This window comes from Meriones unguiculatus, chromosome 10 (assembly GCF_030254825.1).
Source record: "Meriones unguiculatus strain TT.TT164.6M chromosome 10, Bangor_MerUng_6.1, whole genome shotgun sequence".
NCBI classification, from domain to species: domain Eukaryota; kingdom Metazoa; phylum Chordata; class Mammalia; order Rodentia; family Muridae; genus Meriones; species Meriones unguiculatus.
The window spans coordinates 11,639,622-11,711,710 of record NC_083358.1 but is presented as its reverse complement, the minus strand read 5'-3'; the positions used below and the strand labels follow the sequence as shown (position 1 = coordinate 11,711,710).

The following is a 72,089-nucleotide window of genomic DNA, read 5'->3' as shown; positions in this document are numbered from 1 at the left end:
AAAAAAAATGCTGTGATTTAAGAGGTTAGCTTGGCATGATGTCCGAATATGGGTTCAAAATGAAAATAATACTACAAACCAGTGTCAACTAGACAGTGTCATTGGAAAGCACCATATCATTTTGTCACTAGAAAAGAATGGAGGTATGTAAATGTTAAGACTGTGGGAGGGATAGAATAAGGATCATCAAAGGATCTAGAATTTATAAATGGAAAATAACCTACACTCATAAATAGCTAAGTTAATATCATTTGCAGCCGGGCATGGTGGTGATTGCCTGTAATCCCAGCACTCAGGGAGGCAGAGGCGGATTTCTGTGACTTCAAGGCCAGGCTCATAGACAAAGCGAGTCCAGGGCATCCAAGGCTACAAAGAAATCCTGTTTTAAAAACCCAAAGAGAGAGAGAGAGAGAGAGAGAGAGAGAGAGAGAGAGAGAGAGAGAGAGAGAGAGATAAGGGGGGAGGAAGAGAGGGAGGGAGAGAAGAAAGGAGGGAGGGAAGGGAAGATATCATTTGCAATTCAAGTCCTGACAATACAATTATGATTGAAGTCCCAACAGGGGTTCTTCCGTCACCACCTCCTGTTTCCTGGGGGTGCACTTGGATTCCAGCTCCTTGTGCTGAGGTGTCTGGCCTTTATCTCGTTCCGGGGACCTGAACTCAGATCACCAAGCTTGTGCCATAAGCATATGTACCCTCAGGGGAAGCTTTCCATATCAGTCTCTCTAGTTCTCTAAAGTGTGCATTCTAGTAAACATCAGACACTTCCCCCCCCCGAAGAAATTAATAAACATGCTGCTGATCACCTGTGAGTACAAAAGAAATACAAATCCTTAAAAGCAAATAAGAGAATGAATTCAAATATTCATTAGGAGAGAAACGAAGACTGTCATCTTCAGATCTTGACATGTAAAATGGAAGAACCAGGTCTGTGTATGTGTTGGTTTTTAAAAGCGGATTGTGGTGGGATGATGGCAATGTGTCAACCGTGCGTTTCAACCCTCCACCATCTGGTCGCGCTTTCTTGCGTGGTAAATACATAAAAAGGGGAGCAAAGAACCCATACTTATGTGTAGCGGAAGTTTTGGCTTCTTTGTAAACTCAGCTATGTTATGTAAGTATGTTTCTGCTTTAATCCCAAGTATAGGATCTTGGTTTGGCCTTTAGTTTGTCCACAGCTGATAACTGTCTCTTGTGGGTCGTGGCCCTTGCCAGCTGGTAACAGCCTGCCTGGTGTGGTACAAAGAGGGGCATGGCCTAGGACTCTGAGGGATATAAATTAGGAACCCCGGGAAAGAAGGTATGGCGTGTGGTGGTGGCATGTAGCACCGTGGAGAGACCAGAGCCAGGCAGTGTGGCAGACAAAGAGAAACATTTCAACTCGGTGGCTTGGAGGACATTGCCTGCTGCATTTGCTGCTCACAGAGACTGGTGTAGCCTCCAGGAACCCATCGACCCTAAACAGCCAGGAAAAGTAAAAGGCTCTGCACCCCCTCTCTCCACTAACCTTCTCTCTTCTACCTAGGATTGGGGGGGCTGGAAGAGAGAAGCGTTAAGGAACCCCAAATAAAGCAGAGTTTAAAAACAAGTGCTACACTTACATGCTAGTTTTGTCTGAGGGAATGGAAGGGAAATGGTGCTGATGAATTCAATGGGACTTCCATGACAGCTATCACAATTTATGTAATAATAATTGTTAAAAATTAAAATCTGAAGCAAAAATGTCAACATGTTAAACTTTATTACAGCTAATGGGGAGCCTGCATTATACTGCTTTTATGATGGACTCATTTGTGCTAAATGTGCCCAGTGCTTCGTAAATATGGTTATTAGACTCTTGTTGTTGAGTTTAAAGCATGGTTCAAACACATCAATTAACAGAGGGTTTATGGCCTCACTGACTTTGATAAAGAATGGGAAAGCAAGCCCTGTCAAGAAGAGATGTGCACCAGATCACGGCTAATGAGCTACTGAAGCAACAGTGTACCTGACTGTCCACATAAAGTAATATTGCCATAAGTCTACAATGTTGCTGCAACTGCTATTGACAGCAATAAACATTTATACAGTGCCAACTATATACATACCATTGGCCTATACACTTCATATTCATTAGTGGAGAGAAACTTTTGAACAATATCACTTAATGGATGAAGACACAGGCAGACACTGCTGATGAAGAGAAAAGCTGAGGATTGAACTCAGATGGTCACGCTGTCTCCCCATCTCTGGAAAGTGCTTTGTACCCCTTTATAAATAGTGGAGTTATTGAGTGCTTTGGTCTTGGTTTTTGTGATTCAGGGGATGGAAACCGTAGATTCACACATTCTATTGAAGCCTTCTACCTCTGAGCTACACACAGTCATGGATTCACACGTTCTAGGGAAGCCTTCTACCACTGAGCTACATGCCCAGCACTCTTCTTACTTCTTATTTCTAAACAGTGTGGGCACAAAGTCACTCAGGTTGACCTTGAACTCACTCTGTAGCTCCAGCAGACCTTGAACTTGTGATCCTCCTGTCTTGGCTTTCCAAGGAACTGGGATTCCAGGCCTACAGTACCAGACCTGGATCTTGTGGCTACTTTTTAAATGACTTTTTCATGTCATATTTGGCAATCTCTTCTCTCTCTCTCTCTCTCTCTCTCTCTCTCTCTCTCTCTCTCTCTCTTTTGAAGAGGGACAGATCCTCTTTCTGACTTGAACCTTAAAATCCAAGGGATGGCCAAGCATAGCATTCCCAGTCCATCATTTGCAGCCAGAGGTGGGGGAAGGACAAAAGTCATGAAGAAATATGGAGGCTTCTATGGAAACCATAAAGTTAGAGCAAATAAGATGATTGTTGGAGAAAAATAGGGACTTAATTCCCTTAAAAAGTGGGATACATGACTAACAGACATTAGATACAATTTTACTACGGCCTTAAATGTGGTGTGGTGCTCTGAGACTCATCTCAGATGTGTCTAATGAGCATGTCATATTTTATAACTGAAAAATTCAGGGTCTTTCCAGAGCTGCCTCCTCCAAGTTCTTCTTCCTTGTTGCTTCTCTTTACTGGGAACTGAGCCTGCCAACTTTATCAGTGAATGAATGGACTCAGTGTCTCCTACACAGTCCTCAAATTCCTCCTGGAGCACTGCAAATGTTCTTTGTAAATAACCCACTGTAGGGAAAATAAGAAAGCCATCAAAGGTGATATCTCCATGTTGGTTTAAGTCTCTAAATGTTTCATTTCCTACTTTGGAGACACCAGGGAACAGAAAGAAATGATGGGTTAGATCCTGGAACCTGGGATCAGTCTTGGCTATGATCCTCATGGAAATAATTTAGAATACGTTTTTTCTTTAATCTTCCATACCTAAGAGTTATTTTAAAATGGTTTTATTTTATGTGTGTGAATTTTTGATTGTATGTATGTGTTGCACCACATGCATGCCTAGTTCCCACAGAAGCCAGAAAATGGTATCAGATCCCTACAAATCTGAAGTTACAGGCAGTTGTAAGCCAACATGTGGGGGCTGAGAACTGAAGTTGGGTCCTGTGAAAGAGCAGCAAGTGGTCCTATCCACGGAGTCATCTTTCCTATTCCCCTAAAAGTTATTTTAAATAAGGTAAAAATAACAATTTGGCAAGGCCATCTACTAGGAGGAAGCTTTTTGTTAGTCATTCAGAAAAGTAGGAATGGTTTTCCAGAAAGGTGCTTAACAGGTTCTTAGGTATGCATCTGTGGTGGTTTGAATAAGAATGGCCCCCATAAGCTCATATATTTGAATATTTAGTCACCAAGAAGTGGCACTATTTGAGAAGATTAGAAGGTGTGGCCTTGCTAGAGTAGGTGTAACCTTGTTGGAGTGGGTGTGGCCTTGTTGGAGTGAGTGTGGCTTTGTTGGAGTAGGTGTGGCCTTGTTGGAAGTAGTGAGACACTAGGTGTGGGCTTTGGGCTTTCAAAAACTTCACACCAGGCACAGCATGGCTTGCTGTCTCTGCCTGAAGATCAGGATAGAGTTCTCCACTAACTCTCTAGCACCATGCCTTCCATGCCTGCCACCAAGCTCCCTGCCATGAGATAATCCATTAAGCCTCTGAAGCTATAAGTAAGCTCCAATTAAATGTTTTCCTGTCTAAGAGTTGCTATGGTCTTGGTGTCTCTTTATAACAATAGAACACTGAACATCTATTTCTAAGCTGAGTTATTCTTGTCTTTATTCAAGGTGTAATAATTGCCCATCTCCTTGTTCTGACCAAATACCAGACAAGAAGCTACTACTGAAGAAAAGGCTTATTTTGGCTTCTAGCTCGAGCCATGGCTGGCCAGGCATGGAGGTGATACAGATTGACGATATGATAGCAGGAGAATACATCAGCATGATCACAGCTCTACAGACTGGAAAGCTGAGAAGGGAATGAGCCAGAAGCAAGGCGAAGTTCTGACACTTAACACCTGTTTCCAATGACCCACTTCCTCTAGGTAGGTACCATTTTCTGAAGGTTCTTCAGTCTCCCAGGACAAAATCACCCAGCTGGGAACCAAGCATCTGAACATATGAGGCTGTGAGGGCCAGAGTAGAGTGGGCATTTCATATGGAAGCCACAAAGGGAGGGGAAGACCTACCACCTGATCTAGGCCCACTATGTGGTCGGGCATCCCTGCAATGGCCACAGTCACCCTCTAAGAAAGAGGTTTACTATAGTATATTCATGTAGTATTCTTGCCAAGGGACATATACTTTACAAACCATGTTTCTGCTCAAGATATTATCTGACTTCTCTAAATTTGGGCCCACTTCTGTCTTATTCATTGGGATTCATCCCCAAAAAACATTAGTAATCAGCTGTCCTGGGCTTAGTGAGTGCTTTCTGCCTCAATGGGGAGGCAGACCAGATAGAGGGATGCCTTCTAAGGTTGTGTTTAGAAGGACGTGTGAGACATAAGAACCTGCATAAATTCTTCACACATGTGGAGTCACAGGAGGAGACAGAGAAGAATATCCTTTAGAGAAAAACACCCAAACTAAAAGTACCTGGATGTCTTGCTAGCAACAAAGCAAGAAGAAATTATCAGTAACCTTTAACCCATCTGCAGGGACAATTGCCTTTTAGGGACAAGAACAATGGCTGATTTCAGAGACCTAATAGAATCCATGATGGGACTTGATCGCCAAACAGAAATTACCCCGGTATATTTTAGAGACTCAGCACAGTGAAGAAGATTTGGGAAACAGTGGAGTCATGGAAGTGATACATGTCTAAACTCTAAAGTAAAAGATGGGTGGGAGAAATGAGTCAATAGGACACATCCTGGAGTTGAATGGAGGGGAGTGGAGCGTGCTTGAATGCATGGAGTAAAGAAAAGAAATGTATCAAGGATGGTCCCTGTCTCAGTTACTGCTGTACTACTGGGAAGAGACACCATGACCAAGGCAACTTACAGAAGAAAGCGGTTAACTGGGGGCTTTTTTCCAGTTTTGAAGAGTTAGTCTATTATCATCACAGCAGGGAGTATGGCAGCTTGTAGGCAGGCAAGCATGGTGCTGGGGAAGAGGCTGAGCACTACGTCCTGATCTGCAGACAGCAGACAAACAGAAAGAGAGAGACAGAGAGACAGAGGCAGACAGACAGAAAGAGAGACACACACAGAGAGACAGTGAGACAGACAGACAGACAAAGAGAGAAAAAGAGAAAGGCAGACAGACAAATACACAGAGAGAGAAAGAGAGACAGACAGACAGAGACAGAGACTTATTGGGCCTGGCTTGGGCTTTTGAAAACTCAAAGCCCACCTCAAATGACACACTTCCAACAAGGCACACTGCCTAATCCTTCCCAAACAGTTCATCAAATGGACACCATCCATGCCACTATGTGAGCCTGTGGGGACAATTTTCATCCAAACCACTACAATCCCCACTAGCAGGCTGGAGTCAGTGGTGTAGAGATGTGTCCAAAAGAAGCTTCTAGTTATAACTATTTTAGAAAGTGCCTGAATGTAAAACAAGCCAGAAATGTCTCTGAATGTGTACTATAGAAAATGTATTTTCATCTCTCAAACTCCAAATTTTCTCAAGAGCAGTGAATCACCCAGAGCACATGGGTATATGAGTTCCTGTCTGTAGAATAATTTCTTGTGCATTTTGGTCAAGATGAGACAGTTACACAAATGCTAAACATATTTATAATATTAAGACTGGGAATCACTGAATTGTTAGGGTGCCTTCGTGGGTCCCACAGCTCCAGATCTGGCAGAGCTACCCACACACCTCCCTCTCTATATATTTTCAGTTAGGAGCTAGGAGCTTAAGCCCCACCAACCACTTGAGAGGTGAAAACAAGATGAAAAAAAAAAAAATCCAAAGAACCAGGCCGTCTGCATCTGGGAGGGTGAGGAGAAGATCTATTCCTTCCCCCGACTCCCACCCCAAAGATTTGAGATCTTAAAGAAAAACTGGTGTCTACTTAATTTCAGAAGAACATACTTTAAAAGTCTGAAATTTAAAAAAAGAAATATGAATTTCTGGGCCAGTGAGATGGCTCAGGGGCTAAAGGTGTTTCCTGCCAAGTCTGGGGACCTGAATTCCATACCCAGAATCTACATGGTACAAAGAGAAAATTAATTCACCTGGAAGCTGTCCTCTGGTCTCCACATGTACACTGTGACATGCACACACACACACACACACACACACACACACGTTGAATGTTATTAAAAAAACACACATTTTAATGGGAACATATAAGCACATGGTGAGGTATATGGTAGGCGCTCAATATGTGCATCTCTGAGCTTGATCTGAATCTTAGAATGGGGTCCTCTCAGCCTAAAGGGTTGTGCTTCCCTTTAACCTTCGTCCACGCCTGAACTTCCAGCTACCAGTCTTGGCAGTTCACAGGTCACAGTTTTGGTGAAGATGACCTTTGTCTTATATTAGGATCTGGGTGTTATTCCTATCTAATGGGCCTCATTTGGAGAAGAGGAACTTAAGAGACTACCCTGCCTTAGCATGAAAACCCAAAGTTGCCCTTGAGCCAGGCAGACGGGTCCAGATCCAACACAGGCAAAGAGGATGAGAGGAAGAAATGGGCCACATCTGTGGGCTGTTCAGCTCCTTCCTAGTAACTCTGTTTCCCTAGTAGTGTCCCCGGTAAATGATCACTAGGTGAATAAGGGAATTAATAGATAATCCTCTTAAAATATAACAGCAAACCACTACAGAGATGACTCAGTGGCTAAGATCACGTACATGCGCCTGCAGAGAACCTATGTTCAGTTCCCAGCACCCATATCAGATGACTCACAACTGTCTAGACCTCCAGCTCCAGAGAGCCGAGCTTTCTCCTGGCCTCCTGGGCACTTCGTGTATGCACATGGAATCAGATACACATGTACATTTAAGTAAATAATAAAATAAAATAATATATATATATTAAAAATACAGCTAAGATTTGAAGAGAACTTACCTTGCTGCTGTCATGACTCTCGTTTGTCATTTCCCTCTTTTTGATAAAGGTTGTTTTGTTTGTAATCGCATGTCTATGTATGTATCTATATGGGGCTGTGTGCATGTGTGTACACACATCTGTAGTGTCCAGAAGATCAAATCAGATGCCGTGGAGCTAGAGCTTTTGTCGCTGGTGCTGATGAGCCACTCACTGGGCGTGGGTGCCAGGCACCGAATCCTGTTCCTCTGGGCAAGCTATGTTCTCTTAACCACTGATCCCTCTCTCCAGCCTCCTTACTGTCCTTCTTTCTTCAGGAGTAGTTATCACATGAGTGAGAGATGAAACCAGGACACAGACATATCACAGCATAGACGCATCTCACAGCTAGCTAGCTCACATTCATGCCAAATATTCACTGAGCAGGTTGAGGGCTCGCATGGCTGGTGTGTGGCGTGAGATGGTACAGTGGAGTTGACAAAGTGACTCAGTGGGTAGAGGCCCTTCCACCAAACCTAGCAACCTGAGTCCAATCCTGGGTCAAAACTGTGGATGGAGAGGACTCTGACCTACACACATGTGCTCATTCACACACACATGCATGTACGCATGCGTGCACACACAATAAATAAATGATACAAATATAATTTTTTAAAAGAATAAAACACCAGTAATAAATTGGGACTTTGTACCGATGTTCATTTAGGTGTCATCCACTCAAAGAGCATCAGACCCATCCGATACCTTTTTCTCAGAGGCGGGACCTGGGGCATCAACCCGCATGCAATCAGACATGCTCTTCTCTGGGTCTACAGCGGCTGACCCTGAGTGCAGTGCTTAGCCTCACATCCTGAGCATAACATTTTAGCTTTTTATGGTAGCCAACCATGCCTCGCTGGGTGTCTGTGCCCGTTGATGCCCCTCACGCTATGACTCTCTTCAGACAGAAAAGGGATCTTGGAACTACAGCCGCCACTGTTACTGCCATCTCATTGGCGGCTGTTGGAGCTACCACCGGGGCATTAGCCATGAGTCATACTGTGCAGACTGCTCAGACCCTGAATAATCTTTTAGCCAATGTAGCTCATGCCTTAGATGTACAAAAGGGAATTAATGCTCAACTAAAAGGAGGCTTGATGGTGTTCAATCAGAGGATTGACCTCGTGCAGGAGCAAATTGATACCCTATGGCAAATGGCTCAACCGGGCTGTCAATGAAAGTATGCTGGACTTTGTGTCACTAGCATACAACATGAGAATTTTTCCTGTGCTGCAAATCTGTCTAAACAATTGTCTAGCTATATTTTAGGTAATTGGACTGGAGAATTCGATACTACGATGGAGCAGCTGAGAGTGGCCATTATCACAGTAAATTCTACCAGAGTGGACGCAGGACTAGCCACAGGATTATCACCATGGATTGCTGCAGCCATGCATCATCTGAAGGAATGGGCGGGCATGGGAGCATAAGCAGGCCTTCTGGTGTTGGTCTCCTTGGTTTGACTGTGGTGAATATGCAAGATTAGAGTCTCACAACAGCGTAATGCAGCCATGATCATTCAGGCCTTTACAGCCATTGAAGCAGGACAGTCTCCCCAAGCATGGTTGGCTACCATAAAAAGCTAAAATGTTATGCTCAGGATGCAAGCACTGCACTCAGGGTCAGCCGCTGTAGATCCAGAGAAGAGCAAGTCTGATTGCATGCAGGTTGATGCCCCAGGTCCCACCTCTGAGAAAAAGGTATCGGACGGGTCTGATGCTCTTTGGGTGGATGACACCTAAATGAACATCAGTACAAAGTCCCAATTTATTTCTAATATCAGAGATCAGACCTCTACTCTTGCCTGATGCATCTAAAACAAAAAGGGGGAACTGTAGAGAGCTGTGTAATGCCGCGCCTAAAGATGGAGCTGGTTTCCGCCTTCCACCTTCCCGATGGTGAGTGCTCTCTGTCACAAACAACTCCACATTTGGCTAAGGCTGAGAATCTGGCTTGCTTCCATGTATGTGGACCTATCTGCATTGCCCACGTGCTGCATGCTGGGGTTGGCTACCCAGAGGCTATTTAAGCTGTGGGCTGGCTTTCCCCAGGGTCCGATGATTGTTCAAGGTTCCTGAATAAACTGCATTGAAAAAATAAAAAAAAAAAATTAAAAAAAAAGAATAAAACACCAGTAGATGATTGGGAATGAGCAGGAAGAAGAAACCTACAGATGGGCAGTCAAGAGAGACATCTCTAGAGAGGCAGCATTAAAGCCAAGACCTCAAGAAAGAAGCTTGTTATGAAAAACACCAGGAAGAAAAGTGATTTTTTTTTCCCCAGGAAGGGTAATAAAATGATAAACATTTCCATGGTAACTTTGAATGTCCCTAGCATTTCTCTATGCATTGTTCCACATCACCCCCCACTGGCAAAGCTTCAGAAATAGCCCCCATTAAGGTCCTTTTCTGCACCCTGTGTCTAGTTACTTGTTCTCATCCCCCTCCATTATTCTGCGAGGAGGTTGGTTAATCATTGCAGGTCATCAGCAAATGCTGGCATAAAGGTCAACAGACTCTGAGAGAAAGTGAATCTTCCAATTAGTTAAACATTAGTGGCGAGTGATGCCTACGGCCAGGGTGAAGAGGATCAAGGTTCATCAACCATCACTCACAGAGCAGCTCCTTGCTCCTCTGGAGAAGGCCACACTTGGCCTGTCTAATGAGCCTTGAAACCTTGAGCAAACACATTCTGAGTCCACAGCAGAGGCAAGCAGAGGGCAACCAGGAAAAGAGCATTAAACACTCTGACTGGACACAGGCCTTTCTCTGCTGTGGAGTAGCCCCACGTGCTGGATAGACTTCATTGTCAACCTGACTTAGTCTAGAACCACTTGGGAGAAGGACCTCTGAGGATGTCTGTGAGGATTATTATTTTTTATGTTATTTTACATGGACGGACCCATTCACTGTGAGTGGCACCATTCCCTCGGCTTGTGCTCACACTGAAAAAGAGTAGAGAAAGAGTGTGAGCATGCGTACCTTAACTCTCTGCTTTTGGCCATGGGTGTGAATGTGGCTGACAGCTTCAGGTTCCTGCCTCCTTAATGTCCCTGCAGTGATGTTCTTTCACTTGGAAGTGTGAGCTGAATGAATCCTTTCTCTGCAAATTGCCTTGTGACAGGGGTGTGGTCAAGAGTGAAAGGAGAATCTACTAAAACATACTTTGTTTGAAAATGCCACAGTGAGACCTAACAGTTTGGATGGTATTTTTTTATTTGATACATTTTTTAATTACTTCATCAGGGTATTTTATCACAGCACCAGGAAAGGAAACTAGGAAAGCCCATGAACCTGGCAAGCCATCAGCGAGATATGCAGTCAGGATGAGCCTCCCTCTCCATTCTTTATCCATGTAATTCCCAAGTTACTCCTCTTCCACTCCATATTGGCCATCGAGAGTCAGAGTGTCAGTGTGACTGTAGATGCTGTCATTACACACAGAACACTAATTGCTGACCTGTCACGTCAACCTCTGGATCCCTCTCAGCACAAATCTGGAACCATAAAACCAAATGAACTTTCTTCCATAAGTTGCTCCTCGTCATGATTTTTATCACAGTGACAAAAATAAAAAGAATAATAAAAAAAAACCTACACCATTCATCCTCCTTCTCTTTTTAATACCTCCTTCCCTGATTCCTACCCTCAAAGCATTGCCTCTCTCCCTCCATGCAGCCCTTTTATAGCCCAGCCCTCCTTCTTCCTGCTAACACTTTTGTTGACTATCAAATGGACCGCAGAGCTCAAGATTCTAAGAGCCAAAATAAGACCTTTGTGCCTCTCAAAGTCATACACATACACACATGCACGCACACACACACACACACACACACACACACACACACACTGACTTTCACACTCTTCTGCTCCTTCCTTCATCTCTAGTAAGTTTTTTCAGTTGTAGAAGGAGAAATCAAACTCACCTTGCATCTACAACAAACCGGCTGGCAATGTCCACTGCAGTCAGCTGATTCTTCTCATTCCACTTGGATTTTAACTACACTTCTTGCTCAGTGGTGCACTCTTGGGAAGAAAGGACCACACCTTCGAAACCTGAAACTTCTAGAAAGGTGTCTACACCAATATTCAACAGTGTTTGTTTAACTGTATGATTCTGTTTACAGAATTACGCATAATATGTAACTAATGATTTAATTTTCTCTCTTGGCTTTACTTTTTGAGAACATACTAATATTCCCAAAGACTTTCAAGAGAGTCTATTCAGCTTGATCTTCTCATGTTCACACTGTATTAAAAACATGCATACACACACACACACACACACACACACACACACACACACACCAGTTCTCCAAGCCCTAAAGTTAATCAAGGACTGGCTTTAGAGGACTACTTTATGTTAAAGTGCTCTAACTTGAGCTTGTATAAAGAATCACTAAAGGCTCCTGGAGACAGAGATGTTAGGGTCCCACTCTCAGAAGTCCTGGCTCCAGCAATCTGGAATTAGTTCCAACAAGGTCTCAGGCTTACTGACACTTCTGGTCCAGGGACCACAGCCTGAGGATCACTATCCCGAGGTTTTGAGAGCTTGTAAGACACATGGGCTTACATTCTAATACTGCCAGAATCAGGATTTCTGGTGCTTGAGTCTTCAATCCAGCTCTTAATCCTGAATCAACCAGCTACAAGCCCATATTTTCATTAAACGGATACTGTAAGAAGGAACTCTGTAAGATGCTTTCATACACCTCTCAATCACCCCTCCACACCCTGAAAACAGCCCATCATTCTCAATCCACAAATAAGAACAAGACAGGACTGAGAGACAAATTGTTCTGATTTATAAAATGACTCAATCGGGGCCTGTTAGATCGCTCCATGGGTGAAAGTACAGATGACCTGAGCCCACATGGTGGAAAGAAAGAGAAGGTTACCATAAGTATCCTCTGGTCTGGTCCACAACCATGTGATACATGCGTGCCCACAAACATTATATACAAATATGTATGAATGTATGTGTATATTCATGCATGTATATATAGTATATGTAATATATCATATGCCGATATCATACATATGTAATATATCATGGATATGTGATATATATACATATGCATATATAAGTATGTATCACAACTGACCAAATGCATAGAACCACTGATGATCATGGAGGTGTCCATCCCCAGATGACACATCCACAACAAAACCCCTATTCTTGAGGGTAAGGAACCATTTAGGAAAACAAGATTAAAAGATCGTAAGACCCAGAGAACCAGAATGTCTGCTTCAAAATAGTGTCTTCTATAAATAACGGGGAAGCTGCACCCATGAAGTCTCAACTATATGACCTGAATAATGACACCACCAATTGCTACGAAGACAACGAGAGGGGAAATCTCACAAGCCCCCACCTCTACATGAAGAATGCAAGCAGTTAATGACTACGGAGAGCCAGGGTATCAACCTTTTCCATGGTTAATCCCCTAACTGCTTATCCAAAACTGAGTGTTCAGTTCTAACAACACATACATACAAGCAACACTTGAATGGACTCAGCAGGCTGCATTTATGTATGCATTATTTTTTTATAAATACAGAAAATATGACTCAACGAAAAGAGGCCATGAATTTGAGAGAGAGCAAGGGGTATAAAGTCATGTTGGAAGAAGGGGAGGAAGTTGGAAGATTATGTAGCTGCAGGTCACATATGTGAAAAGTTCAAGTTAGATTATAGCTATCAAAAAAATAAAAATGACTATTGCTCATAAATTAAAGTATTTTATCATAAAAAAATCACATACCTTACCATTTTAACAGTTTTTTTCTTCTTTCTAATCTTTATTGCCTTTATTAATACTAAACAGTTAATCTAGGTCCATATATTATGTCCTCAGACAGCAGATAGGTTTGTTACAATGAGCTATGGTGTTCCACTCCTTCCAGACTGTGTGAGGCTGTGCAAAGTGTCCGTGTCTCAAGGAGAAGGTTCTACTGTGGGTAATACTCAAACTATGCACAAAACAGGAATCCAAATTCTAATCAGCAAATGTTTTTAAAAGCTTGTATTTGTATATTTGATATGCACCCTAATTAGACCAGAGCATATTTAATTAAGTGTGTCAGCCCCAGTGGAAGCCACGGAGTTCAGTTCTAATAAAGCTGATACAGGTATCCGCTTCTCAAACTCCTTTTGTTTAATGCCTCAACCATGTTAAGTCAATCTGTGACATATGGGCAGTTCTCCCACCGTGGATTTACCATTTGGGTGTTGCTCTCTGAGAATTAATGCAATCAAACTCGTGCCAGTGTTAATTATTTTTCTCTGAGAAACAAATCCCAGAATTTAGTGATGATAACCAGCTGTGATGCACTGTTGACAGGGCAACAATACAGTAGACTTACGCTGTCTGCCACTGCCCCGGGTGGATGGGGCGAGGCTGTGGTACTCTGGGGCTGACCCAAGCTCTTCCTGGATATAGACACTGGCGATGTTCTTGGCACTTGCCAGCCCTCCACCCCTTGCCCTCCATCCCTGCCCCCACCCCACCAACCACACACACTTTAGGAGCACCTAGCTTGTGGTTTGCAGTGTCACTTCTAGAAGTCTGGCTTGTTGCTAGACAACCAAATGCCCAGGAGGGTGTGTTCAATGGTATTTATTACACCCATATGTACCTTAACTACATTTTCAGGTCCTGCTTTTAGAATACAGTTCACAGAGACAGGGTCTTCACCTCTGTTCCTCTGCAATGCTCTTTCCAATGGTTCAAGTATGCTTTTCCCCACTGTGGCTTACAGTGATCAATGGCTCCTCCCATGATGTTGGCTTCAGTGTCATTCCTCTCTGACCATTTTACTAAAAACAGTTCTTGTCATATTGAGTTGTTTCTCAAGTCTTTATTTTACTCATAATACATGTTCATAATTGACTAGTTTGTGATAATAAACTCAACCAAATAAACATATTCTCTTAATGAAAGCTCCATGAGATAGGGTGACATAGCCTTAACTAGTGGAGCACCCTCAGTTTCTAGTCCCTGCTGAGGGAGAAAATAGGAGCTAAGTCAACAGTCACATTCTGAAACAGATACTAAAATCTCAGAGAGATGACCATGGAATTATTTTTTTCTTTCCTGAGTCTTTGCTGCTTCTAAGATAGAACAGCGTTTATGGTTTGAATAAGAAATGCCTCCCATTAGCTCATGTGTTTGTACACTTGGTCTCCAGCTGGTGGTGCTGTTTAGGGAGGGTATGTTATAGAACCCTTAGGAGATGGAGCCTTGCTGGAGGAAGTACTCCACTAGAGGGGCAAACTGTGAGGTTTTATAGCCAGTACCCCTACTTTCCTTCCCACCTTTCCCTCCTGTGTGTCTCTGAAATGTGATTTCGCTGCTTCCTGACTGCTACGCCTTCCTCACCATGATGGACAGGATCTCCTCTGCAACTGTAAGTTAAAGTAAACCCCTTTCTCCTTTAAGCTGTTTTTGACTTTGGTGTTTTATCATAGCAACAGAAAAGTAACTAGGATAACATCAAATAACTACAGTTAGTGCTTTGGAGCATTTTCTGCTAGTCAACCACAGAACAAAGGCAAAGTCAACAGTCAGACACAACATGTAGTTGCTCTTAGCTAAATGGTGAAAAGGATCCAAATGTAGAATGAGAAAACTGGGTCTTGAATTATGGTGGTGAAGCCTCAAGCAGTCCCTGCTCTCTCTATGTTTTCATTTTCTTATCTATGATGACCACAGTCATCACCAAGCTGATCTGAAAACATAATTGGTCAACCAGTGGTCTTTAAGCTTAGTATAGTGGCTCATACTTGTGATCCCAGCATGCAGTAGGCTGAGGCAGGAGGATCATCATGAGTTCCATGCCAGCTTTAGCTATATAGTTAAACACTGTCTCAAATGCCAACAATACAATAAGGTCATAAAATCTGAACTGGAGGAAAAGCATTCTCATGAGAAGAAAAGATGTTCTTCTTGGAGATAATTATCTGCACATAGCAATAAGCAAATACCCAGTTGAGTTGTCAAGCTGTAGCTCAGGACCACATGGTCCTATGGAATGTGGGTTGGTAGAACTGGTTCTCAATGGTAGGTCCTACTGAGGTTGTATCAGCATAACTTAATGGAAATGGAGCGCTGCTTAAAGAAAGTTCTTCTGTCCTGGTCATTTTTATGAAATAAAAAGAAAATGGAACTAAACTGTGTTCAAACTGAGCTTCATATCTGGCATAGTCAGTAGAATCTAGAAGGACAGGTGGCAAGGGGATTTGGAGGCCAACCACTTCTTTAAAGTTCTATAGAGCCTCTTTGTGTTGGAAATACTGAGTCTCATAAAGGATGCCTATAGGTTGGATATACTATACTGGGAACATGTCTTACTCCTAGCAAATGTATAACCTTAGAGTGGGGTTTGCTCAAGCTACACAGCCAGTGTAAGGGCGTGCTTGGAGAAAGGTAGATGAGAATAGCTAACAGTGGAAACCTGAGGTTGTTTGGGGACCAGACGAGATCCTGGAACAGTGAGAAGAGTAGAAACTATACCAAAACCTTCCTGGCTCAGATAAACAAAACCTAGTCATGACTGAGGTCTAAGGACACAGAGAAGCTTAGGAGTACTGGTCCACTTCCCAGTGGCACTTCTCTTCTCTAGTATTTAGTTTGTTTTAGAGACAAAGTCTGACTATGTAGCCCCTAATGGCCTGGGACTTGCTACATAGACTAGATTGGTTTCAAACTCATAGAGATCCACCTGCCTCTGCCTACTGAGTGCCAGAGTTAAAGTTAGGTGCCACCATACCCAGCTTCTTCAATGTGGTGAGGACTCAGTGGTTCTCAACCTGTGGGTTGCGACAACCACTGGAATCACATATCCGATAGCTGTTTATCAGATGTTTACATTATGATTCATAACAGTAGCAAAATTACAGTTATGAAGTAGCAATGAATAAATCTTATGGTGGTGGGGGGGTATTACCACAACATAAGGAACTGTATTAAAAGGTCGAAGCATTAGGAAAGTTAAGAACCACTAGAATCTAGAGAAACAAGCACACAAAGATTCAAGGACGTTCCCTGCAGCCTGTGGATAATCCCCCCCACTTTAAAAGTTCAAAACTAGATTATTTCCACGTACTCAAATCCGTGTCCCTACTTAAAGTGGGATAGCTTTGAAATTCTGACACAGAAAGATATTTTTGTATGCTGTTGAAAAAAAAACAAAGCAGTTTACAAAACAGCACCTAATGTTATGAGTCAATTGGGTAGAAGTTAAAATTGCAAGCATAGTATATTATGTTTTTATACACGCACAAACCTGGCTGAAATATATAGTTCAAAACATTCTTGGGCATTGGGCTGTGGAGCTAGTGTGTTATTTTTCATCTATTTGTCCCTACTTTTAACAAGAAGGTAGGTGATATTTATGATCAGAAATTAAGATTCTAAATCTGCAAAGACCTTCAAGGAATCCAGATATCCCACCACCGTGGCTGTACCCATTGCCTCACCCTTCAGGCAGGAAAGGGTTGGTAGCTGCCAGGCAACAGGCTATGGGGTGAGCACACTCCGCACTTGACACGGTTTTCACAGGTCTGCATTTCCTTCCTGTCTGTATGCTCAGGGAACCAGGGTGTTCTACAGCTGTTCATGGCTCTCTGGAATTCACCACTGACAGGAAATCTCCTCAGAAACACCATGCAAGGATGAAGTGCCCATGATAAATAACCCAGTGCCTGAGGTCCAGCACAATCATGCCCTCTACATCTCATGACACTGGTGATACTGACCTGAGTGATGGAAACTGGTACCAACTTCATCACTGAGCTTTTGCCTACTTATCCACTGACAGATGGGTGTGGGATGAGGAAAAAAATTTGACTATAAGCCAAGCCCTTTACACACACACACACACACACACACACACACACACACACTCTTATACACTCATATAGACATGTGCACACGCATCATATAGAGGAATAATTCCATGTTAACTGTGTTTGACACTCTCTTTAAGTCACAAAATTACATGTAATATAAGTGGGATTCAAAGAAGGGTGTCCGAGCCATGTCCTTGAACTTTTAAATTACAAAAGAGCATCATGAGGACCGAAGAATAAAGGGTCTGCATAGATGAGACCCCGGCACACTCTTCAGAGCTGGGAACATCATTACATTTTTTAAATAATGAAGCCATAAGCAGGGCTTATCCCATTGCAATTTCTGATAGTACGCACTGTAGGGCTTCTTCCTTCTAGCAGCTTCAGTTCTGCATTCTGGCAATATCCATTTCACACTCATAGTTAAGACAAAAAGATCCATCCTCTTCTCGGATGCCCTTGTTTTTCTATCATCTGTACACTGTTCTCCCGTGAAGCCGTGGCTATGTATCTTTTCTTGGCACCGTTCTCCTAGTTTATCTTCTCTACGCACCTCGTCTGTTTTGGGCCTTATAATGAAACCAAAGGTTACATGTTTGAGGACTCAACACCCACAACATTAAAACAATTGGATGGGAAATAATCTCATCACAGCACGCTGGGGGAGATTGCTGCATGCCCATTAGAGTTAATGGGAGTTCCAGCCAAATCGAGGTACAGCCTCTGCTCCCAAGGGCACAAGGATGAAGAAAAGTGCAGAAGTTTAAATGGAAAAAACTCCACAGAAAGCAGCAGGGAGGGGTCCTGGCAGCTAAGCATTAGAGTATGTGAAAATCATGGACCTTGGGAGCTGGTCCTAGTTTTGGACTTAGAGGAAAGTGAGACAGTATTTTCTGTCTCCACCTGTTCTATTTATAACCTTGAGAAAGGGAGTTATTAGTATATCATACCTCAGTTTATTCATCCAAGGAGAGAACTAAATGATAGCATATAATACTCGGATGAGGGTTATAACAACTAGGGATACTAGGTGTTATAATGTACAGCACACTGTAAAGATTTTTGTAATTTCTGTAAACTACCTAGATCTGGGTGGAAATTCTGTTCAAATTGGCACAGTAGGTTTCCTGCTAAAACAGGACAATGCAGAGACTGACCTGGCAGCCCAAAAGTTGAACTAACTGAAAATTTTAGGAGAGCTTGAATAGACATAAGTCAGTGAGCCAATGATACCAACATTCCTGTATGAATCCTCCTCTGGAGATACTCAGGACACCTAGGAAGAGTGATGTATGAAGGCAAACTAGTCACAAAGCTCTGGAGAAAGCCCAAGAAAAGCTTGACAACCTATAACCAATCTCAGTGTAATATCCAAATGGCCAGGTGCTGTGTATCCTGGAGGCTCTGTGCACAAGTCGCTTCCTCTCTCATCTCTGCCACTTCCCTTTTCCACTGCCATTCTTCAGAGCAGGACCAAAGAAGTCTTTAATCTGCTGCGTCACTTAAAATATTCCATGCAAGTTGAATTTGGATAGAGCAAAATCTTGGGAATAAAATCCATCTAAAATTAAAATACGGTGCCTTCGGGTTCAAGAGCATTTTTCTCTCTCCAAGTCATGCTGCATTGTGGAGTCATGTGACTCCACGGAAGTCTTCAGCCAAGAGCCTTTCACTTAACCTCCAGGATCACACCAGGGCAGGTGTTATCCTCCACCAGAAGCAGAAACGGTTGCTGCAAAATGCCCGGGGACAGCTGATAATGACAGGGCAGAGTCGGGGTCAAGTTCAGATCTCTCATTCCCAAACTATGTTGCCACATTCTCCCTGTGTCCCCACCGTCCTGGCTACACAGTCCAGCATTGCACAGACAAACCCTCCTTTTTAAATGTGTCAGAATCACTGTTGGCTTCAGTTGGCTTCACCTAAACTCTTTCTTCTCTGCTTCCATCCCCAAAACATTGAACCAGACATGAAGTAGGTTTCCCTTGCATTCTCTAGAGGAAGGGAAAATGTTTTCCTGTTCGTTTCCTAGTCTTACAGGTGAGAGTGTGGATGGGGCACAACTTCGAATTTCAGAAGCTTGTGTCACTGGTATGTTTCATTCTTTCCATACACCTTAATTTGCCCAGGAAAGAAACAGATATCTGATATGACAGGTGAATTCTTGTGGGTTGTTTTGTTATCCCAGAGATCTGACTGTTCTTTTTTTTTTTTTTTTTTTTTTTTTTTTTTTTTTTTTTTCCCTCTCTTGGATGGGCCAGAGTGTCTTTCAAAAGTTTCAACCCTGGCTTTCTGGGGAACTTATCCGTGTGGCATGTCTGTCACTTTTTGCAGTCCTCAAACGAGTCTTGGAAATTTTCACATAATGGCATTTGTTGACAGGTTGTTAGGGCTGACAGTGAATATGTTTGAAAAACTGTCAGGCTGGTAGAAAAAAAAAAACCAAAGAGAGAAGCGCCTTACATTTTTGAGGCAGCATGTTAAACTGCCATTGTACTCTCAAAGAGGGGTCCCTACTCTCAGCCAGACACAGGCTCTCAGCGACAGCCAAAGAAGGTGGGATCCCTAAAAACTAATGTTATCTTGTCACTTCAAAGGTCACGAGGCACATTATCACTAAACTCTATTTGTCTGCATAAAATTGAGTTGCCTTTACTGTCCAATAACAGGTGATGGAAGAGAGAAGAGCCACTGCCCGTGCAGTCGGGGAAGTGACAGATGTTTAACTGGGCAAGCAGAAAAGCCCAAGGAGCACTGCAATGGCCCCCTGGGACCACAGAGATGGATGATCATTACTCAGTGGGTCTGCAGGGTATGTGTGAACTGATGAGCAGGGACAAAAGCCATGGATGGACAGAGTGACACTGTCAGTTGTCCGTCAGTCAAGCAGGGAGAAAACTGCCCTCCCGTGTCTCAAAGGCTTCCACTGATAGGCATATCAGGGGTCGCAGAGATGACCTCAGGGCAAGTACATGACACTTTTCTGTGATCACTGGAGTGTGGCGATGGCTGCGTCTGACAGTTGAGCATAAACTGAGGGTCATTCCGGGAAACTCACAGCTCATCTAGGCACCCAGGACAGACCCCTAAACTGTGAACTCACAATGCAACTGAACAAGAGGCCCCCAGAGAATTCCAGACCTGACAACGTACATGCTGGTGCTGCTTTCACTCAGCCCTTCAGCCCTCGCTGATCTCAGCCAACCTGTGGGTTTCTCCTAAATTTTCTGCTGAGATAATGCTAGCATCCGTTTCCTCCATTCTTCAAACATGGTCTTCACTGCATTTGATCATTGTCATAGTTAGCTTCAGTTGGTCCACTAGACACACTTGAAAATCAACTGAGAAACCAGCTCTGTCACACTGACAGTTCTGTGCGTGTTTGTGTGCATGTTCTTGATTGCTAATTGGTGTGGGAGGGCACAGCCCACTGTATAAGCAGGCGGGCCTGGGTTGTATAAGAAAGGGATCTGCTGCCAGCCTGGAAGCAAGCCAAGTTAGCACCATTCCTCCACCATCTCTGCTTCAGTTTTTACCTCCAGGTCCTTGCTTCCACTTCTCTTGACTTTAGATTGTAACCTTGAAGCATTTCTTCCCCAGTTGCTTTTGGTCACTGCAGAAGGAGAGAAAGCAAACTGGGATAGCCATCAAATTGGAACATCTAAAACTCAGCTGTCCTTGCTTACCTATCAGTTACAATTCTCTAAGGCTCATCAGCTACCTCCCCCGGAAGATGGAATGATAGTATCGTTATCGCTGAGTTATCCAGAGGATGGACCATGGGATAACACACGTACAAGAATCATGCCAAGTACTTACTAGGTGCTCAAACTCTAAGGAATCAAGAAGACCAAGCTTATAGACGTTTCTACCAACTTTGTTTAATGTTTTCAGCTCTTCCCTTTAAAGTGCGTCAAACTCCATTCGAGCAAGGTCTCTCTAGCTCCGAATGTGCTTTCTCCCAGCATCTCCGGATAAACTCACACGCGGTTTGAAACCCTTCAACATTTAGTTCAGAACGTGAGCATTTCCACAGGGTTTCCCTCCAGCCACTGAGATCAACCCGTCATCTGGACTTTGCAAGCTCCGCAAGATGTAGCCTTTAATCAACCAAGGGCTTGGAGGCCCGGGTGCATCCTGCCTGAGGGGCAAGCCTGCTGTCTCCTCCCCGCTCACTCCGGGTAGAATTTGTTGAAGGGGAGAGTCAAGTCGGATTTCTACAGTCCTGTCTCTGAGATTACCCAGCGGGTGGACAGAAAGCTGACTGCAGAGGATTTTCAGAGCGGTGGGAGTGGCCTCTGCAGGAGGGGGCCCCTGCTGGAAAGGGGCTCACAAAGGCAAGGCACTCCCAGCGAGGCCCTGTGAGAGCAGCCACCGCTGTTAACTGTAAACAGTTTTGATTAAATCGCAGCAAATACACCGAGCCACGCACAAGCCATCAATCTGCCTTAAGAAATGTTTGCAAATTGCCCACAGTGTTCTCACCAGATTCAGAAGGATCAACCATTTATTCCTAGCCCTCTGGTGACTTGTCATATCACTCACTCCTAGTTACCAGTGAACCTCCTCCTCCTTTGCTACCAGCAATCACCGCTTTAGGATATCCGGTGTCTTACTGGGTCACTGTCCACCTTTGTCATCGAGCTGAGAGCTAGACTGGACGAACCTCAGACATTCTCCAATCTCCTCTGTAACCTCCACAGTGCTGGGGATCTAGGCTGCACAGCTATGACCTGGCTTCTGCCGTAGGTAGGAGGATTTGAACTCATATCTTCATGTAGGTGTTCTCACCCTGTGATCCTCCTCTCCAGCGCCCTCCCCCACTCCCCTAACTCTACTAACCACTCCTAATGTACACATTCATGGCACTGTTCTTGAAACTTTACACGGATGCCCACTCTGCTGTGTGTCTTAGGTGTTGTCCAGCATCATTTGCTCAATGCACTGCTCTTGACATCCATCCATAGACCTGTGCTCAGCGGTGGGCAGTCTTCATGGCTACCCTATAGGATTCCACCCGTGATGTCGTGATAGCAGCTGCCTCCCCCTGAGCTCACCCCCACCCCCTGTCCTTGGAGTCATCAGACAGGCATTGGTTTGAGTTTAAATCAAAGTAAATTCCTCCTGAGACATTTGACCTCCACCAAGTGCTGCATTTTGAGCACCTGGTGTGTCTTCATCTGCTTCAGTTTTTCAAAACTAACAGTTTTATTTTTCTGAGTAAATAACAATTAATGAAAAGGGGTGCTGTGAATTTAAAAAAAAAAAAACAGGGAGTGATGTATGGGAAGGTTTTGAGCAAGAAGAGGAAAGGGGAAATGTTGAATATTAGATTTAGATGACACTATCAAAAATAAAACCAAAACACAAAGATTAAAAACCCAAATGAAAAAAAAAGCCTGAAACTGATAGCATTTGTTTTTCTGAAAATGAAGTTATTTACCCCATCCTGTGTCAAACCTGGGATCCTACCAGAGGTTGGCATGGAAACTGTACTAGCCCCCCACAGTTACTATGCTCGTCTCAATTAACATTTTATAGACCTCTCTCCCCCCCAAGAGGATCTCAATGGTCGAAACTATGTCACACCCATGGGAAAGTTTCCGTGGTGTATCCAAACAGGACATGCTCTCCCAGAACCTGCTACACTGCCTGGCTCTTCGCTTTGGAGGAGTCTTTCCTTGCAAAGAGAATTAGAAGCCGTGAACTGGAGCAGAGCTAGCCAGGGGTTGTGAGCTGTTTGCATCCAGCCTTACACAATACAGCCCCAAGAGCTCGAGCCTGGGTCCCCCACTTAACAAGTAGGAAATTAATAGTGCGTGTTTGTAAAGGCTGGGTGTAGAAAGCGCTTAAAGACCTTCCACCTGCAACAAAATGTTACGTGTGTAACATCCGAGGGTCTCTGCAAATAAAGATCATGTAACACAAAGAGCACATGTAATAAACCTCCGTCTCTCCATCTTTTCTAGTGTGCAGACACGAACTATATTGCTGTATATTCTTAGTGTCATTGCAAGCAAGTTGCATACCAAAGTAAAAAAAAACTCCAACCTTTCTATTTTGATATTTTCCATCAATAGTGTTCAAATAAACCATACACCAAAAGGCTGTGGAAATGGCTCAGTCAATGGAGTTCTTGAATGCAACATGAGGGTCTGAGCTCAGGTCCTCAGAGCCCACATTAAATGACAAACATTAGGGCATGTATCTGTAACCCCAGCTCTGGGAAAGTGACACAGGAGGATCCCTAGGGTGTCCTGAGTGGCCAGACTAGCTGTATTGTCCAGAAGAGATCCTGTGTCAAAAAAAACAAGGCATAAAACTATTGAGCAAGATGCTTGACACTGACTTCTGGCCTCCATGCATATGTGTGCACACCTGTACATACCTGAGCACATGCAAACATATAAATATATACATACTGCCATACACATATTTGTCCACAGATATATATCTATATATATACATATAGATAAATATGTACATATGCATACATTCATAAATACACACACAAAACTAGAATTCTACCAGTTGTCCCTCAGAGTGTAGGGACCAAGAAAGGAGAGGCATCTACTCTGAGCACTGAGTTCTGCAGTTTCTTTAGTACAGCTTGTTCTCCCCATACTGTGTCTTATAAAACCAGCTTTCCCAAACTGTTCCTGGATCACTAGCACCCCTCACATCTGAGACATAACAGACAAGATAATCATGGAGGGACCTTCCAAGACTGGCTCGTAAAACAATAAATTTTTTTTGTCATTTGTTGTCATTAAGAAGTAACTTGTGAACTAATAAATGTCACTATCCATTTTGTTTAATTAAAATAATAAATATTACACAGTCACACAGATTGGCATTTATACCTCCATTTCTGAGATGTAAAATTTATAGTAGAGCTTTTTTTTTTTTTTTCTTGAGGGACTCCACAAATAAAGATCATTAAGCTGCCTGGAGAGGAACTGAAAAGCTCAGATTAATGAAGCTGGGTGATGAAGGCCATGAAGGATGAAATCCTCAGTCAGGAAGGGAAGGGAGTCCCCTAACCAAAAGCCAATGGTTTTCTTGGGCTGAGATCATATGATCTGTTCAATTCTAGAGACAGGCATGATAGACTAAGAGAGGACATCAACATCAGCTTTGTTACTTCAGAGAGGGTGGGACTGTGGCCTCCCTGTGCCCTTGGGAATCACTGTTGACCACTTCATGGCTCATGAAAAGGGGGTAGAGGTGGGAATAGTTCAAGGGACCTCACTCCAACTTAGGACAGAGTAAGGGGAGGAGAAGGAAATCAAAGGGGGCAGGGAGAGAAAAGAGAAGAAAAGAGGAAAGGAGGAGGGAGAAGAACAAGAGGATCCCTCCCCCCAAAAATCCAACAACAACCAAAACAAGCAAACAACTGCAAAGGTCAGAAAAATCAGCTCAACAGCATTAAGCCCCTCCCCCATATTCCTCCTTACCTCTGAAGCTCTTCTCCCATTCAAACATATACATACATTTGTCCTGTACATACACAGGACTCCAATGTCCTTAACCTGAGACCCATCCCAGTATCCGTTCCATCTCTAGTGATCCAATCGAGCTACCGGCCATTTCCCCTTCCCCACCCAAGCTAAGAACCGAATAATTTGGCTCAGTGATGTGGACTCCTACAGTGAGGCAGCCATCAAGAGCCAGCACTCCAGTCTCTCTGCTCACATCTCTCTAGAATCACTGGATCATGGGGAATATCACATCCTTGCCTTAGAATTATCTCTGTGGATCGACTTGCACCTCAAGACCACACACACTCTGCTCACAACATTCCATGTTCAGGTGGAAGCTAAGCCTGGGGCTGATGCTAAGTGGCACTCCTCAGGGGTCAAAGGAACACCCATGGGTGGGACACAGCGCTCAGTGGCAGCCTCTACTCTTAGCTGTCGCTAAACTAGAAGTCCTCCGTCTCCATGAGGCTGAAGGCCCAGGGAGGCCATGGTTCGTCACCGAAAAATAGTTCCAAGAAAGGGAAGGAAACACACTGACCTTTTGCTGAAGGAGGCTCAACTCTAGATGTGGCCAGAGCTGAACTCGAATTTTGGATCCACAGAACTCTAGAGAAAACATATATGGCTGGGCCTCAAGCATCTGTCCCCACATAGAGAAAATTTCACTTCTCCCTTCTTGTCAGTGACTCAGGTCATGGAAGACCTGCTTCTCTCTCTCTCTTTCTCTCTCTCTCTCTGTCTCTCTCTCTGGCTCTTACTCTCTGTTGGCGTTAGAAGCCCCATGAATCTCCTTAGGAGTGCATAACTGATTTGTTGGGTGATTCAAATAGGGCAAACCACACATATCCCATCATTAAATTCTCAACAGCTTTTTCAGGAAATAGAAATGATGGTCTTCAGCTTAAAGGGAGAAGGGACCCTTACAGGAGACAGAGACACAGTTGGCCTCAGGCTATAAGATTAGCCATTGGTACCACTGGGATTTGAGCCTGGAAGAGCCTGGACCACCAAATAAAGATGATGGCAAAGAAACCAATGTAAGTGACCAGAAAACTTCACCGACCAGGGCTTCTGTCTGACTTGGGCATTTCTGACTTGGCTGCCCCTTCACTTAGGAAAATTGTAGCACTGATACCTGAAATGACCCAGGACACAATTAAGTCCACGTTCACGTCACAAATCCCATTACTTTCCTGTTTGCTCATCTGCAGCCAAGTTCAAGCTGCCTCTTCTTTGTCCTAGGGGACCACATGAATAATAGATATGTCATTTTTAACTGTCAACAACATAGCTTGAGCAGGGTCCATAAGATTTTAAATAACACAGTGAACCTTTCTGCTGACATCATTTTTACCACATGCTTTGGGATGAAACTAAGCATAACCTGGAATAAAGTGAGCATGCACACACACACACACACACACACACACACACACACACACACATGCTACACTAAAAAAATTACACTTGCCTTCATGTCTTTGTTTGCATTTGTTATTTCTTTGGGGTCTGCATTCCCCTCCTCGGCTGATAACAGCCATCTGCTGTGGAAGCAACACAATTAAGCTGTTCTAACATCTTCCTCCGGTTAAATAGGCCCATCTTTCCCTATGACAGTTAGTTTATGGAATCGGGAGGGGATAGCTGTCATCCATGCCTACTTGAAAGCGACATCAGGATGATTAAGAAAAACAAACTGTTTCCTTCCAACAAGATCCTGGTTAGTCAGATTTCAAGCGCCTTGGGTTTGGACACGGGGACACAAGTCTCCCACTTCCCTGGCTTGAGAGAACATTTGTCCTGAGATAAAAATCTTGTCAGGGACACACAAAGTACATCTTTAGGATTGTTTGTCTGGCACTATACAGTGACCAGGCACAGATGAAAACAAACAGAGCTGCGGGTTTCCCTGGCCTCCATCGGCGCAGAGACTGGCAATTGCGCCAGTCATATTGTGAGTACTCGGTCAAAATTAAAATAGAACGAATGAGTAGTTCACCTCCAGGGAATGGAGTATCCTCAATTGTGTTCTTTTAATGTGCTTTAATCTTCAGGAATATCTAACACATGAAAGCATGGAGGGGAGCATACCTACCCACCTCCAACAGCATGTGGGGCCAGTGAAATGATTCAGTAGGTAAAGGCCCCTGCCATGGAATCTGATGGTCTGAGTTCAGAACCCAAACCCCACATGACAGAAAGGAAGAACCAACAACTACAAGTTGTCTTCCACAACTCAGTGGCAGGCCTGCACACACACACACACACACACACACACACACACACACACACACACGGTAAATACATGAATAAATAAGTGGATAAATAAACAAATATAAAATATAGCACAGCAGGTACCAGACTCAGCCCATATACCCTGCCAGCCCCAAGAGACTTAGGGAATCTTGCTTCATTTGCTCTGCCCCTACTTCCGTCCCACATTTGGGTCTTTGTTCACGGACTCTCAGACGTCCTGTCTCAGCATAAATCTCAGCTGCCATCTAAATATTGCGCAAAGATGTACTCTGTGCTTCCCTTGCCCTTCTTCAGACTGGGTCTGCTGTGGTGAATTAAACAGTGGTTTTTTAAAAGATATGGCTGGGACCTAAGCCCTGGAAATTGTGACTATGACTTAGTTTGAGAAAAGGGTCCTCACAGATGTAATCACTTAAGAATCTCAAAATGAGATCATCTTGGACTTAGGGTTAATCCTAAATTTGGTGTTGGGTGTTGTGCTGATGAGAGCAGACAGACTGAGGTGGGAGGAGTGCAGATGTGAAGGGAGAAGGCCGTGTGGAGCTGTAGAAGGAGGTAGAGGCTGAAGTGATGCAACCTCAGGCCAAGGAGCATCTGATGCTATCACAGATGGGGAAGGAAGTCAGTCCCCCGGAGTCTCAAGAGAAAAACGTGACCTCTATTGACATCTTAATTCAAAACTTCTGAGCTCCAGACCCACCAATGACTAAGTTCTTCCTGTACTCTGTCACCAAACTGGGGGGAGGGCATTTGTAATAGTAGTTATGGATGTAAATACACCTGTCCTGGAGTGCTAATCCAGCACCCTCCGACCATGTGGCTATGCACGCATGAATCAGGAAGATTGCCCGTAGGACAGGGGATTTTGGCGAGCGCTCTCTTTTCATCACAGAATCCCTCAAACTCTCCCTTCTTTTCTCTTTTCCATCTCTGTTACCAGCGTCTCCTTAGCATGGAGATGAACATGACCTCCTTCCACATGGCTGATTGGCCTCCTAAATGGCAAGCTAGACATGATATTCTGCTCACAAGCATTCAAACTACTCGGTCACTGAGAATATAGTGTAGACTGAAATTGACCTCGTGGGTTTTAATGTCTTCCACGTGGTGCCACTATGTGTCCTTTAGTCTTATCTCTCATTCTTTCCAAACATGCTCCAGCACTTCACTACCTAGAGTGTTCTGGAGTCCCTGGTCTCCAACAGTCCCCACCCTCACTATTGCCCCTCCTGTCATTGCCTTCCAGACATGACTGATGAGATCCTGCTTGTGGGGCACAAAGATAACAAAGGCACTAGGAATAAATAAGATGCTCTAATCTGAAGAGGGGAAATAATGGTTCTGCTTGGGTATGGAGGAGGGGTGCTGATGGTGGAGGATCCATGAACAAAGCTGGTCTCATATCCCTAGGGGAAAAATGATTAGAGAACACATAAGTGAATGAGAAAGCAAAGGGGAGAAAAGAAAGAACAGGAGAGGGGACTTAAAAACCTGAGAAAAGTATAGAAATTAAGGAAATAGCTGGGTATAATGGCTCATACATGTAATCCCACTCAAGCAAGAGGAGGGAAATTCAGAGTTCAAGGTCAGTCTTGACTACATAATGAGTTTAGAATCAGCCCAAGTTGCATCATGAAACTCTATCTGAGCAAGAGAAAAAGGAACAGCTAGCTATAGCTCATATAGCCAAGTTTCTGAGCCCATGATCTTGGATAAACTGGCTTTGATAAGCTTTGTTCTTATGTTTTGATGGGTAGATGACTACACTACAAAATTTTAAAAACAAAGAAACAAAAAATCAGGAGCTGGAGAGATGGCTCAGCAAAGCATGTACTGTTCTTATAGGGGATTCCAGTTCAGTTGCCAGAACCCAAATGGGGCAGCTTACAACCACCTGCAACTCCAGAGCCAGGTGATCTAGCGCCCTCTTCTGGTCTTCATAGGCACTGCACTCATGCGCACATATACATGAAGACATACACACGTCTAGTTAAAAAATAATAAAATAAATCTTTAAAATGCTGTAAACATAATGAATGGTGCCTATGACCTTACCCATGGAGCATACCAGTGTGAACTTACTCCTGGGTGTACTCTATGAATACAATGTGTGACTACCCCACTGGGACACTGAGCTCTACACATCCTCTTAGGGGAGGAATTGGAAGCCAACTTACACTTTCCTGGCTTTGCTCTTGCCTTCTTCCCGGCTGAGGTCCACAAACCAGACTCCACGCATCCAACTTCTGTTTCCTGAGACCTCCTGTTCTGTCATTCTCTGTCAAGTGTTCTCCCTCCTCAGAGCATCCATGAAATTCCACTCTGTCTCTTTTACGGCAAACTCTCCTAATTCTATCAATATTATTTGTACATTGCTTTTTTTTTCAGTCACTTCTCTCATTTACTTGTGTCTGTATCCAAATTAACATCTGGCACTGAGCAATCACTCCATAAACACTTCTAGAAATTGAATACATGAAACAGGCTATGTTATACATCTGAAACACCCAGTATTTTAAGGACATTTTCATGTCAATATGATAAATCACTTGTTGACCCATGGAGTACTTTGTGTGTGTGTGTGTGTGTGTGTGTGTGTGTGCATCACTAAGTGTCTTTCTCTATTCTTTTCCACTGTGTATTTTGAGATACAGTCTCTCACTGACCTAAAGCTCACTGATTTGGCTAGAGGGTGAGTTTCTGCGATCTTCCTATCTCTGCCTTCCCAGCACTAGGATTACAAGTACGTACGTGTCAGTATCTTAAGCCCTTTTGGTTTAGGTTTTGGTTTTTAACATGGGTTCCAGGAATCAGAATCTAGGCTCTTGTGCTTGTGTGGTAAGCTCTGTGCCAGCTGAGGCATCTTCCTAGCCCAAAGGCACATTATATCCTATAACACCAAAGTAGACAACCCTGCTCTTTCCAGATACAGTAAATAATGAGAACTAATAAGAACTAAGTATTGATTGTTTTGCAGACATCATTCTCCATGTCTTGTTAGGTCACTTAATCCTCACTGTCAACTCAGGGTTAAAAAAGGGAACTCCTACCTCCATTATAAAGCTAAGAAAACTGAGGCTCAGAAGTATTAAGCCCCTTATGAATGGTAGAAGGTTAAGAAGTATCCACAGAAAGACTCAAACCAGGTTATCAGCCTCTAAATCCCACTGTGGATGCCAAGGAGGGACTCAACGGAGAATCAAGCTTGCTCTGTATAAGGATCTGAGTTTGAATCTCCTGTACCCCTGTAAAAAGCCACATGTGGCAGGCATACCTGCACCCCCAGAACTGGTGAGTGGAGACAGGCAGATCCCAATAACCAGCCTAGCCAAACCAGCCAGCTTTCCAGTTTAGAGAGAGAGACCCTGTCTCAAGGCAATAGGGGTGTGCATGATCAAGCAAGACACTTGCCTATTGAGCGGCCATATACATGTACTCAAGCAGAGAGAACTAGGAAGGAAGGAAGGAAGGAAAGAAGGAAGGAAGGAAGGAAGGAAAGAAGGAAGGAAGGAAGGAAGGAAGAAAGGAAGAAAAAAAAGAACAGTGTTTCAGCATTTCTCCATGGAAAACAGAACTGCAATGTCTGAAAGTCCTCAAAAATTGCGGCTGTTCATATTGATGAGGTATCATTCTGTTGAGAAGCCAATTTAAATTAGCAACACAAGAAACAAGATTCACTGGCTTGTGTAATGGAAAAGTCAAGAATAGAGGGTCTTTCAGATCCAGCTGAGAGTCTCAGGTGATTTCACTGGGATGGGAATGCCTCTTCTCTCCATTTCTCAGCCATTTCACCCTCCTAGTCAGTTCTTTCTCTAACTAACTTATTTTATGTAGTGACTCTGGAAGTCATAGGCACGCATCTACAGTTTGGTAACTACAGATAGAGAGCTTCGCTCACTCCCAAGAATAGTGATGAAAGCCACCAAGTGTGGTCTCACTGGGTTATCCTGAGTTACCTGGCCATGCCTGGACTAATTTCTGCAATGAAGGAAATGAATGTGTTGATGAGCTAATTCTTCGGGAGAAGGAAGCCAGCATTGGCCCCCACCTATGAAACAAGTGTAGAGTTGGGGTACCTTCTAAAGTAAAACTGTGGTGCTGAGACCAGACTGAGAATGAATTCTAAACCCACAGAATATCCATTTCCCATTAATACTTCCAAAGTTCTCATGTTCTAAACAGATGGGTTTCCTGGCCCATTCGCCACCCCCGACAATGAGCCCCTCCAGCCAAAATCAGAGCCAGTCCTCCTTACCAACTCCTTTAACTCCACAAAAGCACCAGCCTCACACTTCCAGCTACTGCAGGGCTCAAATTAGTCACTCTGTGGGACCCTTCCGAGGCGTATCAGAGACCAGCTGTGCAAAGGCCTGTCACCTTCTTGTCAGAGAAAGTTTTCTGTCCAAAGAACTTTCGTCATCGTTCCTTTCTCAAGGAGCTGGGTGTCACTTGAAGAGACAGCTGAAGTCACTCACAATGGCTGGTCTCAAATCAGCACTCACTGGCCTTGTCAGTAAAAGCCTCACCCCGCAGCGAAAACTGTCACTGATCATGTTTAGATATGGACTCTGAGGTATTAGATTAGAAGAGAGAATGCATGAGACGGGAGTGTAAAAGAGGCCAAATTGCAAAGGCAGCCTTAATGGGAAGCTATGGAGGTTTCGGGCTGGAAAGAATAGCAGCTCCTTTTACCCAAACCCAATTTGTACTCCCCAAAACAACCAGAAGGACTATGCGTGTGCATGCGTGTGCACTCACACACATACACACACACACACACACACACACATACACCACACACACACACACACCACACACACACACACACACCACACACACACACCACACACACACACACACACACACACACACACACACACACTCACAGGTATACAAAGCCTACATCCTTCAGAGGCCACCTACATGCCTGCACCTAGGCAGGAGATCACTGGCCATTTGCTCCATCCAAAATACTAGAAAGGCTCCTTTTTACCCGCTTTATATAATACTGCTAAATAAAGTCAGAAAACGAGTATTCATTCAAAAAGAACAATTCTCTTAACACAAAAAGGTGAAATAACTCCTTTATAAATCAGATCAGGGGAGCTGTCTTTATATATGCACTTTACTGTTTTTTGTTGTTGTTGTTTTTATTTTTGGCTTGGCATTGGTGATGTTCTAGGATGAGTAATTCAACCTTCAGACAGATTATTGTGGAAGCTGCCTCATTTGTGTGTGGTGCTCAACAGTACCGTTACCCCCTAGTTGACAAAAATCATTTCCCTAGTCATCTCCAAAAGTCTCCAAGGGTCAGCGCCCCCCTTAATTGAAAACAGCCAATTAAAGGATTCTAATAAATATGGTCTCTAGTATTACTATAGTATAATTGACTAATTATTAATTAATATATATATCAGGAAGGGATGAACACTGCACTCAATTTTTTTTTTTACTAGCTTTACTTTGGATTTCTGTTACTGTCAATCCATGTCTACAATTAAAACACTAATTGAACTTACATTACTTAAAGGGGTTGTGCTCATTTCAACTGTTCTTCCTGAAACTTGGGTGTGATCACAGCATGGATGGAAGAAGGGCTGGGCCTTCAAAGTGTGAAAGGTTGGAGCTCATGCTAGTCCTCACTCTATCTGAAGTTTCATCACTGTGAAACAGAGACTGTGACAGTTTCCCTGTGGGGAAGCTTTGAGAACTTCGTAGACCATGGCTGTATAAGCACGGTAACGATAAACAATTGACAGTCAACAACCATTGGCTTACCCTAAGGACATTCTTTGTTCTAAAGGAGCATTGCCCTATGATTAAAAACAAAGCTTGGCTTTCTGTGAGGGTGATGAGCAAACGCACTAGTGCGTGATAGTAACAATACTCTGCTAGGATAGCTTCCGGGTTTCATAGAGCTTAAAGTTGCCTTGCTATTCTCCATCCACCATCTGTCTTTGCTTAAATCCTTAAGCACATCTGTGTGTTCCAGGAATGTGTAAAAAGGCTTTCTCTGAATATATCTGCCCTTCAGAGTCTTCCAATCTTCTTCAATCTAAACAAATAATGGTGATCACATGGACCCAGCTACACATTAGACCCTTCTACAATTTCTTTTCTGAGATTTCTGTTCCTGGTTCTCTTGACTTCCCTGAGTTTTACTAGTAGGCCTCCTATATGAAGGGCTAAATATTTTATGCACATACATCTGTAAACATTGGTCATGGATGAGGTCATGTGTCTGAGTTCCCATCTTGGCACTCTAGACCAGGGGAACATTTACCTTTTACTTCATGACTAAATTACAGACCAGGACAGATCATGCTCTCTACTTAAAACTTTATTTTCAATTCTATAAAATATAATTTAATATAACTCTGTTTTTCCCTGAGTTTTACAAATTATATATGAGATTCAGGAAAAGCTTGAGCTCACAGTATCTTTTAATCTTTCACATAACTCTCCGCAGGGTCTAAAGAGCAAGGATCATGAGGAAGGCAGAATTAGCAGCCTGTTCGTACACCCAACCCAGCTGACACAGGAGTCTGCTGAGGAGCTAGCCCTTGGTTCATACTCATGACCGCAATCCCACACATTCTGGTGGCTTCTAATGCCATCTATATTCTGCAGACCCCTAACTCTCTAGTTTTAGTTCAGCCTTCTTTTCTAAAACCTGTTCTACTCTGCCTACCCAATGTCTCCACCGAGAATCATGACTGGAAATCTCAGATACAAGGTGTCCAAGCTCAATCCATGGTCAGCCTTGAAGCTTGTTCCCTCAGTGACAGGATGAAGCTATGTCAAACATCGTGTCAGACATCTTTATTTCTTTCTCTAAGGCAGGGGTTCTCAACCTGTGGGTCCCAAACTCTTGCATTGAATGACCTTTTCACAGGGCTCACAAATCAGATATCCTGCATATCAGATATTTACATTACAATTCATAACAGCAGCAAAATCACAGTTATGAAATAACAACAAAATAATTTTAGGTTTGGGGTCACCACAACGGGAGGGTCACATCATTAGGAACACTGAGACTCACTGCTGTAAGACTTCATTCACATATGGACTAGCAACAAATACAGTTGGCAATTTACGTATATCCAAAACATGATCATATTGCCCTACAACTCAGCTCCCATCCTCTCCACACCAGCTCTGTAACTATCCCATCACCCTTGTGCCTCCAGAAAATCTGCTCACGGCAGTAAACCTCTTCAAACCTAAGTTGGACCAAGTCCTTCGCTCTATCTGATAAACTGATTGTCCTCAGATGTCACTCAGAGAAGAATCTGTACTCTGTAGAATGGCTTTACCTGGCTTGGACTCTCTTAACTTCTTAGATTTTTATCCCCAGTTATTCCCTGATAGTGCTACAGTCCAGCCACCAGCCTGTTTGCCACATTGTGGATGCATACCCCTACTTAATGAAAAGATGTGTCTTGCTGGTGTCTGAAGAAGTCACATGGTTATTCTCTTTACCTGCTGCCTGTCTTTGCTCAAGTCTCACCTGTTTTATCAAAAGTTAACCACACCGTTTACAGCCTCAACTTCTGATCTTATTGTCTCATTTCCTTGCCAGTTATTAGTCGTTTGCTCATTTAATGCATCAGTCGCTGCCTCTTCTATAGCATATGAGCCGTGTGAGGGTGACAGTCTTTAAGGATATATGCCGAGCAATTAGGGTTGTACCTAACATAGGGCAGTGGTTTGATAAACAGGTATCACATAAGTACATGGAATGGTCCCATTTTCCAAGACTCTCTCTAAGGAAGGGAGTATAAACAGAGCCAGTCGCTAGCACAGAAAATGAGTTCCTGAAGGGTTGAGGCCACTCAGATGTAAATGATAGAAGCTCAAGACACTGAGGGTCTAAAATGATAGTGAAGCAGCTACACATGGGTCAAAGTTGAGCATGTACACACTCATGCACACACAGATACACACACACACACACACATACACACACACAAAACACATAATGGTTTGAAAATGAAATTGGTAGCCCCAGAGATCAGGGCGGAGAGAATGAGATGCAGATGCCTGGGGTAGAGGAAGCATAGGGAGGGTTGGGTAAATAGAGAGTGTAAAGGGTAAAGGTTACGGCCGGAAAGGGCCATTTCAATCTATTTTAAAACACTTACAAACGAAAACAGAACTTATTGATAGAACTGCTTAATAAATAGACCCAGGGAAATTCTAAAGATATTTTGAGTTCTTGGTAAAAAGGGCATATAATTAGAATGAAGTATTTCCAGAATGCAAAATGCAAATAGCTAAAGTCATATGAAAATAAAAATTCACATGAACGATGGTTAAAATCTGCTGGTTTAAAAAAAAAAGAAAAAGAAAAAGTATATTTACATCCTGTCATAGAAAGACTTAGAATTTAACAACGTATTTCAGAAAGCAGTAGTCATGTGTGGAGATATAATGAAATATATTATTTTACATGTCAAATAAAAAGTTAGTTTAAAAAATACTCCTTCTCCCAAAAAGCAGCTTCAAGAAGTATACCTACACACGTACTCAATCCCAAAAGCACCCTAGAGCTTACACAATGCCTTTGAAAATAAACTTATAAAGTTAATCAAGAGTATTAAAACATCCTCATGTCTTTTGGCTAGCAGTACTACTTCTAGAAGTAAATGCCAAGAAAAATTCATAAATGTGGACAGAGATTTATATGAAAGCTTCAGTACGAGGGAAAACAAACCCCTAAAAAAAAAAAAAAAAAAAAAAAAACCTCTAATGATTACATAGAGCAAGGCATCTCCACACAGCCGAATGGCAGACAGCCATCTGCAATTCCATTTATGGAGTGTGCTGATGGCATGAGAACTGTTATGGCATAAGGTCAAATGAAGGTCAAAGCAAGTAGGGACAATGCCACGGAGGACACATCTCTCAACTGCAATTGTAGTTCATCACGTGTTATATTTTATTTCATCTCTACCAGAGCTGTCAAAACATTAAGTGGGAGGCTGAGTTAAAAGCACCGGCTGCTCTTGCAGAAGACCCGAGTTCAGTTCCCAGCACCCTCATGAGGTGGCTCACAATCACCTGTAGTTCCAATTCCAGGGGATCCGATGCCCTTATCTGTCACCCTATCATTGAACTGCACCTTTGGTCCTTGGAATGTTTCAAAACCTAAATTCTTCTTCGTGCAAAGCTATAGTCATGAGCCCTTAGGTATAAGAAAACAATGGCTAGTAACCCATCTAAAACAATATGATCCCAACTTTATTCTTCTCTGTATGAAAATATTAGTGCTTTTTGCTTTCCTTTAAAAACTCAGTGAATATTGTTGTTTTGAAGATTTATTTTCTTTACATGTGTTTGCCACACTTGTGTAGGTACCTGTGGAGGCCAGAAGAGTTTGACTTTGATGAAACTATCACTTGGGTCTGTTATTGGTGCCCTTATCTAGGGTGAGACATTGGTTCATGTCTTTCTGGGAAAAGTCTCCCAAGTTCACCCAAGTTTTGCTTCCTATCCTTCCCTCCCTGTCCTGCCTGCAGCACTGCAGGATAAGGCTGAAAGACAAAGAAAAGCCTTTTGGACACAAACATTGACATGAAACAAGCCAAAGGGGAGGTTACTCTGTACTCACCTCTCTCAACTTGCCTATCTGCTGTCCCTCTGGTGCCAAGGATATGACCCAGGTCAGATGCTGAGCTGAGCTGGAAGATGGGTGGCACTGGAAAAAAAAGGAGAAAGAGAAGAGTCTAGGTATATATGAAAGACTGAGTTTATTCAAACCAAGATGGGGGACAGCATGAAACTGCTGCATCTGTTCTAGCATCTCTGCTTTCTGGGGTCTGCTTTGGGTCCTGGGTGTGAGATTTAGACTAAATCCAAGGCCTGTATTAACATTCTCGCATACTCCATGGGCAGACATGGTTGTCTAACATAAGAGCTCATGGAGGATTTTATGCTCCCTCCTTCTGTGAAGAGCAGGCCAGGATTGCTCCAGAAGCCTATGGCCTGACCCCAAATAGACACTCAACAGATACGGCCCTTCACCTGTGTCTTTGAATGACTATATCCTCAAGGTTTGGTACATTTACAATGTGGATACAATTAAGATTATAAATCTGCAAATAAGGAAGAGGATGAGGGAAGAAAGATGAAGAGGAGAAGGAGGAGGAAGTGGGGACACTAAAATATATGGAGCAAGTATAGTGCTGTCAAGTGTGTTTCTCACTCATCCCTGGCAGCTACCCATGAAGAAGGCACCATCAGGCTCATGGTGCTGCCAAGGAATTGAGAAGCTCCATGGCCCTGTCCCCAGAATCCTACATAACCAAGTTCTCCCTAGACTCCAAATCCCAGGTTTGCATTTATTATCTTGTACCGGGAGCCTCAAGTCTGGTCCAAACTGTTTCATCCTATTATAGTCTTTGTCACCAAAAGCATCCAAAAAGAGGGAATGCACAAGAACGTACATGCCATTAGTCCCATTTGCCAGATTTAAACAGAGGGGGAAATATTCAAAGAAGTGACACCAGGACACATTGGAAAAGGATGGACATACTTTGAAGGACAGAGGCCAAGACTCTAGTGCAGACTGCACTGGCAGCTTTCTGAGGAGTGCAGACTACACAGGGTCTCTGACCCTCCTTGGATTAATCCTCACTTGGATTGATAGGGATGCATAAGCCTCTACCCCCATCATGTCATCCTTTGCCCTGTGTTCTAGAAAGTAAGCTAAAACTTGGGGAACCTATATTTTTCAGGCCAGCAGCTCAGTACACAACTCGGTTTCACCCATGTAGCCCAAACAAACTAGAGGTAACAGTCAAGAAGCTCGGACATAGGGGATGGAGCAGTGCTGGGTGGTTTACAATGATCAGTACTCTTCTAGGGGAGCAGAGTTTGGTTCAGCATACCACACCAGGCAGGTCACACCCTTCTGTAACCTCAGCTCTGGGGGATTCAGTGCCCTCTTCTGGCTTCCATGGTAACCTACATGCATATGAGTACATTGTAGTGTGTGTGTGCGTGTGTGTGTGTGTGTGTGTGTGTGTGTGTGTGTATAAAGTAAAAAAAATAAATAAATAAAAACAAAATAAGGAAACTTGAATAGAGAAGGGACAGAATGCATCCCTGATCAGCTTCAGCCAAGTGAGGATATTATTCTGCTGATTCTATTTGCCAAAGGAAAATTACATTCCACAACACCCGGAGGAGGAGGAGAAGGGAGGAAGCTGCTGCTTCCAATGAGGACTTCATTCCAGAAATCCCACATACTGGCCTCACAAGAGCCCTAGTGTGATAAAGAGATGACTATTTCGGATGAGAGGATCCAGTCCTCCGGGAGAGGTGGGAGGAGGACAAGGCCAGGGCTCTCTCCCAGAGAAGTGCAGCTCAGCCCTCAATTGCGATATGGATCCCGCATTTCCAGAGTAATGACTTAAACCTGGTGAGGCCAAAAACCTGTCGCCATTAAGTATGTTTTCAATTGGGAAATGGAAGTACATGGGCCCTGGCAGGAAAGCAAGAAAGCGAGTCTTCATTAGAGCTTGCAAGTTCACACCCACATGTGGGGCTGGCAGTGCAGCCCCAGAGAGATTTGCTCTGCCTCCCACTCTCAGAATCCAAAGTGCGAGGACACCATTTTCTCAGTAAATTTCCAGGTTTTAAAGACAATTGCCAGGACATGGGAAAGTGCTCAGTCAGTAAAGGGTTTGCTATGTAAGCCTAAGCATCACAAAGCAAGCTCAATTCCCTCCCTCAGAACCTCTGTGTGAAATGTGGGCACAGTGGGTGTGCCTGTAATCCAAGCACCATGGAGGTGGAGACAGAGCCTAGCAGATCTATGGAGGTAAAGCGAGACACTCTGTGTCAGAAACAAAGGTGAAGAACTACTGAGGGAGACTCCTTTCCTAGTTTCATTTCTGTCACTATGACATATATCCCAAAGGAAAAAACAACAACAACAACAACAACAACAAAGGGAGTGAAAGGGTCTTATACTTCCAAATTATTGTTCACTACTTGGGGAAAGTCAAAGTAAAGATGTAAAAGTCAAGAGTAAAGGAGGAGTGCATTCTTCCTGCTTGCTTTCAGCTAGCCTTTTCCTTTCTTATGTTTTCAGGACTCATTGCCTAAGGGATGCTGCCACCCACAATGGGCAGTGTCTTCTGTTTCAATCACTAATCAGGACATAACCTCATTACCATGCTTGTAAGTTAACCTGACCTAGATAATTCCTTATAAAGACTTGATTCTCAGGTGATTCTAGATGGTGTAAGATGACAGTTAAAACCAAGCCAGCGTGGTACCTAAAATCAACATCTAGCCTAAGCACATGCATGCAGTGCGTGTGCGCACATACACATACACATACACACACACTCACAAATCAACATGACCATACATATAAATAAAAACATGCCATAACATCTGTTATTTCCATTTTCAACAGAATATAAGTTTTTCCCTGATTCTGCCCCCCCTCTGAACACACCACTCACAACCCTTAACCTTCTACCTATGAGCTTAGCAAGACAGAGCTGAGCACCCATGTGTGTCACCAACACTGTCCCTTTCACATCCTTCTAAGCACCGGAGAATGACATTGGACTGATGTGTCGTTTTCCTCCAAGCTCTGTCTATCACCACATCTCACTCTGTCCCTCCTGCCCTGTTTTAAACAATATGGAAACTGAACGGCCCAGGAAGACCTTGACCTGTAGAGTCAGGCAACAATGGGCATGGTCTTGGTCCTCATGTGATTTCACAGCTCAACAACTTTCATTCTTGGTGAAATAGAAAATGTATGGGAAGATCTTAGTGTCGTGTTGTCAGGGTTTGCTCTGTTTCTTTCAGTCCTCCTTCTAGAAGGTTTTGTAGGAAGACAATAATTGCTGCTCAAAGGTGGGGAACGCAAAGAAAGCCATGGGCAATGTCAGCAATGGGGCAGAGGAGCCTGAACCATCTCCTAGCTTAGATGGCTTAAGGTCGGGGTCCTAAGAGACATGACAATCATGGTAGAACTTGATGGTCTCAGGGAGAAGAAAAGGTACAGGCATGAAGGCTCCCATTTCCTACACTTTGAAAAAGAATAGGAAAGCAGAATAAATGTTGGGAGGCTAAAATCATGTGGGAATAGAAGAGTTAAGGGTTTGGTCGGTGATGAAGTTTTCTTGAATCACCAGAGATGACATAGAAATGAGTTCAAAAAATACAAGCTGTTGTAAATGAGCTAATCCATTTGAGAAGGTATCACTTCTTTGTAAAAACCTTTCTCCCATCATTCTGCCTCTCCCCCCTCCCCCACCATTCTGGCCAGGAGGCAGAGAGGGATAGCCTGAGAGTTCTGCCTCCCATCCCTGTGTGTTTTGATTCATCCAGAGCCTCTGAAAACTGGGGAGACCTGAGTGGGTGTGAGCATGCCCCAAGTGTGTGAGAGCTCCTCAAAGACAGTGCCTATTCATTTCCCCAAGAAGCTCACCCAGTTTCAGCCTCCCACTGACCAGAAGTCCCAGGCACAACCCAGGACTCCCACACATCACAACCACCGTACTTCAGAGGTCTCTGCAAACTTGGTGCCACTCCTTGCCCCTGGGACTCACAACCCAAGTCTGAGAATAAGCCAAATAAAAACTACAGTGCAAGAGCCGCCTGCTGCTGAATGCATGAGCAGCCTGGGCTTTCGTGCAGGCTCCCATTTCCATTCCCCATGGCCTGCTTCTTCATAGTTTTGTTTTTAAAACTATAAAAACATTGAAAGGCCTTAAGATTTATGTTCTCTAGTGTTCCCAGGGTAGCATGCATACAACCAAGGATAGAGTGTAGAAGTGGAGCTTGGTGAATTCTCTGTGGGTCCCTTAGGGACAAATCTCCTAGGAGTACCCTGTGCCTCCTGTGATTTATGACTTAGGAAGACAAGTCTCCATTCCCAATCAGTGTGCAGGATTTCCTTGCCTTTGTCAAAGCCAGTGACTTTCAGATGCTTTTAGACTGGTGACCCAGGCCTCTTTCTGATAAAACACTCTGATCAAAGCTATGTTGGGAAGTGGAGGTTTTACTTGGCTAATCATCCAGGTCATAGCTCATCATGGAGTGAAGTCAGGGAAGGAACTCAGCAGGAAAGCAAAGCAGAAACCTTGGAGGAATTCTGATTCTGGTTCACTCACAGTGTCCTGCTTCCCTAGCCTTTTTAGACAGCCCATGCGACCTGGAGAAAGGCATTGCTCACAGTGGCTGGGTTCCACGACACCAGGTAACAGGCAAGGCAATACCCAGCAGAGACGTTCCCAGAGAACAGTGTGATTTGGAAAAGTCCTCAATTTAAGACTCTAAGTCTGAGCCAAGTTGAGAATTAAAGCTAACTGGGACACTCCAAAACAAAAACAACCTAAATGAGAAAACAGAAAAATGATCACAAGAAAGGGGAAGAATAGATGGTGAAAAATAGTCACAAAAGGGTAAGTGTATTTACTCCTTCATGATCCATAAGGAACCAGCAATTGTGGGCTCACCTGTCACAGGCCCCTAGATTCCCAACTACGAGGAGCATTTCCTCTGCTAATTTCCTCTAAGGGAACATGACTTCGCCTTCACAAACTCTACAGGAAAAGCTAGGACCCATGAAAAGGGAGAAATTTGTTACCATCGTTACCTGCTAGCTCACAGAAATGCAGGAAGACTCAAAAACACATGCACACAATGAGAAAGAAGGCCCACAACTTGCACCACAGATGGCCAGTGTCCATGTGCTTCATATACGCTGAGAAAATTTCCCCTTGCACATCTGTGTCTCACACTCATATGTGTGTGCATGCACACACACACACACACAGGGACATTCCCATGGGGGGAGCATATGTACTAAAATCTCTGACATGTTTGTCTTCAGCAAGGTTTTGAAGACATGTGAAAGGAAGCTCAGGGCAGAGGTTGACACCCTCATCCCCTGTGGATACCCAGGGAATGTCTTGAACAAAGGTGGCAAGCTTTTTCTGCTAAAGGTTGTGTAATAAATATTTTAGACATTGCTTGGTCAATAGTCTCTCTTGAAACTACTGAACTTTGTTTCTGTACCAAGGAAACCATGCATGAAGCAGACACAGAACAAGTGGTTGGTTGGTTCTAATAACACTTTATCAATATGGTGAACTCTGATTGTCAGCTTGATGCGATTTAGAATCACCATGGAAATAAAACTGTAGGTGTGCCTGTGGGAGAGTTTCTAGACTTGGTTACAGTGAAGTGGAAAAACTCTCCCTGACTGTTGGGAGCTGTGGTCCTGGACTGAATAAAAAGGAAAAACCAGGCTGGGCAGATTCACAATGCAGGAGACAGATTGACGGATTCCACTCTGCACTGGAAGGTAAACTTCTTTTCAGAGGCCTGTATTCATTCATTGATTCACTTAGTCACTCGTTTGTTTGTTTGTAGTACTATGTGTTGAACTGAGAACCTCACTCAAGCACTCATGCTAGGCAAATGCTTTACCACCAAGGGATGCTCCAAACATTTTTATTATTTATTTGTTTGTGTGTTTATTTGTTTGTTTATTTACTTATCTAGACAGGGTCTCCCTAAGTTGCCCAGGTTGGCTTTTCCACTCACTGTGTTGCTGAGGCAGGCCTTGAATTTGTGATCATCCTCTCTCACCCACTCTGGCCAAGTACCTAGACTAAACCACAGGTTCAGATGGTCTAATTTTTTTCTAACCAATGTTTCTGCTTTAAAGTTCAGCCTCTGATAGAATAATGACTATAATTAAGTGGAAAAAAAATTCCCCCTTCTCACTAAGCAAGCCTTTCAAAAACACCAGTTTCACCCCAGTACTCTAGCTGTCATCTCGGGGGGGGGGGGGGAGACAGTCTCACTGACATGTCACAGAAATGTCATGAGTGGGGCCTGGTGGCACCCTGCTCATGTTAAGTACCCTGGATCACACACACAGCTGGAAAATGATTTATTAAGGGCACCAAGATAAATACCGATAAAGACTTCAAATAGAGAGAGGCTCGTGAAAGCTGCAGTGGAGGAGATGAGACAATGATTAATAGGAAAGTTTGCAGGCTACAAATCCAGACTACCTTCTCCACCTGCAGGAGGCACCCAGAGAAAGCCCTGCTCATCTGCAAACAGCCTCCCCAAACAGGATGATAAAATATACTTCTAGCAACCGTAGCTGTTCCACACCGTTTTCCCTCGGGGTTAGAGAAGTAACTCACAAGTCCTTTGGAGCATCCAGACATGATCCTGTAGTGTCTCTTTTCACCAGGCATCCACAAGACAGAAAGACCCTGCCTCTGCTGAATCCTAATGAGCAGGTGGATCTCAGCCTGCAGCCTCTGGCGGGGAAGTTTCGCCTCCCTTGCCCTCCGTGCTGCCCTCTCTCCCCGGACGAGCTGGGCCTGTCAGGGATCGGTGCCCGCGCTTAACTCAATGTTGTGCTCAGCTGCTCGCTCCAACCTTGCCCTTTTCCTGCAGAGTGGAGATGTCCTCTGAGGATTTCACACCCCAGTGAGGAGGTGACACTCCAATTAATCCTCCTCCTCCTCGTGACGGTTCCTGCTCCCCACCTCATCTTCTTGTCCGCACTTAGTGCTGGGAAGCTACCCTTTCAGTGCCTGGATCAGGGTTGAGTCTGGAGAGAAAGGGTCGATGAGATGAAACTGGAGCACCTTAAAAGCATGTAGCCTGTGGGGCCTGACAGAAATATGCACAAAGCAACACAGTGCAGCCAGTTCTGTTACCAGAGTTCATCAAGGGTCCAAGAGATAAGAAGATATGCGCAAAAAGGGCAATTGACAAAAATTTCTAGAAGGCTCTATTCCAAATAGATTACAATTGAAGTTTCCTCTTTCCAAAAATGGGTCTGAGGACCAGCACTATGGCAACAGGGTCATCTGAAAGAACCCTGGCCTGTATTTGTTGGCCAGGTATCTCAGGCTGGCCTTGAACTTGTGATCTTTCTCCCTCCCAAGTTCTGGGGTTATAGGGGTGTATCTCCATGTAAGAGCATATCCATTGTTTTTTATAGAAAATGTTCTTAGTGCTACTATTTCTCTTGCCATATTCTTCATTGTCAGCTTGACTGGATATTGGATCACCTGGGAGACACACACCTCTGGGCACATCTGTGAAGATGTTTCCAGAGAAGATTAACTGAGAAAGAAGGAGCCCACCCTGAATGTGCATGGCATCATCCATAAACACAGAACACAGAATCAGAAAACAGGGGCAGACAAAGTGAGATGTATACTACCAAGCCTTCATCTCTCTCTGTTTTCCATCCGGCCCAGATGTGAAGAGGTGAGGCATCCCAGCCTCACTGCACCCCTGATCTCTCCTGTCGTCACTTGCCACGATGGAACGTGTTCCCTTAAACCGCGAGCCAAACCGTACCCTCATCTGTTAAATTGCTCCTTGTTGGGTATTTGATTACAGCAGTGAGGAGAGTGGCTACTGTGTCACATGATTCAATTCTGCAAACCCTTTCTGCCGTGGAACCAGGGTGAGTATAAAGAAACTAAGGAAACTGGGATGTGATTCACACCAGGCCTGGCAGTACACACATTTAACCTTGGCTTTGGGAAGGAGGACTAAAGCAGGAGGGCCCTAGTGAGTTTGAAAACAACTGTGTTCTATGTTAATTTAAAAAACTGTTCACACACACACACACACACACACACACACACACACACACACACAAACTGTTCACACATAAGGCCACACAAAGGTTGTACAAAGAAGGAACAATAGGCTGTGAGGACTTTGAAAAGACCTTAGGACAACCTCACAGGAGAAGGGAGAACCAGCATGGCCTCCCTGAGACACGGGAGAAATGACAAAGTAGAGGCTGAAAGGAGAAGAAGATTCTGCCTATACAATGGAGACTGATGATTCATGTCAGTTGTTCAGACTGAAGAGTGTGGATGGGAAAGAGAAAGAGAAAAATGCAAACTTCTTGCACTGCACACACACACGCACACACACACACACACACACACACTTTGAGAGTAGGATGTCTTTTCACTCTAGAATCACACTGGGGCACTGGCGGCCCAGCATAACTGTTGTGGTCCAGGTGTCCTCTTGCAGTCTGCCAACACTGCTTTACCTGAATGGTGCTTATCTCTGCTTTCCTGCTATCCAATTCAAGGGTTCTATTCAGACCTCTCCTCCCTTCCTTCCTCATCCTTTCCCTTCTTTCTGGAGGAGACCATTTAACGAGGTTAGTTACTGTACGTTGCACCCCTTGCAAAGGTTGCCCTGAAGACATTGCTTCAGGTGCCTGACAAACACTATCTCATTTACATTTTATACCCACTGACCTTGGACATGTTGGGGCTCCCATTGTATAGATGAGGCAAATGGGGGCCTGGCTGATTAAATAACTGCTCAGAGCACACGGAAAATAGATGATGGTGCCAGGGACCACCTCCACAGAACTGATGCCTCACTGATTCCCTTGCTGACCTCCAAGCTCAATGACAGGTAACATCTGTGCAAATACACATGGAGATCTGGGCCGTGGAAGAGAGAAGAGAAGCTCAGCTAAGGATGAGAATAGCCTGGGTCTGTAGAGCAGGCACTGAGAAATGAGTTGTTACCGAGGGACAGTGTTGCTCTTATTCTATCTCAGGCTGAGTTTTAGAAACACTTCCTCCAGGGGAGGCTGGGGTTAGATGCTACCAGCATCATTCCTCAGTATCAAACTAGGTGATTTTACCCATAGTGTTTCTGCTGATTCTCTTTGTATCTCAAGCACTGATGAGAACAGCAGCCCCAAGAATGTCCTTTCTGGAGTCTAGGAACATCAGAAAAAGAGTTCAGGCTTCTGGTTCCCTGTTACCTCTATTACCTGAAAGCTATATTACCTGCCAACATCACTGAAACTCAGGTGAGAAAGCTGGACACTCCCCATTTGGGCCAACTAAACTTATCAGTTCAACCCCCACCATGCCTTACCCAAGTTTGGGGCAGTCATCTCCATGGCACCCATCCCCAAGGACCCACTGGTGCTGTATAGAAATGGTGGGCAAGCAAGATGGGAGTCATGAAAGACAGTTGGAGCTCAAGTCCCAATTGTTTGAGCTCTGTGTGGGCCCAGTACACCATTCTCCAAAATCATACTGGCATTTGTTGGCACCACCAATTATTTCCCTGGGCCAATTCTCAAAGCATTTTCTTTGTCTGCAGGGGTGCTGGATTGCTGCAGAAAAACCCTCCACTCACATCCTAAAGATGAGAACACCATGAACTGTCAGAGTCCTCTGCCTGAGCACAGAAAGCTGCCTTACAGCTGGGGTGGAAGGATGATGGGCACTGAAACCAAGAGCTGGGACATGCTGGACCATGACAAAGGAAACATCGCCACCTGGTGGCACCAGGAGAGATGAGCGACTCTTCTGGCCCATTGTCCCCCGGGGGGAACAAAGTTAACTTAGCCAGAAGTTTAAAGAGCTTAGAAAACAAAGATGGGTGAGCTGTTTATGGACCAGACCATAGGGAGGCAAAGCCTTTTCCTGGTCCACCCTGTCTAGTCTGCAGGTAAGGAGCAGAAAAGTGGCACTGAAGGACAGAGCATTCTCTACTTTGCATGATGCACCCACCACTGAATTTGCACTGAAGGTCTTTTTGATATCTGTGAGGCCAAGATCAAGGCTACAGGATCAAGTGAAGGGAAAGAAAATTTGCTGTGTTCTGATAACTGCAAAAAGCCAAGCAAGGGGGTTAGATTAAGAGAGTATAATGGCAGGTGAATAGACATACACAATGTACAAGAATTATCACTGGGCTGGAGGTAGCTCAGTCAGTAAAGTGCTGACCCCACCAGCATGAGGGCCAATGCCCAGCACTAGAGCTGGGTGGCACATGCTTGTAATCCTAGCACTGGGAGTGTGGAGATGACTGGGACCCACTAGCCAGTCAGCCAAGCAAAATCAAGGAATTTCAGGTTAAGTAAGAGACACTAGCTCAAAAAACAAGATGGTTGGTATCTGAGGAACCACACTAAAGATTAACTTCTGGCCTCTATGTGTACCAGTACATACATGCACACATACATATCCACATGTGTGCTCGCATGTATGCACACACAGAGACACACTCATGAATGCACAGAAAGAAACCGCCATGATAAAACTCATTTTTTGCCTGCTAACTAAAAACAATTTTAAAATGAATAAAAGCAGTTAATATATGCCCGCCATTTTATATGCGGGCATATATTTAATGAATAATTGATAATTAATTAATTAAAACAATAACAGTAAATCACTGGATGATCATTGAAAATGATCGCTCACAGCAGTCCCCTAAAGAAATAAAGGAAAATGAAGTGCTGTTATTGCCTGCGCCTCGCAGATGACCAAGCTCAGTCCTCGGAGACTAATGCACCTACTGTGGGCTAGGTCACTTCCATAGAGGGACCTGTGTAGAGCCAGGCATAGCATGCAGGCCTGCTGGACCCAGCCTCACTCGCCGAATGCTAGCTCCAGTTTGTTTGTTTCACGTGGCGGTCCCTTTGCACTGGATACGCACGGGGGGCACCTTACAACACAAATCCTTGAGACTGTAGAGATGCCTCAGAAGTTACGAGTTCAAACCACACCTGTAGAGGACACAGGTCCAGTTCCCAGCACCCACTGTGGGTGGTTCAAAACCACCTACAACTCCAGTTCCAGGTAGATGCCATGCCTCTGGCACGCACGTGAGACAAACACCTATAAGTGCTATTCCTAAATGACCTGCCCACAATCACATCATGAAACCTGCCTAAACCTAAACCCTAGGGTGAAGGCTTTAGCATGGTGCATTTTGGAAGTGAATTAGTTTTAGATGTGGCCTGTGGTGTGTCCCCCACCATGGAAGATGTGATCAGTGCCTTTATCTGAAGGGGACTTGACAAGAGTTCTTTCTTTCTCCACCACAAGGGGAAGATGGTCAAGTTTATGGCTGAATAAAGGACTCACACCAAAAACCAGGCAAGGCAAACCTTGATCTTGAACTTCCCAGTCTCTAGCTATGAACACTGTTTAAGCCACCCAGTCTGTGTTTAGCCCTGGATAAGCATGACCATGGACCAACTCATTCAAGATGCTCAGTAGATGCCTGTTTAATACATGAACGCCCAGGGCTCTGTCCCTCTGAAGTTCTGTTGCAATGCACTGAAATGGCATGCACAGTTCCCAAGACATAGCCTTAAAATAGTTGAGGGGACCCAGATAACTGTGGGCACTGGGAGTGGTAAAGCACCGTTAAAAATCACCATTCGGTGTTCATGACAAATTCTATACCTGTGTAGTGTAATCATTCCTGGTGTTCAATAAGCAGACAGAGGCATGGTGGTAGGGAAGTTAGAATCCCTACTTAGTCCCTGCTAGACTCTGTGCTACCGGGAAAGCCTTGAACACAAGGAAAGCTTGTCAGTCAGCCATCGCAACCATCCTCAATCCTGCATTAGCCATAGATACCTGGCCACAGTTAAGCACACGACTTTGGGTGATTGTCCTGGGTTCCTAGAAGCATGGGTTTGAACCAGTTCATACTAGGGTTTTATAACCAAAGGCCTCTCTGTGCCAGATGATGAGAGGCTTCCTGATAAAAGGGACCAGGATTGGTGGCAATGCTTTGATTGGTCCAAAATGCAAGCCTTTGTGGATGTGTTTGGTGCTAGAGGAAAGGCTGTGTGGACTGATAAACAGGCTAATAGGCTGAGCTGCCTTGTTCAAAGCTGTGACATCTGGCCCAATAGATTCTGCTAGGGTGGTCTTTCCTCTCCTTTGCACCATCTCCTCTCCTCTGGAACCATCGATACAGGCTGAGCTCAAAATATGGAGCAGGAGAGAAAGGCCTGCAGCCACCTGTGTAGAAGACCTCCCAGATACTAGGCATCATGATGTCTTGACAGCTCAACCAACCTCCACTCCACCCTGAGAACCCTAGCAGCAGCTAGCAACACCCCAAATTCTGACTTCTCTTGGCCCTGCCCTTAAACCTGATATGGCTCTTCCTACCATCTATCTGAGCTACCACAACAGTCCAGTATGAATTCCTGAGTTCAGGGCTTTCTGTCTCAAAAGTATCCTCAACTGTTTGACAGCTGAGGAGGTCCAGTGGCCACAGAGGAGCCAGTTTCTGATTCCAATGCTGGTCTCTGGAACAGCTGGCTACTGCTCCTCGGGTCCCTATTTGCATCCCAGCTTCATGAACAAGTGCTGCCTGGCAACAGAAACAGCTGCAGGTGAGAAGTCCTGGTGAGGAACAGACTACCTGAGTGCAGAGGCCCCAAACCTATCCTTGGGACTTACAGGCTTGAATGTACCATGCCATTCTGACTACCACTGGTCTCACCAAGGGTCCCACACACCTGCCATGATCCTGCTCCAGTGGGAGGTGACACCTGCACCTGTGTCGACCAGTGTTCAAATCCTGGGATGGCCCTCTGGGTGTGCTGGTCAGACAGAGGTGGGTACCTGGAGTTGTTCCACAGCAGCTGGTAACAACTGAAGAAACTGGCTCAACAGTTTGAGAATAGCAAGGACAGGAGGAAGGGAAGCAGAATAGACTAGGGGAGAACAGAGAGCTGATGAAAGTCCGTGAGGAGCCAGAGAGAAGGACCTGCAAGTGCTGGTCACCAGAAGGCTCCAGAGACCTGTCAAGTCTTCGGGACTAAGTGTCTCAGATCTCAGGCTGAGCACTGTAACATCAGTAACTGTCAAAGGCTGCGAATTCCCATGGTACAGGCAGACACAGGGACTGTAATATTAGGGGGCAGCTGTCCCCACCTACCTACTGCTGCCACTTGGTGCTGTCAGACACCAAAGGAGACATGATTGAGGGGCTTCTACACACCCAGCGCTTCTGTCTATATAGAGTAAGAGAGCCCTCGGCCGGGCAATCATAACAACCTCTACACATCATCAAAGCGATGCAGGCTGGGGTCAGTTTTCTTAGGATCTAAGAGTGGTAGCCTCCCTCCCACAGCACTGAGGATTCATGAGGAGGACTTCTGAGAGCGGAGGTGACAGCTGGTGTCAATGTGGGGAAGCTTTGCCCAGCCAAGCACTTCACAGTCCACAGAACACTGGAGTTCGTGCTCCCTTCTGGTGGCAGCGGCTGCCCTGTGAGGTCTGAAGCTAGAGAACTCTGACTTTGGTTCAGCAGATAATAAAGCAAAGGTTGCCATGGGGACAGAGCCCTTGCCCTCAAACATCCACTCTGCCCTGGAGAGCCCAGCTTGGTCAGAAAATGGAAGAGAAGTAATAGAACTGTACAGGGCCAACTGAGAAAGAATTAGGGGAGCTCTAGGTTCAGTCCCTAGCACTGTGAAAAGAAAGGAGGGACAGAGGAAAGAGGATAAGAAAAAGGAAGGAAAGAGGGAGAAAAAGGAGAGAAGGAGGGAAAGAGGGAGAAAGGGAGGGAGGAAGGAGCAGAGAGGGAGACAGAGATGGAAGAATATTGGTTGGCATTACATTAGATTCCCCCTCCCCCCCCCAACCATGAGATAGCCAGACCATCTGTTGCCAAGGGTTCCTGGAGCAGAAAGCCACTCTTCAATGCCTTGGGAACTCCTGTTCTAAGTGTCTCCAATTTTATGAATTAATTCTCCTGTCAGTTGTGCAAAGGCCAGGGCTGGTGCAGGATGACTGATAATAATGACACTGCCTTTGTTTCAGTTTGTATAATTTATTTATTGTAGAGTTTTGTATTAATTTTTATTTTAATATTGCATTAAAACGTTATCCTCTGATGCTAGAGTTCAATGGCTAGGTGGTTAAGAACACTTGCTATTTTTCTACAGGACATGAGTTCAGTTTCCAGCACCCATCTTGGACAGCTCAGAACTATCTGTAATTCAATCTCCAGGAGATCCAAGGTCCTTCTTGTGGCCTCTTCTGCACCACATACATAACACACACACACACACACACACACACACACACACACACACACCCCTATACATAATCTAAAATACAGAAAATCTTTAAAAGTACATTATCTCCATTATTGAGTGATCTGGGTTGTCCCTCCAACACTATATCTGAATTAAGAACCTCACCTGTCTCCATTTGTCCCAGCCCTAGGCAAGATGCTGCTGGATCCAATAACCTCATAAATGTCTGGATTTGCTCCATTTCTTCTGCTGTCACTCATGCATGCAGCTTTCTGCTCTATAACTAGCAGACTGTTCACAAGGGCTGCATAACATCTTTAACTGTAGGGCTTACTCACTTAACAATTCCTAAGCGTTCTGGTTTCCTTTTCCGTTCCTGTGATAAACACCTTCACCAAAAGCAACTTAAAGAAGAGATGATTTATTTCAGCTTGCTCTTCTGGTCACAATAACTCACTGAAAGAAGTCAGGGTAGACCTCAAGCAGGAACTCATGCAGAAACTTTCTGCTGGTTTGCTCGCTGGACCCTTCAGCTAGTTTTCTTATATGACCCAGGCTCACCTGCCTAGAAATTGTACCACACATAGTGTGGGATGGGTCTCACCACATCGGTCCTCAACCAAGACAGTCTCTTACGGATATGGACACAGGCTAATCTGATTAAGGCAATTCTTCAACTGTGGTTCCTTCTTCCCACAGGACTCTAGATTATGTCCAGTAGACAATACAAACTACTGAGGACACTAAATCATGGGAAAGGTACAAATAGTCATACTGGAGGCTGCATAGAAAACACAGAGGAGAAAAACCAGGAGCTGAGGGACCAGCTGAAATGGCAAAGTAACTGTCCAGACTAGAAATATCTATGTGTTGCCCTAGGAAACAGACTGTGGACATAAGCAGAGTTGGGAAAAATTTTAAAAGCGAAATCAGCAGATACTGAGTGACAGAATGTAGGAGGTCAAGGGTGCATCCTAGATTTCTAACATAAGCAAGTGAGTGCAATTGCCAAAACAGGCAAGCTGAAGGAGAAGGTTGGAAGTCTGACAGGCTAATAGGGACCACAAAATGAAGGGGCATCAAGATTAACACAAAAAGGAAGCCAGTCGGGAAGATTGGAAATCCTTCCTCACCTAGGCTTCATGCAACAAAACAGAGCATGCTCAAGAAAAGCCTGTAACAGACAAGTGTGGGAATGGGGAGCTATGTAAATGATCTATAAAGGGTCAAACACTATGGCTTCCTACAAAAGAAGCAAGAATGACAAGAATAATAAAATGGGTTATCTGAGTTAGCCTGGCTAGTGGTAGTACAGGGGTGTCATTCTTGACACAGTAAAGTCCTCTCTTCTAGGATTACCCAGAGTCTTCAGTGAACCTAATCTTGGCAAATGTGTCAATAAACACATGGATAAGGCAGGATGGAAATACACGCATGGTTGGGAAGGTTTTTCTTTTGTTTGCTTTTAGAAAGGAAGAAAAAGTTCAAGCAAGTAGCAGACTTTGCCGCTCTGGTATGAAATATCAGGAAAGAAAAAGTACATTGTGGTTTTGAAGAAGAAGGGTGAAAATCACGCTGCTGTATTGTAAGATGAAAAAGAAATTCTCAGAAATAAGCATATTAACGTATTGATCTTCAAAAAACAACACTTGAATTAATATTCTATTCAACAGAAATGCTATTTAAAATTGGGTCAAATGAGGGGTCTGAACAGGTGGCTCAAAAGTTAAGAACATTTTCTGCTCTTGCAGAATATCCAGGTCAGTTCCCAGTACCCACGTGAGGTGTCTCACACAAGCTGTAATTCCAGTTCCAGGGGATCTAATGGCCCCTGGCCTCCACAGGAACCTGTTTACACATGCCACATATAAACTTACGCCGACACACATGTATACACATAAATTAAATGTGTAATCATTTTTAATTAGGTCAGACCACAACCAAAAATGCTTTTGCTGTACAGGAACTGAGTCAAACGCTAACAGAGGCAGGCCCTCAGTGAACTCCAACGAGGTACCCCTGGCTGCTATGACAGACGACGCAGCCATTGTCTCAAAGCAACACCATTATAGATTGCTAATGTTCCGAAGACCAGAGATCTAAATTAGATCACAGAGAGATGAGAGCAAGGCGATTTCAAAGCCTCACTCCATTTGGGAATGAGAGACATAGAAGTTTTCTGTGACAACCTTCACACCACCCCACCACCAAAAAAATCAAACAGTCTAGACAGGAAGCCATAGAAGAGAATGCAATGACAGAGATGCTGAAGTGTAGCTCTTCATGTTGGCTTCCAGCAGGGGTGGGGTGGGGAAGAACTCAGTTTTCTTTAAGGGTCAGGTCACTGGGAGTTTGACCATTCTCCAGTGAATATATGAGCTCAAAGTTCAATTTGATTTTTTTTTCTTCCTTTTTGGCAGGAATGTCACAAGGGGAGGAGAGGGGGAGGTAGACCTAGGAAGACTGGAAAGTAATTGTGATCAGGACACATTGTGTGAAATTTCCAAATAATCAATAAAAATATCATGTTGAGGGAAAAAGTCACACTCCTTCTTGAGGCTTAAAAGACAGACTTACCTTTTATACAACCCATGATCCTTTGCCCATGGCCCTTTCTTCTTTTATTTCTGCTGTTAGGAGGGTGGGTAGGGATCTCTAAGGCTTTGTTGGCCAGTTTCAGACAAGTGAGGGGCCCAGTTTCACACACACACACACACACACACACAAATAAACCAGTAAAGGAAACACCCAAGGCTGTATCCAACGTGAACATACACACAAGTGCTAAATAAAACCAAAGCGGTGTGTTTGCAGAAAGGCACAGAGAACTCCCGATAGACATAGAGACCTAAGGGGTGTCACGTGACTATGCTCTAGGACTCACAGGCCTCCAAATGAGTTCCTCATCCTCTGCTCAGAACCCTAAGTTTTCCAGTAAGCTCTGTCTATGGGGCAAAGCTGGGGTCCCTAGAGCAAGATTCGTCCTAAGAGAGTTTCCAACTCTCAACCCTCCTCTTTGCCAAGTCTCACAGTGCCCCTAAAGGTCTGGATTTTTACACAGAAAAATCCTCTCTCTCTCTCTCTCTCTTTCTCCACAAATGGAGCCACAAGGGCTATGTCTCCAGCAGCCCAGGAGATAGGAAAAAGTAATAATACAGGCAATAAAAAGAATTTTTATACAGAAATGTATTCTGAGGCTACGATGTAAAAGTTCCCTTAGCAGGAACCACAATTTTCTTAAATAATCGTTCACATAATTGGCTACTTGTGGGAACAACTAATTGTGCGTGTAATCACTTGCCTGTACAGCTCAGCATCAACCAGTAATTAAAGGCAGGGCCGTCCTCGCTAAATTTGGCTCTAGAAATAATAGTAATATTTCCAAGAGTCCAATGTCTCCCTGCCAGGGACTCTGAGCCCCATTCAAATGAGTATTGTTATTTTTAAGAACATCTTGAGAAAGGGAGACCTGCATGCTCATCCTAAGCAAACAGCATTCAGAAAACAAGTCTCAAAGAACCGTCTTCAGCTTCCATTTACTCTACCGCCAGATGTGGAGGGGCCACGGGGCAGCTTCCATACTTAACTAGAGTTCCCTCCCTCTCCTCTTTCTCCCTTACTTCCTCCTCCTCCCTCCCCACCCCCAGCTCTGCTGGTGTGTGTGTGTGTGTGTGTGTGTGTGTGTGTGTGTGTGTGTTTGTGTGTGTGTCTTGCCCTAGTCCTCCTCCTTCTTTCTCTCCCCTTGAGTAGGTGTGTCTGGAGGCCAGAAATTGATATCAGATATCTTCCAAAAACACCTGCCACCTTCTTTTTTGAGATCAGGGTCTCTCGGCTGATCTGGAGAGCATCATTTCAGGTGTGTCATGGATCCTCCAGCCACTGCTTCTCCAGAGCTGGGACCATAGACACATAACCCATACCTGGCTCTTACTTAGGTGATGGGCATTCCAGTGCTGGTGCTCGTGCTCACAGAGCAAGCACTTCACCCACGAGGCTGTCATCCGGCCCCACTTAGCTTTCCAAGCCCTTTTTATAACCTATAGGAGGGAGGCAGAATCACTTCAGCCACCTTGGGTCATCTCTTAGAAAACAGGTGGGTCCTATTGGTGCCATAATTCCCCGATCCGACAACCCTTTCTACCAAAGGTCCCCATGTTTGGGATGTCATGGTCATTTTGTCTCTCAGCTGGGGACCCTGATCTCAAGCTCAGGTCTCTTTGGTCCAATCTCCTGCACAAAGACAGCAAGCAGTGACTAAAATTCAAAAACAGATCAAATTATCCTCTGACGCACATTTGAATTATCCTTCTCAGAGATGTGTCCATTCCTCCCCTCTCAATATCTATTGTATTAGTTAATTGTCTCTAATTCCTCTGAAAAAAATACCCGACAAAAGGAGCTTAAGAAAGATATTTTATTCCGGCTCACCGTTTGAGGATGTGGTCCATCATACCATGGAAGGCATGGCGGCAGCAGGAGCCTGAGAGGCAGCTGGTCACATGGCATCCACAGTCAAGGGGCAGCAAGATGTGAATGCTGGCCCTCGGCTTGCTTTCTCCAGTCTGGAACCTTCAGCTGTGGGACTCTACTGCCCACGCTCAGAGTGGGTCTTCCGCCTTTAAAACCTTTCAGGAGACACCCTCACGGTCACAGCCAGAGTGCTTCCTTGACAATTGTAAATCTCATCGAGGTGATAGTGAAGGCAAGCGTGGATGCCTGTGGGGAGCTCACCTTTGGAACAAGGGTCTTGGCAGATATTGGTAAGGGCCAACCCTTAAAATTGAGGCTTTTATCCTAAAGAAAAAAAGTCTTGAAGATTCATGATTAGTGAATGGTTTATGCAAGCTAAAATGATGTTATTTCCAATTGCCTGGCCTCTGACCTCAACACACAGCCTACGCCTTCACCCTGCTATCTAAGTCCTGAGGAACTGCAGTCTACCCTTGGAAGGGGCTTGGTGCCCTTCTGCCACAGGATTTTTGAATGTACTAGTTCCAGCCACATCCCCCATCCAAATCACCTTTTTTTGCTTCCCTATTTCATGATAGATGTGATAAAAATCCAATGTCACAAACCTGTTTAGGAGGGTATCATACCCAATACCTCCTACCTGAAACATTTTTACTTTAGAGTCTTCTGATGAACACCACTGAGGTAATCCTGGACTGAGTTTAAATTAAGCCAAAACCTTCAAAGTTAGAAAAAGGATACAGTGTCTTAGAATAGAGCTGGAAGACTTTTAAATAACAAGATCCAAATACATATTTTTAGGTTGTTCACCATTACATGGGTCATTTAGTCTCTCTGGCAACTATTCAGCTCTGTCATTGTAATGTGACATAAGGCTTGACAATGCAGAAATAAATGAACATGCTTATGTTCCAATAAAGCATTATTTATAAAACATGAACAGGGACTGGATATGGCAACAGGGACTGGATATGGCAAATGCGGTAAAGAGTACCAATTCCACTGTAGAAGAAAAGAAATGGCAGACCAGTTTTGGTTCCCTCTAACACAATCTAGCCATCAAATAAGTACACAGCCAGGAAGCATGAAACGATAATGGACTGGTGCGTGGACATCTAGGGTGAGAACTCTAAGAAAAAAGTTTGAAAGTGAAGCCTGTAGGCAGGCTTTTCCTCCCATTAAAAGTTAATATTTTAAATGATTCCACCTTAAATAAAGAGATCATCTTTTGAAACAGCTAATCCTTAATAAATGAGAATTTTCACAGCAAACCAAATGGAGCCTCTGTGTTCCCCCGGCTCTATTCCCTCACCCCAGACCTCTTTAAAGATCCATTGATTACTGCCAAGCCTCCATTGGTGGGATTAATTAATTTATGAACTTGTCATTACAACTCATTGATTAAAACGTCCCTTCGTAAAGATTTAATTATACCCAAAGATAAAAGATCTGCTAATTATTGTCCTTTATCTAATTGAAGTTTTGTACTACAAACCAAGTTCAAAGGTTGAAGGCAGTCGCCCTTTCAACTACTTGGGTGACAATGAGAATTTAATTAGAGGCGAGATAGCATTGTCTCTGATCTATTCTAATGGGAAAACGACGTCAGGCTAGACAGCGTGGTCAGTCAGAGTGGGGCAACCTGGAGAATCTGCTAACCTTCTCAGTGGCTTTAGCCAGCAGCTCGTGTGTGTTGTCACTGGACTTTGGACTGCAGATATCAGTTTAAGTATCTATTGGGTCAGGAATAAGAGCTCTTCCTGGTGAAATATGCTGTCCTTAAATTGTCTTTAAGACACTCGTACATTTATAAAGTCCCTCTGCCACCCAGCAGCATAGCTCAGTTTGTAGAGCAATTGCCTTAGCTCTACATAAACAGGGCATATACTGACACATACCTTCAATTCTAGCACTCCAGTGATGAAAATAAGAGGATCAGAAAAGTTCAAGGCCACCCTAGGTTACATAGTAAGTTTGATGCCAGCCTGGAATACATGAGATACTGTCTCAAAAATAAAGAAAAAAGGAAGGAAGGAAGGAAGGAAGGAAGGAAGGAAGGAAGGAAGGAAGGAAGGAAGGAAGGAAGGAAGGTGTTCCTTAGGGTTTGACTCTTCAAATGCCCCCACCCCCACCCCCACCCCCGGCTCACATGTTTGAGCACGTGGCTTCCCAACAGTGGTTCCGAGAGGTTGTGGTATTGTTTGAAGGTAGAGCCTAGCTGGTGAGTATTAGGTCTCCATGGGCTAGTTTCATCCAATCTCGTCATTTCCTGTCTGTCACTCTGATGTGATGGGCAGCATTAGACTCTAGCCACCAGGGCTTCCCAGCAAGATGGAGCATCACCTCCTCACTGTTGGTTTACATTTTGTAGCAGAATGTGAGGCCCAGTGCATCATGGTGAGGTTATCTACACACTGAAAGTCTTTCTGAGCTATAGGAAGGTCCTGTGGGGTGCTAATTAACTTGATACTCAAAAACAAACAAACAAACAAAAAACCTAAAAGAAATTTTGGCACCATTTCAAAAGAAAATGTTTCCATTTGGAAACACTTATTGGTGTCACATTTGGACCATGTGGGGGAGAGTTTTCTTTTTCTCCCTGTTGCTACTTCCTGGGAGAAATGATAACATTAACATGTACATTCTTTTATTTCAGTCCAAAATTTACACTGTTGAAAACCCTACTGGCACTAAAGGAAAGGAAGTCACCTTTCCTTAGGGTTGATAACTGACAGTAAGGGGAGCCCAAAACAGTAGAAAAATGTCCTGTAATTCCTCAGTTTTTAGCACTCTAAAAATTAACACACAGACATATTTAAAAAATTTTCATGAGGATCCATGACTATGAGTACTTGATACTCTTCCAGAGGAGCCAAGCTCAATTTCCAACACCCATGTCCAGTGGCCACAACCATCTGTAATTCCACCTCAGGGGATCTAATGACCTAACGACCTCTTAGACTCTACAGGCACCTGTGTTCAGAAACACATATATATATTCTTAGAAAAGACTTTCGAACCACTACAAAAATAATATATGGAGGGAAATATATGGAGGGAAATAATTGGAAAGTAAACACCATGAGAGGGAGGCTTCTTTTGCTAACATTATAGATGTGTCTCTAGAGCCTAGTGCTTGGCATGTAGTGGGCCTTCAGAAGGTCTTGCTTACAACACTTACTGAGAACTGATTTAAGAACTTTACCTATTATAACCAGTGTGTTCTGCTTTGTAGGTTCTTTTCTGTCTTGTTTACCCTTTTCCACCCTTATTTTTCTTTCCATTCAACCTCCTAACACTAGATAGAAGAGAAAAAAGATAGATGGGAAAGGAGTCAGGTAGAAGTTGTTGTTAGACTACTTCTTACTGATTAGGGCATCAAGTTCCTTGAGGCAAGTTTGATCTTTGCTTTCACGATATCTAATTTCTTCTTGTTGTATCTTTGTACATGACCACTTAACAAGCCACAATCAACAGCATCCAACTACCAACCAGCCACTTATCATTGGGACTTTAGCATTTACATATCCTCTGAAAACTTTCCAGAATTCCAAACATCACACACTTGCAGAAACTATCTGTAGCTGACAAAATCATGCCCCCACCAGAGCATGAAGCAAATCAGAGTCACCTGCTGTAAAGCAGCCCCATATCCACACATGATCATAATGAAAACATATTCTTATAATCTTACTGTAATTTTTTAAGGAAAGCAAAATTTTAAAGTTCTCACTAAAACCTATTACCTAACTAAATGCAGTTACTTCTTTCTACAACCTCGTACTATATTGAGAGAGATTTTAAGCACACGGCCTAAAGTCATCTGACTTCTAAGTCATCAAGGAAAAATTTAAATCCACAAAGTCTGGTATCAGAGCTGGACGTTGCAACTAAAGAGGACCCATACATAACAGATGTATCAATTGTCCACTGCTGTGTAACCAAGTGCCCCAAATAATTCAGAGCTTAAAATAATCATTTTTAAGCTAATAGCTTTATTTTTTTAATTTTTATATTAATCACAGGTTATTTGTTTTGTATCCCAGCCATAGCCCCCTCCCTCATTCCCTCCCAATCCCACCCCTCCTTCCTCATCTCTTCCCTGCCCCTTTCCAAGGCCACTGATAGAGGAAGATCTCCTCCCCTTCCATCTGACCCTAGCTTATCAGGTCTCTGCAGGACTGGCTGCAATGTCCTCTTCTGTGACCTAGCAAGGCTGCTCCTCCCTCGGGTGGTGGTGGGGGGAGTGTCGAAGAGCTCGCCACTGAGTTCATGTCAGAAATAGTCCCTGTTTCCCTTACTAGAGAACCCACTTGCATATTGAGCTACCATGGTCTATATCTGATTAGGGGTTCTAGGTTATATCCATACATGGTCCTTGGTTGGAGAAACAGTCTCATGAAAGACCCCTGTGCCCTGATATATTTGGTCCTTGTGAAGCTCCTGTCCTCTCCAGGTCTTACTAACCCCCCCCCCTTCTCAGACAATTAGGAATAGTGATTCCTCAAGATCCAGCTATACCACTCCTAGGCATATATCCAAAAGATGCTCAAGTACACAACAAGGACATTTGCTCAACCATATTTGTAGCAGCTTTATTCATAATAGCCAGAACCTGGAAACAACCCATATGTCGCTCAGTTGAGGAATGGATAAAGAAATTGTGGTACTTTTACACAATGGAATACTACTCAGCAATTAAAAATGAGGAAATCATGAAATTTGCAGGCAAATGGTGGGACCTAGAAATGATCATCCTGAGTGAGGTATCCCAAAAGCAGAAAGACACACATGGTATATACTCATTTATACAGACCTATAAGATAAGATAAATATACTGAAATCTATACACCTAAAGAAGATAAACAAGAAAGAGGACTTGGGGGTAAGATGATCAATTCTCACTTAGAAAGACAAATGGGATGGACATTGGATGTAGGAGAAAACAAGTAACAGGACAGGAGACCAACACAGAGGGCTTCTGAAAGACTCTACCTAGCAGTGTATCAAAGCAGATATTGAGACTCATAACCAAACCTTCTGCAGAGTGCAGGGATTTATATAAGATAATCATTTTGTTTTGAAATTTTGTTTGACTAAAAAGGAGAAAGGCATCAGCTAGCCAGTTTGTATATGATGCATGTGTCTTTGGTGGGGCAGTTGGGACTGAAAGGTCTACCACTAACACATCCTTTTCCCTTGTATGGAGAGTGACAGGGAGGGTGGCTAGGTCAAGAAATCCTCTTCACAGTGTCTCCATTATTCCACAGGGAGACTTGAGCTTTTGGGACAGGTGATTCAAGAGACTGGAAACCGGAGATACCTTAGTCTGGGACAGAAACTGGCACATTGTCACTGCTGCATTGATCTGGAGCAGCTGGATAATTTGTCCCTTCAGAGACCCTCCACCTTTCAGCAGGAAATGTGTCAGAGACTCTGTGGTTAGTTACCATGTACCTACATCACTTAATTTTAATCAAAAATCCGTAGTTTAGAATTTGAGTTCTAGAAAAACACCTGCTGCAGTTTGGATCTGAACTGTCCTCCAGAGTTCTTAAACTGAAGACTTGATCCTCATTTGGTGATGTCACTGGTGGTGAGAACTGTAGGCATTGGAGGAAGTCAGTTGCCTCCTACTTCATGTATTTCCTATAAGGGTAAACAGGTAGGTATATCTTATCTCTGTCTTATCTCTGTGTTCTCTCCCCACTCCCCCATCTGTCATTATGAGGTAGTGACTTCGCTCTACCATACCCTTCCCATATGACCCTTACCTCAGGAAAAAGGGATCACGGAATGAAGCCAATGTAAACATGAACCCAAACAACTCTTTCCCCTCTTAACCTCTCTGAGAAGTGTTGTCACTGCAAGGAAAAGCCAAGGAGCATGGTACTTGCATCAAGGCATTCACATGTGAGAACACCTTCATCCTTGTGACAAGACTTTACCATCATGGTGGAACTTGAAAAGGCATGTCTTCATCTTAACACAAATCTCTGCCACCAAACTTTAATTACTTGGGTGGGGGAGGTCTCTTTAGTCATTTCCATGTGCGTTTTATGCTTCCAGATGTTCTATTGTAGCTCAGGAGGAAACGCTTCTCATTATCATAAAATTTACATGCTCATACATTTCTCTGAGAGACTTCCTCATTCTAGGTGACAATAAACAATTCAGTAATTTGGAGAAAGAATGTCATAGAAACAAGAATTAAATGTCTTCTCCTATCTTCTCCAGGAGACCAAAGGCTTCAGGCAGCTCAGCAGAAAGAGCACCAAGTCATGCTCCTGACTCAGCCCACATCTCAAGGAGCCCGTTCAACCTGTGGGAAGCTGTGTTTTACTGTGTAACAAAGAAAAAAACAAGAGACTGTGTGGGTGGGGTCTTCAATCTCTTATCATCCTTCTGGTCCCAATTCTGCTAATAACTGATTCAATGCATGAAAGCAAAAATCATTGCATATGTTTAGATATAAAACATGAGGCTCTAGGCAAAGAGAACTAGTGGGTATCAAAAGCCTATGTTCTCAAACTCTCTTGCCATTCTAATGGGGTTGTGCAACTATGGCTGACTATGAACAGGTACAATGTCGCCTCAAGGCCAGAGGTCTACTCCATTCACAGCTCTCCCTCTCCAACTATAGCCTCTTTTCTTTCCCTAGCTATACAATTAAGAATTGTCCCAAGATAGCTACAAGACCCTATCAAGATCCTTAACACATTTTGACTGTAAAACTTTGGGAGTAAAATCTAAAATTGTGACACTATGCTATGTTCCATGGTCCAATTGACTCTAGGAATGAGAATCATTGAATTTACATTGATTGGAAAGAAACCAAACTTGACTTTTTCCTGACACTTCCGTGTTCATTGAACTTGGGGGTCCATCTTTGCTGTTTGTTTGATTGTTTGATTGATTGGTATTAAGTAGGCTCAGGTTCTATAGATTCTACGTCAATGCCTTTGAAAGGGCAGAGCCAGAACCAAATATTTGAGACTTGCTTCGTTTGATCAAAGCTCAGTGTTCAATACTGACAGTTCCTCCAGATTCAATCCTAAAACTTACCTGAACACCAAGACAGGGCCTCCACTCTCAGTAGTTGCTAGCATAGCCACATTTGTTTTCCTGGCCTTTGTTCTTTATTAATACTTGATGTGTTTAAATTCTGCTGTGTTTGGTCAGAACATAAGTCACCCTCCTAGAAATTTTTAAGTTTTAGCTACTTTGTCCTAAAAGAGTAAAGCTTGCTCCTTGTGACTCTCATGAATTCCAGCACATGAATATAAATAGGGCAAATGAAGTTCTTTTCATAGAATTGTCAGACCCTTCCGGTGAGTCTAGAATGTGCTAAAGTAGACATCGACCTGAAATCAAAACAGCCATAAGAGAAACAGCATCCAAAAGACTCTGCGTACATGAAAGAATGAACTAGAGGAGAAAACTGGGGCTTCCAGAGTGAATCTGAATGCAGACGTCCCTTCAGAACACAGTGTGTGTGGTGTTAGGGCTTCCACAGCCTTTGCCTGCTGTCCCCAGGAGAAAACCGGGCATCTTTCCTTTTTGCTGAGACAGAATACCTGACAAAAGCAGCTTAGTCCTTGTTTTGCCTCCAAGTTCAAGGTCTCAGTCCAGCATGGTGGGGCAGTCACAGTCCTCCGAGCAGCTGGTCTCCCTACATCCACAGTCAAGAAACAGAGAGTGGTGAAAGCCTGCGCTTGGCACACTTTCTCCTTCTTATACAGTCTAGAATGTCAGCCCAGAGAATTGTTCTGCCCACAGTGGGCAGGTCAATTAACCTCAGTTAACCTCCTCAGGATAGCCCCCCCCCCCCCGCCACAGGAATGCCCAGAGGTCCATCTCCCAAGGGACTGTGTAGCCCATCAAGTCAACAGCTGAGATTACCCACCACAGCTGACAATGCCCCCACTCAGCCCTCGTCCAGCCTTGCTTTTGCGTATGGAAGGAGACCCACATGTACTTGGGCAATACTTACACCTTGCCAGAGAAAAGCAACATGAGCAACAAGACGTGATAACACAGGAAAGGAGATGACGGCAAAAGAGGTAACTAAATAAATAACTCATCTTTTGAGACACTAGCAAACTACTTAGACCGATGAAACAGGACTAGGGTATTACATAAAAGGAATAACTCAAGAATATAAAAATGGGGGAGAAAATTCCTTAGAACTCAGAACAAAATAACAAGCAGGAAAAAAAAAAAAAACCCCAGCAGGGCAGTTCATGCCTACATCTATGCTTGTAAACAAATTAAAAAGTTAAATTTAATACATAGTAAATGAAGTAAGTTAAATGCATACTTTAATCTCACTCTCAACACACCATTTTTAGGAGTGTGACACCAAATGAACCTACCCACAGAATGCAGAGCACAGTGCCCAGAGCACAAAATTTACATTTCTGCCTCTGGTTGATCCTTCTGAAGATTCCAGCTATAGCTTCTCACAGTGAAGTTTTGCTTATGTCTTTTTCTGGAATTAGCATGTACTAAGCAGCATACAGCTGGTCTCTGCCCCCGTTCCTCATATAGGAAGCTGAGATTGCTCAGAGAACCTTTTAGTCTCTATGTGATGTTAAGTCTGGTTTGTAGCACAGACTTCCTGGATCCCTGAGACTTTCAGATGACAAAACTACCATGTGTTCTAATGAGGTAGCTCTCAATGGGCTTCTCATGGGAGCTGACCACCAGAAAGGCTAAGCTGGAAAGGGGAGTCTAAGCCATGGCCCTCATCCTCCTGAATGACAAGGACGGAGAGAGAATTAAGAAACAACCGTGTCTTAGTGATGAGGCCTCCATTAAACCCGTGAGATAGGAGGTTCAAAGAGAGTTCCAGCTGTTGGACACAGAGAGGATGAGAGGGAGAGTTATACTCAGAGAAGGCAAGGAAGCTCTGCAACCCATCCCCCACAGCATACCCTATACACATCCTTTGTCTGACTGTTCATCTATATACTCTTTAACAAGTAAGTACATATAGGTAAAATTATTTCCTGAGTTCTGTGAGCTACACTATCAAACTATCAAACAATTTAACCTGAGAAGGGAGTCATGGGAACCCTTAATAAATAGGAAGTTAGTCAGAAGTTCTGGAAGCTTCTGAAGTAGAGACAGTCTTGTGAGACTCAGTCCTTCTTTGCCTGTAGCGTCTTATGCTAATTCACAATTATACTAACTCAAGATAGGTAATGATCGATCTGAATGAAATCATCTACTGAAAACTGGATGACAAAAGAAAGACTCTATACCCACTGGGCCCATGCCACCTACAGTTTAGAGCAGTGCTTCTCACCATCCTAATGCTGTGACCCTTTAATATAGTTCCTCATGTTTTGTTGCTGTGTCATAACTGTCATTTTGCTAGTGATATGAATTGTAATGTAAATATCTATGTTTTCCAATGGTCTTAGGCAACCCCTGTAAAGTGACATGACCCCTAACCCCCCACAGAGGGTTGAGACCCACTGAGAACAACTAATTTAGAATCTGATCTTGCCTGGCCTGGATTGGACTGAGCTTCGGAGGCAGCTCCCTCCTCAGGAAGTCAGTGGCATTGCTCTGCAGAATCTACTGGAACAGCCACCTGGCTCCATTGCTTTGCAAAGCACAGTAGTAGGTGCCTGATAATCGAAATCTAGAATTGAAGGCTCTGGGAAACTGGATTACGTCCACAACAGGAGATGAGCTCTATGATCCCAGAGCTGGAAGAATAAGATCCAGCTGCAGTGTTCCCAGGGAAGCCACCTTTCCAGAAACTGGGAGATGAACACCTTCCGGCAGCACCCTCCCAAGGTAGAGACAGCAGCTGTAAGCTTTCTTTATTAAGATAGTAATCAGTCCCACCATAGGAGCTCTTGTCCTCCTCAAAAACCAGTTGCCTTCTAAAGGCATCACTGCTGGGCCAGCCTGCTCAACATGGATTCAGAAAAACAGTGATGCTTAAGCACTCCCTGAATTTGAACTTTCCAGAGTTAGAGTGAAGAAAACCAAATCATAGTGTTCAGAGACAATTCTAGCTTGAGGTAGCCCCAGCTCCTAGCTGGTAACCAGACCATGAGACCACAGAACTCCCTTTTCATGGCCTGCACACGCCTAACACTCTAACAGAGCTACAGCAAGCTCCCAAGGCCAACCTATCCTGAGATGCCCCCCTCTGAAGATGCTGAGCTTTCGCTTACTCCTGAACAGATTCAATAAAATGCAGTAACCATTATAATAAATGTAGATGTCACTAATTACAACCCTAGGCTTTAAGTGCAATACTTGCGTCTCAAGTGGCCTTTAAAGCTGAGTAAAATCACAGCCGATTCAAATTTAATTAAAACTATCAGTTTAATTTAGTTGGCTTTTACAATAAAAACTATACTAACCCATCAACTGCCTTCAGAACCTCCCATTACCGACAGCACCCAGCAGTTTGCAGGCCTTGCCTTTGGTAAGCAGGGCAACACATCCATTTACCTTGTTATCCAACAAAGTTCCGGTTGTTTGGGATCCAGTAACTGGTTTTTGGCCTTAAAAATAACTTGAAGTTCTTGGACATGTTCTGGCAACTCACCATGATATTAGTTCTTGGGTCGCTGAGACAAAATATCCTGACCACAGAAACTTAAGCTTGATAGTGTTTATTTTGGCTCATGGTTCAAGGATGTAATTCACCATCATGGGGAAGTCATGGCAGCAGAAGGGGAAGGCATGAGGCTGGCAGTGGCAGTCAGGAAGATAGAGATGGTCAGCAAAAAGTGAGGCTCAACTGTAAAGTCACAGCAAAGGCATTCAATGAATCATTTCCTCCAGCCAGTCTCCTCTGTACCACAACCATCCTAGTATCACCACCTGGGAGCCAAGTGTTCAAACACATGAGCCTATGGAGAATCTTTCACATTTAAACCACAATCACATAACTAAAATAGCCCCCCCCCCTTTTTTTTCCAACTTTTTAAGCTTCAGAACATTCGTGTCCAAGGGGCCTTCTAAGACTTGAAGACAGTGTCCACTTTTGGGTTGAACTCAAAGTTTTGAGGAGGGTGCTGTGGTTTAGGTGTGGTTTCAGCGTGTTCCCTGAAGGCCACTATGCTGGGAGTTTGGTTCTAGTGTGAGATCATGGGATCAGGGACACCTTTAAGAGGCAGGATCTAATGGGTGGTCTCTGGGATGTGGAAGCTCCACCCTTATGTACAGATGAGAGTTATCTCTGGGACTAAGTTGTTTTAAGGCAGCCATCTTGGGCTTTGCCCTTGGTAGCCATAGCAACTAGAGCAGAACAATATAGTATTCAGTAGGTCTATGGCAGTGGTGACAGAGCTATTGACACTCCCTAGGAGAGGAAGAAAGGGAGGGTCAGGAGATCTTCACCTGAGGTTCCCCTCCACCAGCTGCAAAAGATTCGGGGAGATGCTAGAGTATTGGGAACTGGAAGGCTGTTTAAAAACAGGATTCCATGATGCAGACTCAATCCATGATGGGGTGGGGTTTGGAGGCAGAGTAATGCTGTTCAGTGTGGTTGGTCCTCATGTGTGCTTTCAGTCTCCTCTTCCTATCTCCTCTATGTTGAGATAGGACCAGAAGGGTTTCACAAGGATGTAGGTACCATATTGTTCTGATCCTCTGGGCAACAGCATCCTGATACAAATAAGCTCCTTTACTTTATAAATTACCTAGCCTCAGGTGTTCAATTACAGCAACAGAAAATAGATTAATACACTCAGCATTAATCTAAATGTAGGGCCTCTGGGAACAAATGAAAGGATATCAAAGGTCAATCTGACTTTTGTCTTGACCTGTGTCTAGCCCTGCCCCTGTAGAGATGGTGCTTTGAACAAGCAGCTCTTCCTTTCTTTGGGCTTCATTTTGTTGTCATGTATACCACGGGGAGTTTGGAATAGATCCAGGCTTCTAAAGCTGCTACTTTCATAATCATTGTCCTATCCAGGTATTACCTGACAAAGCCTATAACTCATTCACACTAAATATAATAGATTCCCAAGGTACCATCTGCTCCAGCCTCATCTTAGACAATAATATTTACGAGTGCATACACTTTAATGTAGGAGTTACATTTTCCTAAGAAGATTGAAGTGAACACATAACGACGACAATCTCTTAAAATGCTTAGCTGACATTGTCTTGCATACTCCCAGCGGGAAACACACCAATTTGAAGGATTTTTAGCCTTCCTGGCCTCAGAGATGCCTTACGCCTTCAGGGATCCACAAGTCTCTGAAAAAGATTTGAGCACTCCACTCAGGTGAACAAATACATACACAAAAATGACAGCCTGCAGGCTGTTTTGCTTGGGAGAGCGTAGTTTCTGTTAAGAGAAGCACTGATTGGAAATGAAGTTTGGGGGATTCTTTCCATTTTTTATTTCCAGAGAAAAGGGTGCGCACTAATTGAGCAGACTGGGGAGAATGTGAACCATCCACCCAGAGGCCGAGAAGAGAAAAGGTGAACTCTAAGGAGGAAGAGAAAACCAGACCTGCCAAGCACTTTCTGACCTTTTAAGCACACATGGAAGAGCAATCTAGAGTGAGCTTTCATTGTGAGACCATTAGTGAGTGAATAAGGGTTACTTGAACACAAATCCGAGGCTCAGTGTCAGTCCATCTGAAAACACAGTGGTTCCTGAGTGACCACTTGGGTGGGTTGTAGATACAGGGCAAAGGGATTAGCATAGACATCCTGGCTCAGAGTGAGGTGGTGCAAAATTCCATCCTAGTACTCAGGACAGTGCACAATTCAACAGTTAGAAATTTCTTTTCCATAATTTTCTGTTTCATAATATCAGATTCCAGTAAAAGAAAACTTGAAGAGAAAAAAACAAAAGACGAGTGAGACTAGTAAAGAATTTTAACTGGAGTGTAGGCACTTCCTGTGGTCATCCGGAAAGGATAGGGGTGGATGAGTCAATAGAGGAAGGCTGGGATTTACACAAAGCAGGGGAGGTGATTACTTCAGGCTGAGTTGTTTGTGAGTTAGAGAAGTCTGTCCTGGTGACATTAGTTAAATCAGTGGCTGGGAACCAGGTAGCTCCAGATTCATTTTGGTTGATGTGCTTTCTACCCTTGCAGGGATGCAAGGGTGGAAGCATGGTCTAGGAAATAGCATAGTGTTCTCATAAAGAAGAGGCTTCTGAGATGTTCTTTCTGCATAATGTCATCCAGAAGTGATAGGCTGAAACAATAACCCATATGACAAAAGAGACTTACATGAAAATGGATACTGTCCGGCTCTTATAGGACAATGAAAGATTTTAATGTCTAACATTATCAACCACAAAGAGACAGGACTTGCACCACCCAGAGTTCCTGATTTTTTGTCTCTGCTTCCAACTCAAGACCAACCAAAGACAACCAGATATAAGCTATTGCTCTAACTTCATTTCTGCTGCTGTGATAAAATACTTGATAAAATGTTACTTATGGATGATTGGAAATAATTGGTTTACGATTCCAGGTTACAATCTATTATTGTAGAAAAGTCAAAGCAGCAACATCATGTTCATAGTCAAGAGCAGTAAGAGAATAATTGCATAGATCCTTGCTTGCTTGTTTGCTTGCTTGCTTTCTCTCAGCTAGCTTTCTCCTCTCTTATACTATTCACCCACCCACCCCTTCAATCTAGAGAATGATGCTTCCCACAATGGGCTTTGTCTCCTATATCAGTTAACAATCAAGACAAGCCCCCACAGAAATGTCCATAGCCAAGTCAATCTAGGTGACTCCTCATTAAGACCTTCTTACTTGGGGCTGGAGAGATGGTTCAGTGGTTAAGAGCACTGTCTGCTCTTCCAAAGAACCTGGGTTCAATTCTCAGCAACCACATGGCATCTCCCAACTGTCTGTAATGCCAGTCTCTAGGGATCTGACACCTTTACACAAATGTACATAAAATAAAGTTAAATAAATTAACTTTAAAAAAGATCCTCTTACCAGATGATTGTAGATAGTGTCAAGTTGACAGTTAACCAGCACGCCTACCATTCAATGTTATAGTATGCTCTGCTTCTGTGGCTTTTCCTACACATTCTAATCAGGGCACACATGAAGCCTTCCTTTCCTTTCTTTCTTCTTACTCCTGTGGATATTTTCCACTTCTCTGCCATCCTTTGACTCTACTGTAAATAAGACATGATGTCTGCCACCCTTGCAATACAACAAGCATTAAATAGATCCTTCCAAATTTGTTCTTACTAGAGCAGGATTTGCTTATTTCTTCATTCTGTTCCCATCTTAAAACACCCTAAGTTTTGACTATGGACTCACATGTACCTCAAAGTCTTTTGGCTTACCTGAGATACTGACTGAATTCCTTTGGAAACAACACATCAGATCCACAAATAATTCTTTCCTGGCCATTTTGTTCAAGAAAATCAATACAACCGACAAGCTTGTAAACATATACTTTCTCAGCTTAGAATGACCTTGAATCATTGATATCCTCAATCCATATATGTGCAAGGCTTCCACTCCAGCAGAATATAAAGCCTGTATTGGGGAGCATTTTCTTCACCTTATGGGACATCAGACTAGAAATCAAGTAGAAGCAGCTCTGTATAAAAAAATAATTCTTGAGGACATCACTGCTATTGTCTTGAGAGTGTCACTGCTATTGACACTCTCAAAATAAATGATTTCTAGATTCAATAGATAAACCACCACCGAAAGTTTGAAACTTTTGACCAGAGATCCATTATCTATGACCTGTTTTTTTATAAATAAACTCCTGTGGCATACGAACACACTCAAACTTTAACCTATTTTCTATAGATGTCTTATCCTATAATAGAGTTGAGTAGGAGAGACAAAGGTAGCATGGTCTGCAATGAAAGCCTATTGTATACGAGAATAGCCTCCTGAAGAAAATGTCTTCCAGGTCCTTCTTAGTCCTTTTATGAACAATGAGTGTTACAAGTTTGTAGGCCATTTGACAGGTATTCCCGAAGCATGCCTTAAGTGTCAAGCTGAGAATCCAAGTACAGGTAAGATATCCTGCCCTTGAGGAACCTCAAATCAGCTGGAGTGACAAAATGGAATCAGTGGACAAGGAGAATTATGTGTCCCTGGTAACACAAAGCCAAAGATATGAGACCAAGAGCAAAGCATGAGGCAAGAAGTAAAGGAGAATCACCTAGTCTTTGTGCTGTTGCTACTCCTAGGACACACTCTACACATTCCCATGCTCTATTCTGTGCCGTGGAAATCTGAGCACCTGTCATCTCCCATGTTTCTTTGCTTCTGGCATGAAGCTGGTTTGGGCACATGAGAGGACTCTTTGGGAGGATGAAAGGAGATAGAAGCTAGAGTATGTCATCTGTTTCACCAAGCTGGTAATAGCATCTAAGTGTCTCCATGGCTATGGCTCCTTCCAGATGGTTCTACCTCACATGTCCAGTTATCACTGTGTTGCCATGGTGCATGCTTGTGTGTGTGTGTGTGTGTGTGTGTGTGTGAGCACACACACATGTAAATTAGAAAGACTACTTTTTGAAGAATCGGTCCTCACCTTCCAGGTCTAGGCAGGATCCCTCTTACGGTTTTTACTGCTGTGTGTCATATGCCAGCCTGTTTTCTGACCTATTCTCCTGTCTCTGCCTCCCATCTCACTAGACATGCATGTCACTGCCCTGGACCTCCTTCTCACATAAGTCCCAGGCATTAAAATCAGGTTGTCAGGTTTGTACAGCTAGCCTTTTACCATCTAAGATGTCTCCCCAGCCTTATTCTGTGGCTTTATGGAGCTTTTTTATTGTTAACAGCCTTCTAGGAAATTCACTCACCATCCACTGGACATTTTCATGACCCTGCCTGTACCTCCGTCAGTAACACCCTCCCACTTGAGACCCTTTGAATCTTCATTTGGACATCTGTTTCTTGCTAGGACCTTGACCTCTATATCTGTCTCTCAATAGCTCAGTCAACTGGCCTAGCACCTCACTCCCAACATAAGGTCAATCTACATTTCCTAACACACACACAAGCAAGTAATGTGTCAGAGGATGGCCATTTAAAATCTGATATTTATGCTCATAAAATGGCCCAGTTTGATGATGTACTTTAAGGCTAAAAAGCTCTTTGTGAGAGCAGTTAGAGTTTACATAAGGCCTTCCCGTCCTTGGGAGCAGATGAGCATCATTAGAAGCCGGCACTCGAGATTGCAGTGTTCCTAAACATTATTGCTACACAGTCGACAGTTATAATGAGCACAGCCCTCGCTGCCCGCCAATAAGTGGTGCTGGCCCCTTTCTTCTCTTTTCTTTATTGTTTTCACCCCTTTGGTGGAGATTGTTTTAATATGTCCAATTTCTGAGCAAATTCTCTCAGCTCATCTTCCAAACTCTGAAATCCCACTTGGGCTCCCACTGGGCTGTGTTTGTTTATAAGGTCATACAAGGTTTCTTTAAGCTAAATGAAGCTGGGTAGCATTTTTGTGTCTGAGGTCTTCTATCAGCAATATCTGTAGTGAGACAGAACAGGTTTGAAATAGTTTGTAGGAGATGGAGTTCTGTAGGCAGGCTCACCTTAAGGTCACTCTTCGCCTGTCTTTCTCTTTTTCTTTTTTGTTGTTGTTGAGTGACATAATGAATATGAAAGTACTTTGTGAACCGTAAAGACCTTGGTAATATGGGGAGGATTATGACAATGGTCTCACAGGTTGGGGGCATTCTGT

The 72,089-nt window shown here is 43.7% G+C and overlaps 1 long non-coding RNA gene across 1 annotated transcript; it reads right to left on the bottom strand.

Annotated features, from left to right (window-relative positions):
• Positions 1 to 18,342: 18,342 nt before the first annotated feature.
• LOC132656804 (uncharacterized) lies at positions 18,343 to 43,658 on the bottom strand. The gene is made up of 3 exons (XR_009594533.1): positions 43,261 to 43,658; positions 36,678 to 36,764; positions 18,343 to 20,937 (listed from the first exon to the last, which is right to left on the bottom strand). It is a non-coding gene; the product is annotated as an uncharacterized LOC132656804 (long non-coding RNA).
• Between the last annotated feature and the right edge of the window lie 28,431 nt (positions 43,659 to 72,089).